Source organism: Cupressus sempervirens, chromosome 3 (genome assembly GCF_028749045.1).
Source record: "Cupressus sempervirens isolate cs-2001-9-10 chromosome 3, ASM2874904v1, whole genome shotgun sequence".
In the NCBI taxonomy this organism is placed as follows: domain Eukaryota; kingdom Viridiplantae; phylum Streptophyta; class Pinopsida; order Cupressales; family Cupressaceae; genus Cupressus; species Cupressus sempervirens.
Window position 1 is genome coordinate 1,077,159,848 of NC_143120.1, and position 72,089 is coordinate 1,077,231,936.

Consider the following 72,089-nt stretch of genomic DNA (forward strand, 5'->3'; position numbering starts at 1 on the left):
TATTTTCATATATTAATGTGATAATGATCTACATACTTTATTGCTTTGATCATGAGTCATGCATGTTATGGATTGATCACCCATTAACTTGCAGTGGGATGATTCATTAAGTGGACTGTCTATATCCACGTGATTGATTCAATATTGATGCAAGTATCATTAGTTGACCTTGTCTATGGTCATTTGTGCATTAGTATTATATACTTTTCATGAGAGCATTGATCAAGCTTTTTACTCAATTTGTCTTTGTTGACAATTTTTTTTGAGCATATAATTTAACTTGATATCAGGTTATCTTCATTGTTTTGTGGTAAAATGTTTTATTTTCCTCTATTTCTCTATGAAAATTTTCTTATCTTTATTCAAAAGGATTTCTAATTTTAATATAAGATGAACTACTTCTTGTGGATAGTTGTCTTCTTTCTTGTGTCTATGTTTTTAAGGTAATCCATCCAGCACATACAAGATTTGGTGTACCTATCCACTTCTCTCTCGGCTGTATGAAGATCTACCTACACTCACAAGAGACCTTTTGCATTAAAAAACTCATTGTCACAGATCAATTTTCTGCTATTTTCATTGTAAAATTTTGGGTTTAATACCCTTTGATCTAATTTCCCCAAGTAAAGATTAAAGGGGGGTGTTAGAATTTATAATCTTTCCTTGGATGTATTTATTAAAAAAGATAAACCAAGGTATCCCTTAAGTTGTTTTTCCTCTAGTCCACATGTGAGGACAAGTCTTTTTTGTAATTCCTTTATTAAGGAAAATAGTTTATTCCTCCTTAAGAGGATTATGACACTTGTTATGCACACACTTATGAATGTGGCAATCATTCACATGGGAGTTACAAATGACTCCTCCTCTCATCTCTTTATAAGAGATGCTTCTCTCTCATTCTTAACACACAATCAGTATGTAGTTCTTGTAATGAGACAATGGCTCCATTTTCTCTCTCCTCTCTGCTTCTTTCATTCTTTAGGCATTCGCCTCATTCATATTATTCACAAGGGGTTTTCTTTGCTTTACCCCTTCAAATATTTGTCTCCTCTTGTTGATTCATTGGTGGTTTTTCATTCTTTTACTCACTCTTGGATCTAAGTTTATGGTAACTATTTTCACAAACTCTCCTGGATTAATTGTTAATTATTTTATTTTAGTTCATTTCAATGTTATTATTTCTAACATTAATCAATAATCAAAACAAAAATTTCCATCTCCTTCCATAAATAATTAAATCGAACATCAATGTCACCTATGCATGTCACCCCAGCTACTCAGGCAAGCCTATTTTTACTTCTATCAAACTTTTTGGAAGTTGCGGAAAAATTAGAAACTTTTATGAATTTCCATAATCAAATAACAAAGGAGCTAAAGAAGTAAATAGTCACAGCAGCAATGGATTCTAGGTAAACTTTGCCTATTATTCGATTACTTCCAGGTGTAATAAAAAAGGAGTTTTTATATTTTTTAGATTACTTCATTTAAGCTATTTTAGCACATCCTAGATTACTGATGGTCTAAAATTTGTGCAAGCAAGTCAATGCATTTATCAAGATTTGTGTAGTCTGGTACGCTTACATCTACTAATAAACAATAGTATAATTTTCATTATTGATCCTCAACTTTTTGTTGAAGGTCAATGGAAGCTAAGCTAGCTTAGATTAAGGTATTTATGTGACTCTACTTTTGGATGAGGACCCTTCTAATGTAAGGCCCAAAATTCAATCTCTCAATAAAAGTAGCTAGGCTTCATTTTTCACCTATTGAATAATAGTTTGGACAAGCATCAAACCATGTAAAACAAAATTATATGAAGAGGAAAAATAACTCTCAAAAATAGACATACAGGAGCACAGCCTTCGGCAAGAACAAGATCTAGAGCTGCATTAGTGACTATAAAGGTGACCCCTCCTTGCAAGCAGTTATGTTGTATCTTTCATATGGGATCTGACAAGTTCCATTAGCTCCTCAGTTTGAAGAGGATTAAAAATAACTATCTCATCAAGACTTTCTAATAGCTTTGGCCTAATGTGCTTTCTCACCTACAATGAAGTTAAACGATAATTTATCACCAAATCTTTTCTTTAAGCATAAGCAGATCAGTTCGGGTAGTGGTACAAGAAAGAATAAGAAGCAAGTTCTCTTCAATTGTACATACTTGTTGCATCAGTCTCACCTGGCCAGCTTGTAATCTTCATCGAGGTCCTGCAAACGAGTTTTTTGATCTGAGGATGGTTGGCATTATAATGACTGTGCTGGAGAAGTCAACCATTCGACCAGGTCCATCTGTCAATCTACTATTAGCAAGCATCTGAAGAATGATGTCTAGTATAGATATGTGCGCCTTCTCTACTTCACTAAATAGAAAAACACAGTATGGTCATCTTCTAAATGTATTTGTCAATTTTTTGCCCTCTTCATAACTAATATATCGACAGTAATTGGTTAAAAATCAGCCGAAATAATGCTTATTTTGATTACCTAAAAAAGGGAAAATCAATTGGAAAAATAGCAATATGAGAGAAACCTATTGTAGTGATAGACAACATACACAGGAGAAGCATCGATAAGCCTTGAAACAGAATGTTGGTCCGTGTATTCAGACATGTCAATGTGAGTAGTAAGTTCCCATAAATCCCATGGAAAGCCCCCTTGCAAACCACACAAGGTTTCCTACCTCATTGCAAACATAATGCTCAAGTGAGATAGAATTAAAATTGAACTATTAAAAAAGGAAAAGGAGCATAAATACCAGTACCAACCTCCACCAGCCTAGCCTACCTTGCTTTATCTTTCTCCTTTTTGGGTGCATGCAGCTTAACTTCCAGTTGAGTAATTTATTTTTCAAGACTATTAATTTCTTTTTGTGTACTATTTAACCGTGCTCTCACATTTATGCATGCTCCATCAAGCAGATCAATTGCTTTTCCAGGAAGATGGCGACTTGCTCAGAATCCAAACATGGAAACAATAATGAAACTTTTTTACATGAAAGTGCACAAAAAATGCATGCATTCTGCTTGATGTAAAATTAAGGTCTCAAGCCTCATCAAGAGTCTAAGAATTTAAAATCAAGACAATAAGTTTACAAAATTATCTGATTAAATCTCATATATTTGTGAACTTACCAATTATATGACAACTGGATAATTGGGCAGCAACCACTAATGCATTATCCATGATCCTCACACTATAGTGCCCTTCGTACGTTTCTCTTAAACTATACAAAATTTTGATGGCGTCAAACAAACTGGGTTCAGCCACAAACACCTACAAGAAACAGTCAATAAGGTAAACTATTCACAAAGTGGCATATGGCCATGACACAACACAATTACGTTTGGAACAAAAAAGTCAATTTTAACTATTTTAACATTTTTAGTCTTCAAATGAGATTTCGTATGTGATATTTAAGCTATCCATGATCATACAATGAAAAGGAAGCACTAAAATAGAAGTTATAAATTGGCCAACATGCTAGAAATGATGCCTGAACTCAGAATTCTTCTCTACACATTTGTTATACTCATCAAATGTAGTTACTCTGACACACTTTAGGTGACTGCAGGCAAGTGTTTGTGTAAATTAACTATCAACATCTACTGAACATAAAAAAAATCTCTTGGTCAACCAATTATAGTGACAAATTTTGATCAAGAGTTTTAACTTTATAATCACGAAGAAAACGCAAAACAAAAATAAGAAGAATAACTCATGGGATCCAAGAACCAAGTGCAATTTATCTATAAACAATATTACTCTTCCTTGAGTTTTCTCTAAGTCCTCGCATAAAGACTTAACACAGTCCTCAAAGTTACCCATGCAACCCACTCCAGCTACTAAGGCTCCCATGACCAATGCCATCAATCTAACCTCCATCAAATTACTGTAACATCCCAAAGTAATTCCATCAATCTCAATGTTCCCCCAATGCAAGTTCATTACTTCCTAAATCAATTAAAAGAGTTGCAATTTATGGGTCACCTTTTATACATCAAAAATTAAGAAAAAGGAAAGAAATAGTCTGTACTTTTATGTCATGTCTTTATGTGGCTATTTAAATCAGTATTCAAAAATATCGATAAAAAGATAATTTAAAATATTTCCCTACTTTTATGAAACATATATTTTATAACAAATGGAAATAAACTGTGGAAAAAGAAAAGTTTGGAAATAAGCAACAAATACTTATTGAAATTGGATGTTTGCAATAAAAAATAATTAAAAATTGTTTTAAAAATAATATCTATAAATCTTCGTAGAAACAAACATTATCCTCAACAAATCTAACCAAAAAAAGATGAGCAGTTCCTAGTAGCAAAAATAAGCTGAACAGCTACATTTAATCTAGAAATTAAATCTCAACCTGGAAAGCTTACTTTGGCGAATCCACTCTCACAATCCATTGGGCTAGCCCCTCTACCATTGATGTCTTACCAACACCATCCTCTCCAATCAGCAGGGGATTGTTTTTTATCTTCCGTCAAAGAATTCTAATGATATGCTCTATTTCTTCATCTTTGCCGATCACTAGACCAAGCTTCGTTGTGTCTTCTAGAAGGTTGCAACCATATGCCTTGAGGGAAGAGAGATTGTTTACATTCAAAAAGAGGTCCTCTGGTACATTCTTAGGGTCCCCCTCCCTCCCCACTTGAAATTTTACATTGGCAAGGTCCACGCCTGGTTCCTTGAAGCACTTGATAATTTGCAGGTCCTGCAATAGACCAACATCTAGGTGGTGCACCGCCAAAATATGGTCATCATTTTTCTTTCTCACGATTTGTGCACTTCAGATACAATTTGTAACAATAGTGCTTCGAGGGATTTCATGTGTAGTAGAGCTGGATCCATTAATAGGTAAACATTCTAGGTAGTGATACAGAACTCTCTTGAATGACTCCACTGCTTCATCTCAACCAAGATTACTTGATAAGATTACCTATCTTAGCAGTCCACGCGTATCCTTGATGAGGGCAATGGCCAGGTGAACTATTGTAAGTTGTACATGGCCAATTGTACGAGTCAGCTCAACACTTGCTGCTATAGCTTCGTTTCTTTTGTTGGAACATCTCTCCAGATTCATGATATTGGGTTTTAGGGAATTTATCTAAGGCTATAGGGTGAAGGAAATAATGATATTGGTATACAGGCTTCTTTAGAGAGCTTCTACTTCTGTAGATGCCAATATCGATATATGTATATATGGCCTTCTTGATGGTGATAAAAATATATGCATATGAAATTTCGGACAGAGATTTTTCCTCTGCAATTTTCATATTGGACAAGATTTTTTTGCTAAAATAAATTGATTTTATAGAATCCATTGCAAATTATAACAAATTATGGGTGCTTAGTAAATTGCTAGGATTCAAATTATCCAAACTGTCAGAATTCACTCTCTAATATATTCACACTTTAATAGAGGATCTATTCAGAAATTTTTCACTTGATACAGTCTAGACCAAATATGCACAGTTTCAAATAATACTTAGTCAGTTATGGAATTACTGAATGCATATTGTGCATCACACTATTTAATTACTGAATACAATCGTATAACCGTTGGATATATTCCTTCTTATCAAAATCTCTATCATGTCGTTGCAAAGTTTCAAACAACTAGTGGCTAGCAGCCATCGTTTTGCAATACATCCACTACTCTCTTTCACCAAAATGTGTGTCACAGCCTTTTCAACTATTGCATGTCAAAATGATTGTTTCATGATTGATTACTGAAATGAAAATCTATAAGGGGAGGGGACATTATAAAGAATTAATTAAATCAGATTAAAAAGTATAAAAATTAAATTATTTATATAATTATAAAAAAATTACATACAGAATAATTCTTTAGACAAAAACAAGAAAAGATGAATGTTCTATATCAATTCCATTCATTCTTAGAATCTATATCAATTCAACCCATTCTTAGAAAAAAAATTATTCATCTATTACACTTTTAGAGTCTAGACTTCTTATTGAACATCCATCTCACACAAATAAAAAAATGAACACATTAAAATATCAAATGCTAATCAGAAAACCATTCACTGAAAATATCCAAAAACATGCTACTCAAATTTCAAAAGAAATTTATGTATTACTTATTCTCTAATTTTATCACATGGGTGTCATAATTTATACAACTTAGAGAATCCTATAGCTCAAAATGTTTCCAATTGATCAATTGAATTAATGCCTTCTTTTTCTTGCCTTTGATACCCATCTAGAATAAGACAATGCAAAAAGTGAACTTAGCTACAATCAAATGAAATATCATCTAAACTATAAGCTCTGTGAAACTTAGTAAATAATTCTGAAGTTAAGGGTACTCTAATGTTGGTGAGGTTATAGACTAGATTATCTCCATTTAAAGTTTTCCCTCTATAGGATGGCATAACATGTGATAATTTGGTTAGAAAATTCTATATGTGTAGAGGCTATCGCTCACTTATTACATAGGAAGTCAACTGAGCTTTTTAAAAAAAAAAAAAATTAGAAATCTTTAAAGTTATTCATGCCTTTATCTCTAAAATTATTTAGCTATGACCTACCTTATATTTTTTTCTCTATTAAACTTGACTTACCAAAACACATAAATTGAAATTTTGTTGCACCAAAATCTACCATCTACTACAACTTGATATTACACTAGACATACCCAAGTGGAGCATCGATAAGTCTTCAATCATCGTTTGGATAACTATTCTACTCCATCTTGCCAATTATTGCCACACCCTACAGACTATCGATCAATTCTTCACTTTGCTAACTTATTTCATGCACTCTTCTTTCAAGAATTTCATTTTTAAAGGGATCATCTTCTCCATGAAATCACCAATCTCCTTATGCATTTAATAGAAAACTACCTTTCAAAACCATAGTGATTCAACCAGCATTGCTTTAAATAAACTAGCAGCATCTATTGAATCCTTATAACATCAATTTAGTTTAAATAAACAAACCCCTTTGTCAATTTGAAGTCAACCAATTATATTAACAACCACTCGGTGTTAAACATAAAGATATGAATGAAAGAAACAACAACCAGAAAAGTCACTCATCAACACGAAAAACCAAATGTAGTTCATCAATAATCGAAACAAAAAATTCCACCTCCTTCAATAAATAATTAAATCAAATATCAACATCACCTATGCATGTCACCACAGCTTCTCAAGCAAGCCTATTTTCACTTCTATCAAAGTTCTTGGAAGTTACGGCAAAATTAGAAACTTTTATGAATCTCCATAATCAAATAATAGAGGAGCTAAACAAGTAAATAGTCACAGCAGTAATGGATTCTAGGTAAACTTTTCCAATTATTCAATTACTTGCAGGCGTAATTAAAAAGGAGATTTTATATATTTTTAGATTACTTTATTTGAGCTATTTTAACACATCCTAGATTACTGATGGTCTAAATTTTGTGCAAACAAGTAAATGCGTTTATCAGGATTTTGGTAGTGTAGTACACTTACATCTACTAATAAACGGTAGTATAATTTTCATTATCGATCCTCAAGTTTTTGTTGGAGGTCACTGGAAGCTAAGCTAGCTTAGATTAAGGTATTTATGTGACAATACTTTTGGATGAGGACCCCTCTAATGTAAGGCCCAAAATTCAATCTCTCAATAAAAGTAACTAGGCTTCATTTTTCACCTATTGAATAATAGTTTGGACAAGCACCGAACCATGTAACACAAATTTATATGAAGAGGAAAAATAACTCTCAAAAATAGACATACAGGACCATAGTCTTCGGCAAGAACAAGATCTAGAGCTGCATCAGAGACTATCAAGGTGACTCCCCTCCTTGCAAGCAGTTCAATTGCATCTTTCATATGGGATCTGACAACTTCTGTCAGCTCCTCAGTTTGAAGAGGATTAAAAATAAATATCTCATCAAGACTTTCTAATAGTTGTGGCCTAATGTGCTTTCTCACCTACAATGAAGTTAAAAGATAATTTATCACAAAACCTTTTCTTTAAGCATAAGAAGATCACTTCAGGTAGTGGTACAAGAAAGAATAAGAAGCAAGTTCTCTTCAATTGTACATACTTGTTGCATCAGTCTCGCTTGGACAGCTTGTAATCTTCATCTAGGTCCTCCAAACAAGTTCTCTGATCCGAGGATGGTTTTCATTATAATGACTGTGCTGGAGAAGTCAACCATTCAACCATGTCCATCTGTCAATCTACCATTAGCAAGCATCTGAAGAATGATGTCTAGTATAGATACGTCCAGCTTCTCTACTTCACTAAATACAACAACATAGTACAGTTGTCTTCTAACTGTATCTGTCAATTTTTTGCCCTCTTCATAACTAATATATCGGCTGTAATTGGTTAAAACTCATCTGAAATAATGCTTATTTTGATTACCTAAAAAAGGGAAAATCAATTGGAAAAAGAGCAATCTAAGAGAAACCTATTGCAGTGATTTACGACATACCCAGGTAGAGTACCGATAAGCCTGGAAATAGAATGTTGTTTCGTGTATTCAGACATGTCAATCTGCACTAGCATGTTTTTGTCGTCAAATAGTTGTTCCGCAAGAACCTTAGCAAGCTCTGTTTTGCCGACTCCAGTGGGTCCCAAGAATAGAAAGGATCCAGTAGATTTATGGGCTCTCCCAAGTCTTGTCTTTGATCTGACCAAGGCATCTGCAACTGCCCTGACTGCTTTGCCTTGCACAATGATTGTTTCCTGCAAGCGTTCAGCCAAGCCCAGGAGCCGTTCCTTATCAGTTCGCATAAGCTTGTTAATAGGAATACCCATCCAATGAATTACCACCTCTATGACTTAGCAATATATCCATGAGTACCAATTACAAGTAGTAAAACACTCGCATGATTACAGATACCTCTATAATTTGATGTGGCCCAAAAAACTCTATATTTGTTTCACAATGAGCTATCGCCTCATCTATCTCTTCAAGTGCCCCATATCTCAAATCGGTGATTTTCGCCACATCCATCTGGCTTTCTACCACATGCAGGGTAGACATCAACTCCCCCTGCTATTGCCTTATCTGGCGGATCTCATTTCCTCTTTCTTTAGCACTATCCAACTGTATTTTGAGAGGGATGATTGCATCCCTCAATTTTGTAATCTCTTTCCAAACCTATACGATTGGTAAAATGTGAGTAATAAGTTCCCATAAATCCCATGGAAAGCCCCCTTCCAAACCACACAAGGTTTCCTTCCTCATTGCAAACATAATGCTCAAGCGAGATAGAATTACAATTGAACTATTAAAAAAAGAAAATGAGCGTAAATATTAGTACCAACCTCCACCAGCCTAGCCTGCCTTGCTTTATCTTTCTCCTTTTTGGGTGCATGTAGCTCAACTTCCAGTTGAGTAATTTGTTTTTTAATACTACAAATTTATTTTTGTGTACTCTCTAACTGTGCTCTCACATTTATGCATGCTCCATCAAGCAGATCAATTGCTTTGCCAAGAAGATGGCGACTTGCTTAGAATACAAACATGGAAACAATAATGAAATGCTTTTACATGAAAGCACACAGAAAATGCATGCATTCTACTTGAAATAAAATTAAGGTCTGAAGCCTCATCAAGAGTCTAAGAATTTAAAATGAAGACAATAAGTTTACAAAATTATCTAATCAAATCTCATATATTTGTGAACTTACCAATTATATGACAACTGGGTAATTGGGCAGCAAGCACTAATTCACTATCCATGATCCTCACAGTATAGTACCCTTTGTACGTTTCTCTCAAACTGCGCAAAATGTTGATGGTATCAGGCACACTGGGTTCAGCCACAAACACCTACAAGAAACAATCAATAAGGTAAACTATTCACAAAGTGGCATATTGCCATGACACGACACAATTACATTTGGAAAAAATAAGTCAATTTAAACTATTTTAACATTTTTAGTCTTCAAATGAGATTTCATATGTGATATTTAAGCTTTCCATGATCATACAATGAAAAGGAAGCACTAAAGCAGAAGTTATAAATTGGCCAACCTGCTAGAAATGATGCCTGAACTTAGAATTCTTCTCTACACATTTGTTATACTCATCAAATGTAGTTACTCTGACACACTTCAGTTGACCGAGAGCAAGCATTTGTGTAAATAAATTATCAACATCTACTGAACATAAAACAAATCTCTTGGTCAACCAGTTATAGTGACAGCTTCTAATCATGAGTTTTATTTTTATAATCATGAAGAAAATGGAAAACAACATTAACAAGAATAACTCATGGGATCCAAGAACCAAGTGCAATTTATCTATAAACAATATTACTCTTCCTTGCGTTTTCTCTAAGTCGTCGGATATAGACTTAACACGGTCCTCAAAGTTACCCATGCAGCCCACTCCAGCTACTAAGGCTCCCATGTCCAATGCTATCAATCTAACCTCCATCAAATTACTGCAACATCCCAAAGAAAGTCCATCAATCTCAAAGTTTTCCCAATGCAAGATCATTACTTCCTAAATCAATTAAAAGAGTTGCAATTTACGGGTCACCTTTTATACAACAAACATTAAGAAAAAGGAAAGAAAAAGTCCATACTTTTATGTCATGGTCCATACTTTTATGTCATGTCCTTATGTGGCTATTTAAATCAGTTTTCAAAAATGTTGATAAAAATATAATTTAAAATTTTTTCCTAGTTTTATGAAACATATATTTTATAACAAATGAATATAAACTATGGAAAAAGAAAGGGTTGGAAATGAGCAACAACTACTTATTCAAATTGGATATTTGCTATAAAATAAAAATAAAAAATTGTTTTAAAAATAATATCTATAAATCTTCCTACAAACAAACATTTTCCTCAACAAATCTAACCACAAAAAGATGAGCAGTTCCTAGTAGCAAAAATAAGCTGAACAACTACATTTAATCTAGAAATTAAATCTTAACCTAGACAACTTACTTTGGCAAATCCCCTCTCACAATCCTTTTAGCCAACCCCTCTACCACTGATTTGTTACCACCACCATCCTCTCCAATCAACAGGGGATTGTTCTTTGTCTTCCGGCAAATGATTCTAATGATATGCTCTATTTCTTCATCTTTTCCAATCACTGGACCAAGCTTGGCTCTGTCTTCTGGAAGGTCGTGACCATATGCCTTGAGGGCAGTTTAATTGTTTACATTTGAAAAAAGGTCCTCTGGTACATTCTTAGGGTACCCCTCCCTCTCCACTTGAAATTTTACATTGGAAAGGTCCATGCTTGCTTCCTTGAAGCACTCGATAATTAGCAAGTCCTATAATAGACCAACAACCAGGTGGTGCACTGCAAAAATATGGTCATCATTTTTCTTCCTCACTCTTTGTGCTCTTCGAATACAATTTGCAACAACACTGTTTCAAGGGATTACGTGTGCAGTAAAGCCAGAGCCATTAACAAGTAAACATTCTAGGTAGTGATACAAAACTCTCTTCACTGACTCCACTGCTTCATCTCCACTAGGAGTACTTGACAAGATTACCTATCTTAGCAGTCCATGCTTATCCTCGATGAGGGTAATGGACAGGTGAACTATTGTAACTTGTGCATGGCCAATTGTACAAACCAGCTTCACACTTGCTGCTATAGCTTCATTTTTTTTGTTGGAACATCTCTCCAGATTCATGATATTGGGTTTTAGGGAATTTCCTAAAGGCTACCAGGTGAAGGAAATAATGATATAGGTATATAGGCTTCTTGAGAGAGCTTCTGCTTCTGCAGACGCCAATACCAATATAGGTATATATGGCCTTCTTGACGGTGATAACAATATATGAATACGACATTCTGGACAGAAATTTTGCCTTTGCATTTTCCTTCCTGGACAAGATTTTTTTACTAAAATAAATTGATTTTACAGAATCTATTGCAAATTTTGACAAATTATGGGTGCTTAGTAAATTGCTAGGATTCAAATTATGCAAACTGTTGAACTCTCTAATATCTTCACACTTTAATAGAGGATCTATTCAGAATTTTTTCACTTGAAATAGTCCAGATCAAATATGCACTGTTCCAAATAATACTTAGTCATTTATGGAATTACTGAACGCATATTGTGCATCACACTATGTAATTACTGAATACAATCGTATAACCGTTGGATATATTCCTTCTTATCAAAATCTCTTTCATGTCGTTGCAAAGTTTCAAACAACTTGTGGCTAGCAACCATCGTTTTGCAATACATCCACTACTCTCTTTCACCAAAATGTGTGTCATGGCCTTTTCAACTATTGCATGTCAAAATGATTGTTTCATGATTGGTTACTGAAATGAAAATCTATAAGGGGAGGGGGCATTATGAAGAATTAATTAAATCAAATTAAAAAGTATAAAAATTAAATTATTTATATAATTATAAAAAAATTACATACAGAATAATTCTTTAGACAAAAACAAGAAAAGATGAATGCTCTATATCAATTCCATTCATTCTTAGAATCTATATCAATTCAACCCATTCTTTGAAAAACAATTATTCATCTATTATACTTTTAGAGTCTAGACTTCTTATTGAACATCCATCTCACACAAATAAAAAAATGAACACATTAAAATATCAAACACTAATTAGAAAACCATTCACTGAAAATATCTAAAAACATACTACTCAAATTTCAAAAGAAATTTATGTATTATTTATTCTCTAATTTTATCACATGAGTGTCATAATTTATACAACTTAGAGAATCCTATAGCACAAAATGTTTCCAATTGATCAATTGAATTCATGCCTTCTTTTTCTTGCCTTTGATACCCATCTAGAATAAGACAATGCAAAAAGTGAACTTAATTTCAATCAAATGAAATATCATCTAAACTATGAACTCTGTGAAACTTAGTAAATAATTCCGAAGTTAAGGGTGCTCTAATGTTGGTGAGATTATAGACTACATTATCTCCATTTAATGTTTTCCCTCTATAGCATGGCATAACGTGTGATAACTTGGTTAGCAAATTCAATATGTGTAGAGGTTATCACTCACTTATGACATAGGAAGTCAATTGAGCTTTTAAAAAAAAAAAGAAATTGGAAATCTTTAAAGCTATTCATGCCCTTATCACTAAAATTATTTAGCTATAAACTACCTTATTTTTTTTCTCTATTAAACTTGACTTACTAAAACACATAAATTGAAACTTTGTTGCACCAACATCTACCATCTACTACAACTTGATATTACACTAGACATACCCAAGTGGAGCACTGATAAGTCTTGAATCATCGTTTGGATAGCCATTCTGCTCCATCTTGCTAATTATTGCAACACCCTATAGACTATGGATCAATCCTTCAGTTTGCTAACTGATTTCATGCACTCTTCTTTCAAGAATTTAATTTTTAAAGGGATCATCTTCTCCATCAAATCACCAATATCCTTATGTATTTCATAGAAAACTGCCTTGCAAAACCACAGTGATTCAACCAGCATTAAATTAAATAAACTAGCAGCATCTATTGAACCCTTATAACATCAATTTAGTTTAAATAAACAAACCCCTTTGTCAATTTGGAGTCAACCAATTATATTAACAACCACTCAGCATTAAACATAAAGATATGAATGAAACAAACAACAATCAGAAATGTCACTCATCAACATGAAAAGCCAAATGTAGTTCATCAATAATCGAAACAAAAAATTCCACCTCCTTCCATAAATAATTAAATCAAACTTCAACGTCACCTGTGCATGTCACCCCAGCTACTCAGGAAAGCCTATTTTCACTTCTATCAAAATTTTTGTAAGTTGTGGCAAAATTAGAAACTTTTATGAATTTCCATAATCAAACAACAGAGGAACTAAAGAAGTGAATAGTCACAGCGGCAATGGATTCTATGTAAAATTTTCCTACTATTCGATTACTTGCGAACGTAATAAAAAAGGAGTTTATATATATTTTTAGATTACTCAATTTAAGCTATTTTAGCACATCCTAGATTACTGATGGTCTAAATTTTGTGCAAGCAAGTCAATGCGTTTATTAGGATTTGTGTAGTGTGGTACGCTTACATCTACTAATAAACAATAGTATAATTTTCATTATCAATCCTCAACTTTTTGTTGAAGGTCAATAGAAGCTAAGCTAGCCTAGATTAAGGTATTTATGTGACTCTACTTTTGGATGAGGACCCTTCTAATGTAACTGCCAAAATTCAATCTCTCAATAAAAGTAGCTAGGCTTCATTTTTCACCTATTGAATAATAGTTTGGAGAAGCATCGAACCATGTAACACAAATTTATATGAAGAGGAAAAATAACTCTAAGAAATAGACACACAGGACCACAGGCTTCGGCAAGAACAAGATCTAGAGCTGCATCAGTGACTACCAAGGTGACTGCCCTCCTTGCGAGCAGTTTTGTTGCATCTTTCATATGGGATCAGACAACTTCCATCAGCTCCTCAGTTTGAAGAGGATTAAAAATAATTATCTCATCAAGACTTTCTATTAGCTTTGGCCTGATGTGCTTTCTCACCTGCAATGAAGTTAAAAGATAATTTATCAAAAAAACATTTCTTTAAGCATAAGTAGATCACTTCGGGTAGTGGTACAAGAAAGAATAAGAAGCAAGTTCTCTTCAATTGTACATATTTGTTGCATCAATCTCGCCTGGCCAGCTTGAAATCTGCATTCAGTTCCTACTAACAAGTTCTCTGATATAAGGATAGTTGTCATTATAATTACTGTGCTAGAGAAGTCAACCGTTCAACCATGTCCATCTATCAATCTAGCATTAGCAAGCATCTTAAGAATGACGTCCAGTACATATACGTGCACCTTCTCTACTTCACTAAATAGACCAACATAGTACAATCATCTTCTAACTGTATCTGTCAATTTTCTGCTCTCTTCATAACTAATATATCGGCAGTAATTGGTTAAAACTCAGCTGAAATAATGCTTATTTTGATTACCTAAAAAAGTGAAAATCAATTGGAAAAAGAGCAATCTGACATAAACCTATTGCACTGATAGACGACATACCTAGGCAGAGCACCGAAAAGCCTCGAAACAGAATGTTTTTCCATGTATTCAGACATGTCAATTTGCACTAGCAGGTTTTTGTCATCAAATGGTTGTTCTACAAGAGCCTTTGCAAGCTCTATTTGGCCGACTCTAGTGGGTCCAAAGAATAGAAAGGATCCAGTAGTTTTATGTGCTCTCTCAAGTACTATCTTTGTTCTGCCCAAGGCATCTGCAAATGCCTTGACTACTTCACCTTGCCCAACGGCTGTTTCATGCAAGCATTCAGCCAAGCCCAAGAGCTGTTCCTTATCAGTTCGCATAAGCCTGTTAATAGGAATACCCATCCAATGACTTACCACCTGTATGACATAGAAATATATCCATGAGTACCAATTACAAGTAGTAAAACTCTCGTATGATTAGAAATACCTCTGCAATTTGATGTGGCACAAAAAACTCTACATTTGTTTCACAACTAGCTGTCGCCTCATCTATTTCTTCAAGTGCCCCATATCTCAAATCGGTGATTATCACCACATCCATCTGACGTTCTACCGCATGCAAGGTAGACATCAACTTCTCCTGCTATTGCCTTCACCGGTGGATCTCATTTCCTCTTTCTTTGGTGCTCTCCAACTATATTTTGAGAGGGATGATCAGATCCCTCAAATTCATAATCTCTTTGCAAACCTATATGATTGGTAAAATGTGCGTAGTAAGTTCCCATAAATCCCATTGAAAGCCCCCTTGAAAACCACACAAGGTTTCCTTCCTCATTGCAAACAAAATGCTCAAGCGAGATAGAATTAAAAGTGAACTATTATAAAAAGAAAAGGAGCATAAGTATCAGTACCAACCTCCACCAGCCTAGCTTGCCTTGCTTTATCTTTCTCCTTTTCGGGTGCATGCAGCTCAACTTCTAGTTGAATAATTTGTTTTTCAAGACTAAAAATTTCTTTTTGTGTACTATTTAAACAATATTACTCTTCCTTGAGTTTTCTCTAAGTCCTTGCATACAAACTTAACACGGTCCTCAAAGTTACCTATGCGACCCACTCCAGCTACTAAGGCTCCCATGTCCAACACTATCAATCTAACCTCCATTAAATTACTGCAACATCCCAAAGAAATTCCATCAATCTCAAAGTTCTCCCAATGCAAGTTCATTAATTCCTGAATTAATTAAAAATGTTGCAATTTATGGGTCACCTTTTATACATCAAACATTAAGAAAAAGGAAAGAAAAAGTCCGTACTTTTATGTCATAGTCTGTAATTCTATGTCATGTCTTTATGTGGCTATTTAAATCAGTTTTCAAAAATATTGATAAAAAGATAATTTAAAATCTTTTCCTACTTTTATGAAACATATATTTTATAACAAATGAAAATAAACTGAGCAAAAAGAAAGGGTTGGAAATGAGCAGCAACTACTTATTGAAATTGGATATTTGATAAAAAAAAAATTAAAAATTGTTTTAAAAATAATATCTATAAATCTTCATACAAAAAAACATTATCCTCAACAAATCTAACCACAAAAAGATGAGTAGTTCCTAGTATAAAAAATAAGATGAACAGCTATATTTAATCTAGAGATTAAATCTGAACTTGGACAACTTACTTTGGCAAATCCCCTCTCACAATCCGTTTGGCCAGCCCCTCTACCACTGATGTCTTACCAACACCGTCCTCTCCAATCAACAGGGGATTGTTCTTTGTCTTCCGGCAAAGAACTCTAATGATATGCTCTATTTCTTCATCTCTGCCAATCACTGGGCCAAGCTTCGCTCTTTCTTCTAGAAGGTTGCGACCATATCCCTTGAGGGTAGGGAAATTGTTTACATTCAAAAAGAGGTCCTCTGGTACATTCTTAGAGTCCCCCTCCCTCTGCACTTGAAATTTTACATTGGCAAGGTCCACGCTTGCTTCCTTGAAGCACTCAATAATTTGCAAGTCCTGCAAGAGACCAACAAATAGGTGGTGCACAACCAAAATATGGTCATCATTTTTCTTCCTCACGCTTTGTGCTCTTCGGATACAATTTGTAACAATAGTGCTACGAGGGATTTCGTCTGCAGTAGAGCCAGAGCCATTAATAGGTAAACGTTCTAGGTAGTGATACAGAACTCTCTTGACTGACTCCATTGCTTTGTCTCCACTAGGAGTACTTGACAACATTACCCGTCTTAGAAGTCCACGCTTATCCTCGATGAGGGCAATGGCCAGGTGAACTATTGTAACTTGTGCATGGCCAATTGTATGAGCCAGCTCCACACTTATTGCTATAGCTTCGTTTGTTTTGTCAAAAAATCTCTCAAGATTCATGATATTGGCCTTTAGGGAATTTCTCTAAGGCTACAGGGTGAAGGAAATAATGATATAGGTATACAAGCTTCTTGAGAGAGCTTCTGCTTCTGCAGACGCCAATACCAATATAGGTATATATGGCCTTCTTGACCGTGATAACAATATATGTATACGACATTCTGGACAAATATTTTTTCCTCTGCAATTTCCTTCCTGGACAAGATTTTTTTTCTTAAATAAATTGATTTTACAGAATCCATTGCAAATTCTAACAAATTATGGGTGCTTAGTAAATTGCTAGGATTCAAATTATCCAAACTGTCAGAATTCACTCTCTAATATCTTCACACTTTAATAGAGGATCTATTAAAAAAAAATTTACTTGAAACAGTCCAGACCAAACATGCACTATTTCAAATAATACTTAGTCATTTATGGAATTACTAAACGCATATCGTGCATCACACTATGTAATTACTGAATACAATCGTATAACCGTTGGATATATTCCTTCTTATCAAAATCTCTGTCATGTCATTGCAAAGTTTCAAACAACTGGTGGCTTGCAGCCTTCGTTTTGCAAGACATCCACTACTCTCTTTCACCAAAATGTGTGTCACGGCCTTTTCAACTATATCATGTCAAAATGATTGTTTCAGGATTGGTTACTGAAATGAAGATCTATAAGGGGAGGGGGCATTATGAAGAATTAATTAAATCAAAATAAAAAGTATAAAAATTAAATTATTTATATAATTATAAAAAAATTACATACAGAATAATTCTTTAGACAAAAACAAGAAAAGATGAATGGTCTATATCAATTACATTCATTCTTCGAATCTATATCAATTCAACCCATTCTTAGAAAAGCAATTATTCATCTTTTATACTTTTAGAGTCTAGACTTCTTATTGAAAATCCATCTCACAAAAATAAAAAAATGAACACATTAAAATATCAAATACTAATCAGAAAACCATTCACTAAAAATATCCAAAAACATACTACTCAAATTTCAAAAGAAATTTATGTATTACTTATTCTCTAATTTTATCACATTAGTGTCATAATTTATACAACTTAGAGAATCCTATAGCTCAAAATGTTTCCAATTGATCAATTGACTTAATGCCTTCTTTTTCTTGCCTTTGATACCCATCTAGAATAAGAAAATGCAAAAAGTGAACTTAATTTCAATCAAATGAAATATCGTCTAAACTATGAACTCTGTGAAACTTAGTAAATAATTCTAAAGTTAAGGGTGCTCTAATGTTGGTGAGATTATAAACTACATTATCTCAATTTTAAGATTTCCCTTTATAGCATCGCATAACGTGTGATAGTTTGGTTAGCAAATTCAATATCCATAGAGGCTATCACTCACTTATGACATAGGAAGTCAATTGAGCTTTTTTTTTTTTTTTTTAAATGGAAATCTTTAAAGTTATTCATGCCTTCATCACTAAAATTATTTAGCTATGACCTACTTTATATTTTTTTCTCTATTAAACTTGACTTACGAAAACACATAAATTGAAATTTTGTTGCACCAACATCTACCATCTACTACAACTTGACATTACACTAGGCATACTCAAGTGGATCCCTGATAAGTCTTGAATCATCATTTGGATAGCTATTCTACTCCATCTTGCTAATTATTGCAACAACCTATAGACTATGGATCAATCCTTCACTTTTCTAATTGATTTCATGCACTCTTCTTTCAAGATTTTCATTTTTAAATGCATCATATTCTCCATGAAATCACCAATCTCCTTATGTATTTCATAGAAAACTCCCTTGCAAAACCACAGTGATTCAACCAGCATTACTTTAAATAAACTAGCAACATCTATTGAACCCTTATAACATCAATTTAGTTTAAATAAACAAACCGCTTTGTCAATTTGAAGTCAACCAATTATATTAACAACCACTCAGTGTTAAACATAAAGATATGAATGAAACAAACAACAATCAGAAAAGTCACTCATCAACATGAAAAACCAAATGTAGTTCATTGTTAGAATTTATAATCTTTCCTTGGTTGTATTTATTGAATGGGATAACCAAGGTATCCCTTAAGTTGTTTGTACTCTAGTCCACATGTGAGGACAAGTCTTTTTCGTAATTCCTTTATTAAGGAAAATAGTTTATTCCTCCTTTAAAGGATTATCACACTTGTTATGCACACACTTATGAATGTGGCAATCATTCACATGGGAGTTACAAATGACTCCTCCACTCATCTCTTTATAAGAGATGCTTCGCTCTCATTCTTAACACACAATCACTATGTAGTTCTTGTAATGAGCCAATGGCTCCATTTTCTCTCTTCTCTCTCCTTCTTTCATTCTTTAGGCATTTGCCTCATTCATATTATTCACAAGGGGTTTTCTTTGCTTTCCCCTTTCAAATCTTTGTCTCCTCTTGTTGATTCATTGGTGGTTCTTCATTCTTTCACTCTCTCTTGGATCTGAGTTTATGTTAACTATTTTCACAGACTCTCTTGGATTATTTGTTAATTCTTTTATTTTAGTTCATGTCAATGTTATTATTTCTAACATGGTATCAGACCATCTAATCCTTGTTTTGAGTTTTAATGCGATGAAGGTTATCATTCATTGGAAGCGCATCGTATTGAATAATCTCTAACTTGGTATCTCTATTAAAAAATTATTAATTTTTTTTTTTGTTTTAACAAGTAGCATTTAGTAATTTTAGTTTAATAGCATTTATTATTATTATTTTTTATTAGTTTTATATATATAATTATTTTTTCCTAACATTTGATTGGAAGCAACATTTAAATAATATTAATTAGGATTTTCATTCATATTATTATTTTAAAAAATTATTATTATAATTTAGGTGAATTTTTATTTTAAAATATTATTTATATCTTAATTTATATGTCAAACCTATTTCAATTTTTTTTCATATATATAATCTTTAACTCTTTTTTAATAGTTAAAGTATTCTAGTTCTTCTAGAAATATTTAATTTTTTTTTAATATGAACAATGTCTAAAAGGAACTTATGTTAGCTCTCTACTTTTTTTTAGAAATTTCTTTATATGTTCTTCTCTTTTGTTTTAGAAACTTTCCTTTAAGCTCGATTTATCTTTTTTTTGCAAACTAGATGCTACATGCTATTTACTCTATTTGATTTCCTTCACTATGCATCACAACTGTCCTATTTGTTTAGAGTATCTTTTTGATTCATTGAAGGATATAATAGTCATGCGGTGTGTTCATACTCTACACAGGAGTGTGCCTTCTTTAAACCAACTGTATTTTATGCATTGTTGAAGAAATTTATCATTTCTATACAATTTTAACTATTTTATTCATGTGTTTGGTTTGTAATCTTTACATGAACAAGGTGTTGGATGGGTTTTCTCTTGAATTAAATTTTTAAAAAATAATAATATGAATAAAAATTAAAGGCACCTCAGCCCAAATTTTCACGTGTTTTGATGGATTTCTCTTACCCTGCGAAGATTTGGATTTCTTCTCCTTTACGTCGAAGGTAAAGTGTTTGGCGTCATTTGGCCAACAGGTTATGATCACGTCCAAAACCTACCTAAAATGATGTCTAACACTGCCAAAAGGACAACATTGAAAAGTTGTCTCATACAAGAGAGAAAAATGCAGATGGGTTTTCCTTCAACTCATTCTACGCCAGCTTCTGCTGCTTGCCTGGGCTAGCTTTTGCGCCTGCTTACATTCCTTCCCAAGGCATTTGGTTTTTTTGAAAAGCTATTTATTCCTTCTTGCCATGCACACACTTTCATTTGCTGACGGTCATCCTTCACCTTTCGGCTTGATCATTCCTATCACCTGTGTGTTGCCTCCTTCATTGTTGTATTTTGTCCAGCTAAGTTTTTTAATGCTTTATTTGTCCTTGGCAAGATTTAATATAACTATGTTCATATTGTCTTGTAATTAGGTTTTGTTTGAGTTATTGTTTTTTAACTCTTGTTCCTTTCTATTTTTTTGGTTTGTGGTTTATCACACCCATGTTCTTTGCCTTCTATCATTATCATTCTAAGCTTTTTGTGGTTTCTTATATAATTTCAAGCTATCACTTTAGTTATATAGTTTTATTATTATTTCATTATATTCTTTGTTTGTGATTTTTTTTTTTTCAAACTTGTTATTATTATGATACTGTAGGTTATAACACTAATTTATAACCTCTATACTTGACCTTTCATCATTTAGAACTCTATTATAAATTTATAAGTTTGGTTATCTACTTTGGTTTAATTTTTTTTTATATAGTTATAAATTATTACGTTGTGAAATTCATTTATAACTTTTACGTTTGGCTTTAATAATTATAATTTGTATTATTTAGATACATCTGAAAAATCTATTTTTAAGTTTCTATTTTAAGGATATTTGTAGATTCTTTAGTAACGTTTGAACAAAACATTGGCAGATACAGTTTCTATATTTGCAGAAGAATTATTCCTCTAATGTTTTTTGCAGGTCTGCATCATTATTCACTTGTTACAACATCTATTCTAAGATATTCTCTGACAACATTTTATAACTCTTGATTATTATTTTTAGAATATTATTCTTAGTCTTCCATTTGTAGCACTACATGATAAAGAGAAATCATTGCTAAAAAAAAAGGGTTGTTGCTAATTAACCATGTTATCTATTCATGTAAGATGCTTTTTTGACTTTTATCATTCTGAAAATTCAATTATTTTTTTACAAAAAAGCACACTATTTTGGAAATCATTCCTAATAATTTTGATTAGATTCTATTATCCAAAAGTACTATTTAAGAAGATTTTGTCTTTATTCAAAATGTTCATTCTACTTGATATATATATATATATATTTTTTAATATTAAGGATACTTTCAATATTGTGACTTATCATATATTTATTAAAGTATATATGGGTGCACACATATATACCTAGATAAATATATAATCTTATGACTATAATAATACAGAATTTGATTTATACCTTCACAATTCCAATCATATGCTTTATTTCTTAATCTCTGCCAATCACTAGACCAAGCTTCACTCTATCTTCTAGAAGGTCGTGACCATATGCCTTGAGGGCAGGGAAATTTTTTACATTCGAAAAGACATCCTCTGGTACATTATTAGGGTCCCCCTCCCTCTCCACTGGAAATTTTAGATTGGCAAGGTCCACGCTTGCTTCCTTGAAGCACTCGATAATTTGCAAGCCCTGCAATAGACCAACAACCAAGTGGTGCACCGCCAAAATATGGTCATCATTTTTCTTCCTCACACTTTGTGCTCTTTGGATACAATTTGTAACAATAGTGCTACGAGGGATTCATGTGCAGTAGAGCCGAAGCCATTAATAGGTAAACATTCTATGTAGTGATACAAAACTCTCTTGACTGACTCCATTGCTTTCTCTCCACTAGGAGTACTTGACAAGATTACCTGTCTTAGCAGTCCACGCTTATCCTCGATGAGGGCAATGGCCAGGTGAACTATTGTAACTTGTGCGTGGCCAATTGTATGAGCCAGCTCCACACTTGCCGCTATAGCTTCGTTTGTTTTGTCAAAAAATCTCTCAAGATTCATGATATTGGCTTTTAGGGAATTTCTCTAAGGCTACAGGGTGAAGGAAATAATGGTATAGGTATACAAGCCTCTTGAGAGTGCTTCTTCTTCTGCAGACGCCAATACCAATATAGGTATATATGGCCTCCTTGACCGTGATAAGAATATATGTATACGGAATTCTAGACAGAGATTTTGCCTCTGTAATTTCCTTCCTGGATAAATTTTTTTTGCTAAAATAAATTGATTTTACAGAATCCATTGCAAAATCTGACAAATTATGGGTGCTTAGTAAATTGCTAGGATTCAAATTATCCAAACTATCAGAGTTCACTCTCTAATATCTTCACACTTTAATAGAGGATCTATTCAGAATTTTTTCACTTGAAACAATCCAGATCAAATATGCACTATTTCAAATAATACTTAGTCATTTATGGAATTACTCAACGCATATCATGCATCACACTATGTAATTACTAAATACAATCATATAACTGTTGGATATATTCCTTCTTATCAAAATCTCTGTCATGTCGTTGCAAAGTTTTAAACAACTATAGGCTAGTAGCCTTCCTTTTGCAATACATCCAATACTCTCTTTCACCAAAATATGTGTCACGGCCTTTTCAACTATAGCATGTCAAAATGATTGTTTCACGATTGGTTACTGAAATGAAGATCTATAAGGGGAGGGGGCATTATGAAGAATTAATTAAATCATATCAAAAAGTATAAAAATTAAATTATTTATATAATTATAAAAGAATTACATACAAAATAATTCTTTAGACAAAAACAAGAAAAGATGAATGCTCTATATCAATTCCATTCATTCTTTGAATCTATATCAATTCAACCCATTCTTAGAAAAACAATTATTCATCTATTATACTTTTAGAGTCTAGACTTCTTATTGAACATCCATCTAACACAAATAAAAAAATGAACACATTAAAATATCAAATACTAATCAGAAAACAATTCACTAAAAATATCCGAAAACGTACTACTCAAATTTCAAAAGAAATTTATGTATTACTTATTCTCTAATTTTATCACATGAGTGTCATAATTTATACAACTTAGAGAATCCTATAGCTCAAAATGTTTCCAAATGATCAATTGAATTAATGCCTTCTTTTTCTTGCCTTTGATACCCATCTAGAATAAGACAATGCAAAAAGTGAACTTAATTTCAATCAAATGAAATATCATCTAAACTATGAACTCTATGAAACTTAGTAAATAATTATGAAGTTAAGGGTGATGTAATGTTGGTTAGATTATAGACTATATTATCTCCATTTAAAGTTTTCTCTCTATAGCATGGCATAATGTGTGATAATTTGGCTAGCAAATTCAACATGTGTAGAGGCTATCACTCACTTATGACATAGGAAGTCAATTGAGCTTTTTAAAAAAAAAAAATTGGAAATCTTTAAAGTTATTCATGCCTTCATCACTAAAATTATTTACGTAAGATGTACCTTATAATTTTTTCTCTATTAAACTTGACTTACCAAAACACATAAATTGAAATTTTGTTGCACCAACATCTACCATCTACTACAACTTGATATTACACTAGACATACCCAAGTGGAGCACCAATAAGTCTTGAATCATCACTTGGATAGCTATTCTGCTCAATCTTGCTAATTATTGCCACACCCTATAGACTATGGATCAATCCTTCACTTTGCTAACTGATTTCATGCACTCTTCTTTCAAGAATTTCATTTTTAAAGGGATCATCTTCTCCATCAAATCACCAATCTCCTTATGTATTTCATAGAAAACTCCCTTGCAAAACCATAGTGATTCAACCAACATTACTTTAAATAAACTAACAACATCTATTGAACCCTTATAACATCAATTTAGTTTAAATAAACAAACCCCTTTGTCAATTTGAAGTCAACCAATTATATTAACAACCACTTGGTGTTAAACATAAAGATATGAATGAAACAAACAACAATCTGAAAAGTCACTCATCAACATGAAAAACCAAATGTAGTTCATTGTTAGAATTTATAATCTTTCCTTGGTTGTATTTATTAAATGGGATAAACCAAGGTATCCCTTATGTTGTTTGTCCTCTAGTCCAGATGTGAGGACAAGTCTTTTTTGTAATTCCTTTATTAAGGAAAATAGTTTATTCCTCGTTAAGGGGATTATCACACTTGTTCTGCACACACTTCTGAATGTGGCAATCATTCACATGGGAGTTAAAAATGACTCCTCCTCTCATCTCTTTATAAGAGATGCTTCTCTCTCATTCTTAACACACGATCACTATGTAGTTCTTGTAATGAGGCAATGGCTCCATTTTCTCTCTTCTCTCTCCTTCTTTCATTATTTAGGCATTTGCCTCATTCATATTATTCACAAGGGGTTGCCTTTGCTTTCCCTTATCAAATCTTTGTCTCCTCTTGTTGATTCATTTGTGGTTGTTCATTCTTTCGTTCTCTCTTGGATCTGAGTTTATGGTAACTATTTTCACAAACTCTCTTGGATTAATTTTTAATTCTTTTATTTTAGTTCATTTCAATGTTATTATTTCTAACATGGTATCACAGCATCTAATCCTTGTTTTGAGTTTTAATGTGATGAAGGTTATCATTCATTGGAAGCACATCGTATTGAATAATCTCTACCTCGGTATCTCTATTAAAAAATTATTAATTTTTGTTTTTGTTTTAACAAGTAGCATTTAGTAATTTTAGTTTAATAGTATTTATTATTATTATTTTTTATTAGATTTATATATATATAATTATTTTTTCCTAATATTTGATTGGAGGCAACATTTAAATAATATTATTTAGGATTTTCATTCACATTATTATTTAAAAAAATTATTATTAGAACTCATGTGAATTTTTATTTTAAAATATTATTTATATCTTAATTTATATGCCAAACCTATTTCAATTTTTTTTCATATATATAATCTTTAACTCCTTTTTAATAGTTAAAATATTCTAGTTCTTCTAGAAATATTAAATTTTTTTTTTAATATGAACAATTTCTAAAAAGAACTTATGTTAGCTCTCTAGGTTTTTTTTAGAAATTTCTTTATACGTTCTTCTCTTTTGTTTAGAAACTTTCCTTTAAGGTCGATTTATCTTTTTTTTGCAAACTAAATGCTAAACGCTATTTACTTTATTTGATTTCCTTCACTATGCATCACAACTGTCATGTTTGTTTTGAGTATCTTTTTGATTCATTGAAGGATATAACAGTCATGCGATGTGTTCATACTCTACAAATGAGTGTGCCTTCTGCAAACCAACTGTATTTTTTGCATTGTTGAAGAAATTTATCAATTCTATACAATTTTAACTATTTTATTCATGTGTTTGGTTTGTAATCTTTACATGAACAAGGTGTTGGATGGGTTTTCTCTTGAATTACATTTTTAAAAAATAATAATATGAATAAAAATTAACGGTGCCTCAGCCAAAATTTTCACGTGTTTTGATGGATTTCTCTTACCCTACGAAGATTTGGGTTTTTTCTCCTTTATGTCAAAGGTAAAGTGTTTGGGGTCATTTGGCCAACAGGTTATGATCACGTCCAAAACTTGCCTGAAATGATGTCTGACGCCGCCAAAAGGACAACAGTGAAAAGTTGTCCCATACAAGAGAGAAAAATGTGGATGGGTTTTCCTTCAACTCATTCTACGCCAGCTTCTGCTGCATGTCTGGGCTAGCTTTTGTGCCTGCTTCCATTGCTTGCCAAGGCATTTGGGTTTTTTGAAAAGCTATTTATCCCTTCTTGCCATGCACACACTTTCATTTGATGACTGTCATCCTTCACCTTTCGGCTTGATCATTCCTATCACCTATGTGTTGCCTCCGTTGTTGTATTTTTTCCAGCTATGTTTTTTAATGCTTTATTTGTCCTTGGCAACATTTAATATAACTATGTTCATATTGTCTTGTAATTAGGTTTTCTTTGAGTTATTGTTTTTTAACTCTTGTTCTTTTCTATTTTTTTGGTTTGTTGTTTATCACACCCATGTTCTTTGCCTTCTATCTTCATCATTCTAAGCTTTTTGTGGTTTCTTATATAATTTCAAGCTATCAGTTTAGTTATATAGTTTTATTATTATTTCATTATATTCTTTGTTTGTCATTTTTTTTTTTTTCAAACTTATTATTATTATCATACTATAGGTTATAACACTAATTTATAACCTCTATACTTGACCTTTCATCATTTAGAACTCTATTATAAATTTATAAGTTTGGTTATCTACTATAGTTTAATTTTTTTTTTATATAGTTATAAATTATTACGTTGTGAAATTCATTTATAACTTGTACGTTTGGCTTTAATAATTATAATTTGTATTAATTAGATACATTTGAAAAATCTATTTTTAAGTTTCTATTTTAAGGATATTTGTAGATTCTTTAGTAACGTTTGAACAAAACATTGGCAGATACAGCTCCTATATTTGCAGAAGAATTATTCCTCTAACGTTTTCTGTAGGTCTGCATCAATATTCACCTGTTACAACATCAATTCTAAGATATTCTCTGACAAATTTTAATAACTCTTGATTATTATTTTTAGAATATTATTCTAAGTCTTCCATTTGTAGCATTACATGATAAAGAGAAATCATTGCTAAAAACAAAGGGTTGTTGCTAATTAACCACGTTATATGTTCATGTAAGATGCCTTTTCGACTTTTATCATTTTGAATATTCAAATTTTTATTTTTTAAAAGCACTCTATTTTGGAAATCATTCCTAATAATTGTGATTAGATTTTGTTATCTAAAAGTACTATTTAAGAATATTTTGTCTTTATTCAAAATGTTCATTCTACTTGATATATATATATATATATTAAGGATCCTTTCAATATTGTGACTTATCATATATTTATTTAAGTATATATGGGTGCACACATATATACCCAAATAAATATATAATTTTATGAATATAATAATACAGAATTTGATTTATACCTTCACAAAATGAATTAAGTACTCATGTCTACCTTCAATGGAGTTTTATACCGGATATACATATTTTGTTTATTTTGAGCATCCTTGGATCTCTGCATTTTGAAAATAAAGTTTAATTCATTTTGAGTGGATTATGAGTTATCTTACACATTTGCCTTCGACTTTATTGTGATATTTTGATCATTCTATGCCCATGTTAGAACTTTATGGTTTTATACCATTGATATACATGATTCATATGACATTTGTTTTGAGTTGCATAGGGAGCCAATTTTTTCAAGGATAACTATGTAGGTTCCCTCAGTATAACTGATACATAGTTTCCTTATCTGGCCCACGGAGTATACCTTCATCCTATATTGGTGTGCACTAATTTTATATGGAGTTTCCCTCCATTTGGTTCTATTGGTTCCACTTTGAAAGATTAATATTTATATGGAGTTTCCCTCCATTTGATTCTATATGCTCTACTTTGAAAGGTTGATATTTATGGAGTTTCTCTCCATGTTGTTCCATTTTGTTCCTCAATGCGAGGATGATATTTTATGGGGATTTCCCATTTCTATCTCTTTATCTCCTTGGTGTATACCCCTAGTTTTGATTTAGTCATGGTATGACTTCCTACACCTTGCTCATGTTTTAGTGTATAGGTGACGAGGCTACCATATCTTGGAGCACTCCAATATTGGAGACTCGATTTGAGAAAGTTGTTTTGACCCATGATGATTTTTCATGGCAATGAAGTTGCTTTTCCATGATGGATTCCAATTTGAAGGCATTATGTTGTTACACCCTCATAATCCATTCGTTTGAGTATCCTAACAAATCATGATAATACTAATTTGATCAGCATGTCTCTCTTTTTACTTTATTTTCATATATTAATGTGATAATGATTTGCATACTTTATTGCTTAGATCATGAGTCATGCATGTTATGAATTGATCACCCATTGACTTGCAGTGGGATGATTCATTAAGTGGACTGTCTATATCCACGTGATTGATGCAATATTGATGCAAGTATCATTAGTTGACCTTGTCTATGGTCATTTGTGCATTAGTATAATATACTTTTCATGAGAGCATTGATCAAGCTTTTTACTCAATTTTTCTTTGTTGACAATTTTTTTTTAGCATATAACTTAACTTGATATCAGGTTATCTCCATTGTTTTGTGGTAACATGTTTTATTTTCCTCTATTTTTCTATGAAAATTTTCTTTTCTTTATTCAAAAGAATTTCTAATTTGAATATAAGATGAACTACTTCTTGTGGATAGTTGTCTTCTTTCTTGTGTCTATATTTTTCACGTAATCCATTCAACACTTACAAGATTTGGTGTACCTATCCACTTCTCTCTCGGTTGTACGAAGATCTACCTACACTCACAAGAGACCTTTTGCATTAAAAAAATCATTGTCAAAGATCAATTTGCTGCTATTTTCATTGTAAAAATTTGGGTTTAATACCCTTTGATCTAATTTCCCCAAGTAAAGATTAAAGGGGGGTGTTAGAATTTATAATCTATCCTTGGTTGTATTTATTATATGGGATAAACCAAGGTATCGCTTAAGTTGTTTGTCCTCTAGTCCACATGTGAGGACAAGTCTTTTTTGTAATTCCTTTATTAAGGAAAATAGTTTATTCCTCCATAAGAGGATTATGACACTTGTTATGCACACACTTATGAATGTGGCAATCATTCACATGGGAGTTACAAATGACTCCTCCTCTCATCTCTTTATAAGAGATGCTTCTCTCTCATTCTTAACACACAATCAGTATGTAGTTCTTGTAATGAGACAATGGCTCCATTTTCTCTCTCCTCTCTGCTTCTTTCATTCTTTAGGCATTTTCCTCATTCATATTATTCACAAGGGGTTTTCTTTGCTTTCCCCTTTCAAATCTTTGTCTCCTCTTGTTGATTCATTGGTGGTTGTTCATTCTTTCACTCTCTCTTGGATCTGAGTTTATGGTAACTATTTTCACTTGGATCTGAGTTTATGGTAACTCTCTTGGATTAATTGTTAATTCTTTTATTTTAGTTCATTTCAATGTTATTATTTCTAACATTCATCAATAATCGAAACAAAAAATTCTACCTCCTTCCATAAATAATTAAATCGAACATCAAGGTCACCTATGCATGTCACCCCAGCTACTCAGGCAAGCCTATTTTCACTTCTATTAAACTTTTTTGAAGTTGCAGCAAAATTAGAAACTTTTATGAATTTCCATAATCAAATAACAGAGGAGTTAAAGAAGTAAATAGTCGCAGCAGCAATGGATTCTAGGTAAACTTTGCCTATTATTCGATTACTTGCAGGTGTAATATAAAGGATATTTTATATACTTTTAGATTACTTTGTTTAAGCTATTTTAGCACATCCTAGATTACTGATGGTCTAAATTTTGTGCAAGCAAGTCAATGTGTTTATCAGGATTTGTGTCGTGTGGTACACTTACATCTACTAATAAATAGTAGTATAATTTTCATTATCGATCCTCAACTTTTTGTTGAAGGTCAATGAAAGCTAAGCTAGCTTAGATAAAGGTATTTATGTGACTCTATTTTTGGATGAGGACCCTTCTAATGTAAGGCCCAAAATTCAATCTCTCAATAAAATTAGCTAGGCCTCATTTTTCACCTATTGAATAATAGTTTGGACAAGCATCGAACCATGTAACACAAATTTATGTGAAGAGGAAAAATAACTCTCAAAAATAGACATACAAGACCACAGTATTTGGCAAGGACAAGATTAGAGCTACATAAAAGACTCTCAAGGTAACTCCCCTCCTTGCAAGCAGTTTAGTTGCATCTTTCATATGGGATCTGACAACTTTTGTTAACTCCTCAGTTTGAAGACGATTAAAAATAACTATCTCATCAAGACTTTTTAATAGCTGTGACTTGATGTGCTTTCTCACCTGCAATCAAGTTAAAAGATAATTTATCACAAAATCTTTTCTTTAAGCATAAGTAGATCACTTTTGGTAGTGGTACAAGAAAGAATAAGAAGCAAGTTCTCTTCAATTGTACATACTTGTTGCATCAGTCTCGCTTGGCCAGCTTGTAATCTGCATCTAGGTCCTACAAACAAGTTCTCTGATAATAGGATGGTTGTCATTATAATGACTGTGCTGGAGAATTCAACCATTCGACCATGTCCATAGGTCAATCTAACATTAGCAAGCATCTGAAGAATGATGTCCCATATAGATACGTGCACCTTCTCTACTTCACTAAATAGAACAACACACTACAGTCATCTTCTAACTGTATCTATCAATTTTCCGCCCTCTTCATAACTAGTATATCGACAGTAATTGGTTAAAACTCAGCTAAAATAATGCTTCTTTTGATTACCTAAAAAAGGGAAGATCAATTGGAAAAAGAGAAATCTGAAGAGAAACCTATTGCAGTGATAGACGACATACCTAGGCAAAGCACTGATAAGCCAAGAAACATAATGTTGTTCCGTGTATTCAGACATGTCAATCTGCACTAGCAGGTTTTTGTCGTCAAACAGTTGTTCTCCAAGAGCCTTTGCAAGCTCTATTTGGCTGACTCCAATGGGTCCCAAGAATAGAAAGGGTCCAGTAGTTTTATGTGCTCTCCCAAGTCCTGTCTTTGATCTGACCAAGGCATCTGCAATTGCCTTGACTACTTCGCCTTGCCCAATGACTGTTTCATGCAAGCATTCAGCCAAGCCCAGGAGCCGTTCGTTATGAGTTTGCAAAATCGTGTTAACAGGAATACCTATCCAACGACTTACCACCTGTATGACACAGCAATATATCCATGAGTACCAATTACAAGTAGTAAAACTCTCGCATAATTACAGATACCTCAGCAATTTGATGTGGCCTGAAAAACTTTGCATTTTTTCACAACGAGCTATCATCGCATCTATCTCTTCAAGTGCCCCGTATCTCAAATCGGTGATTGTCGCCACATTTATCTGGCTTTCTGCCACCTGCAGGATAGACATCAGCTCTTCCCGTTGTTGCCTTAATTGAAAAATCTCATTTCTTCTTTCTTTGGCACTCTCCAACTATATTTTGAGAGGGATGATTGCATCCCTCAAATTTGTAATCTCTTTTCGAACCTATACAATTGATAAAATGTGAGTAGTAAGTTACCATAAATCCCATGGAAAGCCCCCCCTTGCAAACCACACAAGGTTTCCTTCCTCATTGCAAAAAAAATGCTCAAGCGAGATAGAATTAAAATTGAACTATTAAAAATGCAAAAGGAGCATAAATATCAGTACCAACCTCCAACAACCTCAAATTTATGCATGCTCCATCAAGAAAATCAATTGCTTTGCCAGGAAGATGGTGACTTGCTTACAATCCAAACATGGAAACAATAATGAAACTCTTTTACATGAGAGTGCACAAAAAATGCATGCATTCTGCCTGAAGTAAAATTATGGTCTCAAGCCTCATCAAGAGTCTACGAATTTAAAATCAAGACAATAAATTTACAAAATTATCTAATCAAATCTCATATATTTGTGAACTTACCAGTTATATGGCAATTGGATAATTGGGCAGCAACCACTAATGCACTGTCCATGATCCTCACAATATAGTTCCCTTCGTATGTTTCTCTCAAATTGTGCAAAATTTTGATGGCGTCAGTCACACTGGGTTTAGCCATGAACACCTACAAGAAACAGTCAATAAGGTAATCTATTCACAAAGTGGCATATGGCCATGACACGACACAATTAAATTTGGAAAAAATAAGTCAATTTTAACTATTTTAACATTTTTAGTCTTCAAATGAGATTTCGTATGTGATATTTAAGTTATCCATGATCATACAATGAAAAGGAAGCACTAAAACAGAAGTTATAAATTGGCCAACCTACTGGATATGATGCCTGAACTTAGAATTCTTCTGTACACATTTGTTATACTCATCAAATGTAGTTACTCTCACACACTTCAGTTCACTGCGAGCAAGCATTTGTGCAAATAAATTATCAACATCTACTGAACATAAAACAAATTTCTTGGTTAACCAATTATAGCGACAGCTTCTGATCATGAGTTTTAACTTTATAATCATCAAGAAAATGCAAAACAACAATAACAAGAATAACTCACTGGATCCAAGAACCAAGTGCAATTTATCTATAAACAATATTACTCTTCCTTGAGTTTTCTCTAAGTCCTCGCATACAGACTTAACACAGTCCTCAAAGTTACCCATGCAATCCACTCCAGCTACTAAGGCTCCCATGTCCAATGCCATAAATCTAACCTCTATCAAATTACTGCAACATCCCCAAGAAATATCATCAATCTCAAAGTTCTCCCAATGCAAATTCATTACTTCCTAAATCAATTAAAAGAGTTGCAATTTATGGGTCACCTTTTATACATCAAACATTAAGAAGAAGGAAAGAACAAGTTTGTACTTTTATGTCATAGTCTGTACTTTTATGTCATGTATTTATGTGGCTATTTAAATCAGTTTTCAAAAAATTGATAAAAAGATAATTTAAAATCTTTTCCTACTTTTATGAAAGATAAATTTTATAAAAAATGAAAATAAACTATGGAAAAGGAAAGGGTTGGAAATAAGCAGTTCCTAGTAGCAAAAATAAGCTAAACAACTACATTTAATCTAGAAATTAAATCTCAACCTAGACAACTAGCTTTGAAAAATCCCCTCTCAGAATCCATTGGGTAAGCCCCTCTACCACTGATGTCTTACCAACACCATCCTCTCCAATCAGCAGGGGTTTGTTCTTTGTCGTCCGGCAAAGAATTCTAATGATATGGTCTATTGCTTCATCTCTACCAATCACTGGACCAAGCTTCATTGTGTCTTCTAGAAGGTTGCAACCATATGCCTTGAGGGTAGGCAAATTTTTTGCATTCAAAAGGAGGTCCTCTGGTACATTCTTAGGGTCCCCCTCCCTTTCCACTTAAAATTTTACATTGGCAAGGTCCACGCCTGCTTCCTTGAAGCACTCGATAATTTGTAGGTCCTGCAATAGACCAACAACCAGGTGGTGCACCGCAAAAATATGGTCATCATATTTCTTCCTCGCGCTTTGTGCGCTTCGGATACAATTTGTAACAATAGTGCTTCGAGGGATTTCGTGTGTAGTAGAGGAAGAGCCATCAACAGGTAAACATTCTAGGTAGTGATACAGAACTCTCTTGACTGACTCCACTGCTTTGTCTCCACTAGGAGTACTTGACAAGATTACCTGTCTTAGCAGTTCACGCTTATCCTCGACGAGGGCAATGGCCAGGTGAACTATTGTAACCTGTTCATGGCCAATTGTACGAGCTAGCTCCACACTTGCTGCTATAGCTTCATTTGTTTTGTTGGAACATCTCTCCAGATTCATGACATTGGGTTTTAGGGAATTTCTCTACAGCTACAGGGTGAAGGAAATAATGATATAGGTATACAAGCTTCTTAAGAGAGCTTCTGCTTCTGCAGATGCCAATACCAATATAGGTATATATTGCCTTCTTAACGGTGATAACAATATATGTATACGACATTCTGGACAGAGATTTTGCCTCTGTAATTTCCTTCATGGACAATATTTTTTTGCTAAAATAAATTAATTTTACAGAATCCGTTGCAAATTCTGACAAATTATTGGTGCTTAGTAAATTGCTAGGATTCAAATTATCCAAACTGTCAGAATTCACTCTCTAATATCCTCACACTTTAATAGAGGATCTATTTAGAGTTTTTTCACTTGAAATAGTCCAGATCAAATATGCACTGTCTCAAATAATACTTAGCCATTTATGGAATTACTGAATGCATGTTGCGCATCACACTATGTAATTACAGAATACAATCATATAAACATTGGATATATTCCTTATTATCAAAATCTCTGTCATGTCATTGCAAAGTTTCAAACAATTGGTGTCGGCATTATGAAGAATTAATTAAATCAAATTAAAATTTATAAAAATTAAATTATTTATATAATTATAAAAAAATTACATACAAAATAATTCTTTAGACAAAAACAAGAAAAGATGAATGCTCTATATCAATTCCATTCATTCTTAGAATCTATATCATTTCAACCCATTCTTAGAAAAACTATTATTCATCTACTATACTTTTAGACTCTAGACTTCTTATTGAACATCCATCTCACACAAATAAAAAATGAACACATTAAAATATCAAATACTAATAAAAAAACCATTCACTGAAAATATCCTAAAACATACTACTCAAATTTAAAAAGAGATTTATGTATTACTTATTCTCTAATTTTATCACATGAGTGTCATAATTTATACAACTTAGAGCACCCTATAGCTCAAAATTTTTCCAATTGATCAATTGAATTAATGCCTTCTTTTTCTTGCCTTTGATACCCATCTAGAATAAGACAATGCAAAAAGTGAACTTAATTTCAATCAAATGAAATATCATCTAAACTATGAACTCCGTGAAACTTAGTAAATAATTCTAAAGTTAAGGGTGCTCTAATGTTGGTGAGATTATAGACTAAATTATCTCCATTTAATGTTTTCCCTCTATAGCATGGCATAACGTGTGATAATTTGGTATTACACTAGACATACCCAAGTGGAGCACCGATAAGTCTTGAATCATCGTTTGGATAGCTATTCTGCTCCATCTTGCCAATTATTGCCACACCCTACAGACTATGAATCAATCCTTCACTTTGCTAACTGATTTCATGCACTCTTCTTTCAAGAATTTCATTTTTAAAGGGATCATCTTCTCCATGAAATAACCAATCTCCTTATGTATTTCATAGAAAACTGCCTTGCAAAACCACAATGATTCAACCAGCATTACTTTAAATAAACTAGCAGCATCTATTGAACCCTTATAACATCAATTTAGTTTAAATAAACAAACCTCTTTGTCAATTTGAAGTCAACCAATTATATTAACAACCACTCGGCATTAAACATAAAGATATGAATGAAACAAACAACAATTAGAAAAGTCACTCATCAACACGAAAAACCAAATGTAGTTCATCAATAATTGAAACAAAAAATTCCACCTCCTTCCATAAATAATTAAATTGAACATCAACGTCACCTATGCATGTCACCCTAGCTAGTCTAACAAGCCTATTTTCACTTCTATCAAAAATTTTGGTAGTTACAGAGAAATTAGAAACTTTTATGAATTTCCATAATCAAATAATAGAGGAGCTAAAGAAGTTAATAGTCGCAGCAGCAATGGATTCTAGGTAAATTTTGCTTATTATTCTATTACTTGCAAGTGTAATAAAAAATGAGTTTTATATATTTTTAGATTACTTTGTTTAAGCTATTTTAGAACATCCTAGATTACTGATGGTCTAAATTTTGTGCAAGCAAGTCAATGCGTTTATTAGGATTTGTGTAGTGTGGTACACTTACATCTACTAATATATGGTAGTATAATTTTCATTACCGATCCTCAACTTTTTGTTGAAGGTCAATGGAAGCTAAGCTAGCTTAGATTAAGGTATTTATGTGACTCTACTTTTTGATGAGGACCCTTCTAATGTAAGGCCCAAAAATCAATCTCTCAATAAAAGTGGCTAGGCTTCATTTTTCACCTATTCAATAATAGTTTGGACAAGCATCGAACCACGTAACACAAATTTATATGAAGAGGAAAAATAACTCTCAAAAATAGACATATAGGACCACTGTCTCTGGCAAGAACAAGATCTAGAGCTACATCAGAGATTCTCAAGGTGACTCCTGTCCTTGCAAGTAGTTCAGTTGCATCTTTCATATGGGATCTGACAACTTATGTCAGTCTCCTCAGTTTGAAGAGGATTAAAAATAACTATCTCATCAAGACTTTCTAATAGTTGTGGCTTGATGTGCTTTCTCACTTGCAATGAATTCAAAAGATAATATATCACCAACTCTTTTCTTTAAGCACAAGTAGATCACTTTGGGTAGTGGTACAAGAAACAATAAGAAGCAAGTTCTCTGCAATTGTACATACTTGTTGCATCAATGTCACCTGGCCAACTTGTAATCTGTGTCTAGGTCCTACAAACAAGTTCTTTGATCCGAGGATGGTTGTCATTATAATTAATATGCTAGAGAAGTCAACCGTTTAACCATGTCCATCTGTTAATCTAACATTAGCAAGAATCTGAAGAATGATGTCCAGTACAGATACATGCGCCTTCTCTACTTCACTAAATAGAACAACACAGTACAGTCATCTTCTAACTGTATCTATCAATTTTTTGCCCTCTTCATAACTAATATATCTGTAGTAATTGGTTAAAACTCAATTGAAATAATGCTTATTTTGATTACCTAAAAAATAGAAATTCAATTGGAAAAAGAACAATCTGATAGAAACCTATTGCAATGATAGACAACATACCTAGGCGGAGCACTGATAAGCCTGGAAACAAAATTTTGTTCCATGTATTTAGACATGTCAATCTGCACTAGCTGGTTTTTGTCCTCAAACTGTTGTTTTGCAAGAGCCTTTGCAAGCTCTATTTGGCCCACTCCAATGTGTCCCAAGAATAGAAAGGATCCAGTAGTTTTATGTGCTCTCCCAAGTCCTATCTTTAATTTGACCAAGGCATCCGTAACTGCCTTGACTGCTTTGCCTTGCCCAATGACTATTTCATGCAAGCATTCAGCCAAGCCCAAGAGCTGTTCCTTATCAGTTTGCATAAACCTGTTAATAGGAATACCCGTCCAACGACTTACCACCTCTATGACATAGCAATATATCCATGAGTACCAATTATAATTAGTAGAACTCTCGCATGATTACACATACCTATGCAATTTCAAGTGCCTCGTATCTCAAATCGATGACTGTCGCCACATCCATCTGGCTTTCTACCACCTGTAGGGTAGACATCAACTCTTCCCGTTGTTGCCTTAACCTGCAGATCTCATTTCCTCTTTCTTTGGCACTCTCCAACTATATTTTGAGAGGGATGATCACATCCCTCAGATTCGTAATCTCTTTTCAAACCTATACGATTGGTAAAATGTGATAGTAAGTTCCCATAAATCCCATGGAAAGCCCCCTTGCAAACCACACAAGGTTTCCTTCCTGATTGCAAACATAATGCTCAACCGAGATAGAATTAAAATTGAACTATTAAAAAAAGAAAAGGAGAGTAAATATTAGTACCAACCTCCACCAGCCTAGCCTGCCTTGCTTTATCTTTCTCCTTTTTGGGTGCATGCAACTCAACTTCCAGTTGAGTATTTTTTTTTTCAAGAATACAAATTTCTTTTTGTGTACTATCTAACCGTGCTCTTAAATTTATGCATGCTCCATCAAGAAGATCAATTGCTTTTCCAAGAAGATATCGACCTGCTCAGAATCCAAACATGGAAACAATAATGAAACACTTTTACATGAAAGCGCACAAAAAATGCATGCATTCTGCTTGAAGTAAAATTAAGGTCTCAAGCCTCATCAAGAGTCTAGAATTTAAAATCAAGACAATAAGTTTACAAAATTATCTGATCAAATCTCATATATTTTTGAACTTACCAGTTATATGACAACTGGATAATTGGGCAGCAATCACTAATGCACTATCCATGATCCTCACACTATAGTGCCCTTCGTATGTTTCTCTCGAACTGTGCAAAATGTTGATGGCATCAGGCACACTGGATTCAACCATGAACACCTACAAAAAATAGTCAATACGGTAAACTATTCACAAAGTGGCATATGGCCATGACATGACACAATTACGTTAGGAAAAAATAAGTCTATTTTAACTATTTTAACATTTTTAGTCTTCAAATGAGATTTCATATGTGATAGTTAAGCTATCCATGATCATACAATGAAAAGAAAGCACTAAAATAGAAGTTATAAATTGAACAACCTACTGGAAATGATGCCTAAACTCAGAATTCTTCTGTACACATTTGTTATACTCATCAAATGCAGTTACACTGACACACTTCAATTGACCATGAGCAAACATGTGTAAATAAATTATCAACATCTATTGAACATAAAAAGAATCTCTTGGTCAACTAGTTATAGTGATAGCTTCTTACAATGAGTTTTAACTTTATAATCATGAAGGAAACGCAAAACAACAATAACAAGAATAACGCACGGGATCCAAGAACCAAGTGCAATTTATCTATAAACAATATTACTCTTCATTGAGTTTTCTCTAAGTCCTCACATACAGACTTAACATGGTCCTCAAAGTTACCCATGCAACCCACTCTAGATACTAAGGTTCCCATGTCCAACGCTATCAATCTAACCTCCATCAAATTATTGCAACATCCCAAAGAAATTCCATCAATCTCAAAGTTCTCCCAATGCAAGTTCATTACTTCCTAAATCAATTAAAAGAGTTGCAATTTATGGGTCACCTTTTATATATCAAGCATTAAGAAAAAGGAAAGAAAAAGTCTGTACTTTTATGTCATAGTCCGTACTTTTATGTCATGTCTTTATGTGGCTATTTAAATCAATTTTCAAAAATATTGATAAAAAGATAATTTAAAATCTTTTCCTACTTTTATGAAACATATATTTTATAAAAAATTAAAATAAACTATGGAAAAAGAAAGGGTTGGAAATAAGCAGCAACTACTTATTGAAATTATATATTTGCTAAAAAAAAAAAAAAAATTGTTTTAAAAATAATATCTATAAATTTTCCTATAAACAAACATTATCGTCAACAAATCTAACCACAAAAAGATGAGAAATTCCAAGTAGAAAAAATAAGTTGAATAGCTACATTTAATCTAGAAATTAAATCTCAACTCGGACAACTTACTTTGGCAAATCCCCTCTCACAATCCATTTTGATGGGGACACAACCCAACAACCAGAATAGACACAATAGAAAGGGGAAATTATATCAACTGAGAAAATAAGCTGGTACAAACAGTGCAGAGAAAATAAACTCAAAACATGCCCTGCGGGCTTACAATAGCATAGATCTGGAGAATATTTCTCCTTTTAGCACCTCCTCTCAAGCTCCAATCCGAACTGCCTTTTACAATGCCAGAAATCTCCTTAAATAGACCCCGAAGGGTTAAGGACTAGGAGTAAATTCTAGAAAGTGCTAGTAGGCATCCACCGACAAAATAGAAGGTTCCGGAAGCTGCGTTAGAAGTCGGTGCAATTCTAGAAGAATCCAGAAACGGTAGCCGAACTTCTGGGAGGCATAACTTTTGAACCGTAACTTCGATTGACGAACCGTTTACATTTTTGGAAAGCTCTCGAAGCACTCTATAGCCCTATGGACCAGCTTTGCTCGTCCCCAATTTTTCGACCCTTTTTGAGGTCATTTAATGCCCCAAACTTGACTTTGAAGCATTCTTAGGGGGTCTCCAAAACTCGAAAAACTGCAATAACTTTCAAACCGTGGGGCCTTTTGACCTGATTATTTTTCTAGAATGCTCTAAATCTTGATTACATTCATCTGGTCAAGTCACACCTTCTAGGTCACCAAAATGATGGTCAAATTGCATGCTCCTATTTTTTCAAGATTTTTAAATGCACTGATAGTTGAACTATGAGAGTTGGAACCTTTATTTGAGCCAAATGGGTATCCAAAAATGCAAAGACATAAAATAGAAACTAATTCTAAGTACATTTTTTTGGGTGACACAGGATTGCCCTTATACCTCTAGATGCTCCTGCATCAGACACCCAGGGTAGATTGAAAAGTGACCCTGTCACTTTATGGATGGTAGAGGAAATCTCAAATGGGAAACCTCAGCTTCTGAAATCCAAGTTGAGTCTTCGATCGGTCGTCCTTTCCATTTGACCAAATACTCTTCATACTGCCTGTTTCTGGTACTCCTACCCACACGATGATCTAGAATGTCTTCTATCTCCTCCTTCTTAGAAGTAGGAATTGGACATGGCTCTAAAACCAGCTCCTCATCAGTACCATCATCATGATACTCTGTCAAATCTGCAATGTTGAAAATGGGAGAAATGTGAATACCTTCTGGCAGCTCAACCTCATATGCATTTCCTGAGTTATGTTTCTTCAAAATTTTGCAGGGACCAAATTTCTTCATTTTCAGCTTGTTGTAAGTACCAACTGGAAATCTTTCTTTTCGTAAGTGCACCATGACTAGATCCCCTACTTGGAATTCCTTATGTCTTCTCCTTGCATCAGCCCTAGCTTTATACTCTTGATTCATCTTTATAATGTGTGCTTGAACCTCCTCATGTAGACGCTTGATGTGTTCAGCAAATTCCTCAGCTTCAGCACTTGTTCTCTCCCCTTGTTCTATCTTCCTCAATTCTGGTGCAGTCCTTGGGCTATTTCCATATACAATTTGAAATGGTGATTTTCCAGTACTCCTATTTACAGAGTTATTATAAGAAAACTCTGCCTGTGGTAGAATCAAATCCCATCCCTTGGGCTTATCCCCAACTAAACATCTCATCAAATTGCCCAAACTTCTATTTACCACTTCTGTTTGGCCATCAGTCTATGGGTGATGCGTGGAACTGAATTTCAAGTCTGTTCTCAACTTCTTCCACAATGTCCTCCAAAAATACCCCACAAATTTAGTATCTCGGTCAGAAACTATACTTCTTGGAAGACCATGTAGTCTTACCACCTCTTTGAAAAACAAGTCTGCAATATGGACAGCATCATGAGTTTTGTGGCATGGAATGAAATGTGCCATTTTGGAGAACCTATCAACCACCATGAATACTGAGTCATTACCCCTTTGGGTCCTCGGCAATCCAAGAACAAAATCCATACTTATGTCCTCCCATGGCCTTGATGGAATAGGCAATGGCTGATATAGGCCAGTATTTTGACTAAACCCCTTGGCCACTTGACAAACCTGGCAACTCTGTACAAACTTCTTCACATCTTTTGTAATTTGAGGCCAAAAATAATGTTCTCTAAGAATGGCAATGGTCTTATCCCGACCAAAATGTCCTGCCATCCCTCCACTGTGTTTCTCCTTAATCAGATTTTCCCTCATGGAACTCCTTGGAATGCACAATTGACTACCTTTGAACAACATGCCATCCTGAATCAAATAGTCTAACCACTTGGTTCTATCTACAGCAACAGGTTCTTTACAAGCTTTCCATGCTTTAGCAAAATCAGGATCCTCAGGGTACAAATTCTTGAGTTCATCAAACCCAACTACTTCAACTTGCATTGTTGTAAGCAACAATTGTCTCCTACTTAATGCATCTGCAACCCTGTTAGATTTTCCACTTCTATGCTTTAACACAAATGTATAACTCTGCAAGAATTCTACCCACTTCATATGCCTCTGATTCAATTTACCTTGGCTATTTACGTACTGTAATGCCTGATGATCAGTATACAAAACAAATTCCTTTGGCAATAAATAATGCCTCCATTTCTGTAAGGCCTGAACTATTGCATAGAACTCTTGATCATAAACAGAATACTTCTTCTTTGCATCATTCAATTTTTCACTAAAATATGCAATAGGATTACCTTCTTGGCTTAGTACAGCCCCAATAGCGCTACCACTAGCATCACAATCCACCTGGAATACTTTTCTAAAATCTGGAAGTGCCAACACAGGCTGTTCAGTCACCTTCTTCTTTAGCAATTCAAAACTTCTCGCGGCTGCTGCAGTCCATTTGAACTCTTTTCTATCCCCTCTTATTGTATCAGTTAGAGGTGCACATATGCCACTGAAATTCTTAATAAAGTTCCTGTAAAAACTAACCAGACCATGAAATGATCTTACCTCAGTAGCAGACCTTGGAGTAGGCCATTCCAAGATGGCTTTTACCTTCTCTGGATCCATTTTGAGACCTTCAGGTGATATAACAAATCCCAAATAGACTAACTCCCGTTTTGCAAAGACACACTTCTTTAGATTAATTAACAGTTTCTCTTCCCTTAGCCTTTCAAGGACACTACGAATATGCAGTAAATGTTCTTCCAAAGTCTTGCTGAAAATTAAAATATCATCCAAATAGACAATAACAAATTTTCCCAAGAACTTCTTAAGTACCTCATTCATGAGCCGCATGAAGGTGCTTGGGGCGTTCGTCAATCCAAAGGGCATGACTAACCACTCATAAAGACCCTCCTTGGTCTTGAAGGCTATTTTCCACTCATCTCCTTCTCGAATCTGTATCTGATGATAGCCACTCTTCAGATCTATCTTTGTGAAGCACTCAGCTCCACTCAAGCAGTCCATAAGATCATCCATTCTTGGCAAAGGAAATTGGTACTTGATGGTTATCCTATTTATAGCTCGAGAATCTGTACACATCCTCCACTCTCCATCCTTTTTTGGTGTGAGTACTGCAGGTACTGCACATGGACTCAGGCTCTCTCGAATCAAGCCCTTCCTCAACAGCTCCTGAACCTGTCTATTTAGCTCCTCTGTTTCAATAGGATTCATCTTGTGAGCAGCCTTGTTAGGCAAACTAGCTCCTGGAATCAGATCTATTTGATGACTGATTTGCCTTACTGGTGGCAATCCATCTGGAACATTATCAGAGATAATATCTCCAAATTCTCCTAGTAAATCTGAAACTTCAAATGGTATTTCACTACTACCTTCTTTATCTTTTCTAGGAATCAAAGCATAGCACATGTGCTGATGTTTCATGCCATCTAAAAACTTCCTTCCATCAACAAGACAAATCCTAGCACTGCTACATACCTTTTCACCTTCCTTTTTCAGGGGCTTCAATTTGTGGCGAACTCCATCCTTTGTCAGAGAGTATGTGTTTGCATGTCCATCATGTATTGCATGTCTATCAAACTGCCATGGTCTACCCAACAATAGATGGAAAACATCCATCGAGATAACATCACAAAGAACTTCATCATGGTAACTCCCAATTTTGAATTTTACTAAACATTGTTCACTTACTAGGACCTTATGATCATCTTTTACCCAAGAAATCCAATAGGGCTGGGGATGTTTCTCCCTCTTGAGCTTCAGCTTAGAGACCATCTCTTTGGATACCAAGTTATCAATGCTACCACCATCAATGATCACATCACAACATTTATCCTCACACTTGCATCTGGTACGGAACAAGCTCCTCTGTTGTCCTGGTTCATTTTCACCACTTAGTAGGACTCTTTCATTTACCAAGGTCTCTCCTCTTTCTGCATCCTCTGAATGTGATGATTGTGCATCCTCATCCACATGAGCAACCCTAGCTTGGCCCTCAGCTCTCCTATCTGTCCTTCCTTGTCATTGAGGGCATTCAAAGGCACGATGACCTTCTTCATTGCAATGGAAGCAGGTACCACGGAAGCCTCCTCTTCCTTGCCCACATCCTCTACCTCTTTCTCTTTGATTTCCAAAGTCTTGATCATGGGAGCGGTTGAAACCCTCATTCCTCTGGTTCCTGCTAGTACCCTCATCTTCATTTTTCTTTTGAGTTTCATTGCGGCCTCCAGATGATCTACCGCTTCCCCTTCCTCCTTGACCATGCCCTCTTTGTCTTCCTTCAAACCTTTTACTCAGCTTCTCTTCAACTCGTAGGGCAAACTAGTATGCTTCTTCAACGCTGGTCATTCTTACCAGACTTAGTTCTTCCTGGATGCTAGGTCGTAACCCACTGATATAACGAGCAACCTTCTCCTTATTTGCTTCTGCATGCCCCGCTCTAATCAGGAGTCAATAAAACTCCTCTGTATATTCTTGGACTGATCTTCCTGCTTGCTTTAACCCATGCATCTTCTTAAATAGATCAAGCTCGTAGTCCATAGGAATGAACTGCTTCTTCAATTTGTCCACCATGCGATCCCATCTTGTGATCTTCTCCTTTCCTCTTCTAAGTCTTTCCAGTTGAATCTCTTGCCACCAGATTTTGGCATGGCCTTTTAGTTTGGCCTTTGCAAACTTAACCCTATCTGGGTCCCTTATATCCTCATATTCAAAGTATTCATCTAGTTCATTGATCCAATCGATCAACTCATCTGGTTTCAAATTTCCCAAAAATATACCCACTTCAATTGTAGGTCTTTTCCCAAACCTAGAAATGGCCCTAAAAAGCCTTTCCTCTACAGGATTCAGAACTTCCCCGTCAACTTCCATTACTTCCTCTTCATTGTCATCCTCACTATTGTCATCTGCGGCAATATTTGCTCCTCTACGAAGCTCCTCTTACAATGCTTGTACCTGTCTCTGGAGGGCTCTAACCTCCTCAGGATCAATAGCTCTGGCCCTTCCACCACACTCTCTTCGTGGAGGCATCTTCTAACTCGAACCCACAACCACACAGTCCTGGTGCAAACTGCCTCACAGTCGGCGCTCTGTCTACACACTCAGGAAAACCCGCTCTGATACCACTTGATGGGGACACAACCCAACAACCAGAATAGACACAATAGAAAGGGGAAATTATATCAACTAAGAAAATAAGCTGGTACAAACAGTGCAGAGAAAATAAACTCAAAACATGCCCTGCGGGCTTACAATAGCATAGATCTGTAGAATATTTCTCCTTTTAGCACCTCCTCTCAAGCTCCAATCCGAACTGCCTTTTACAATGCCAGAAATCTCCTTAAATAGACCCCGGAGGGTTAAGGACTAGGAGTACATTCTAGAAAGTGCTAGTAGGCATCCACCAAAAAAATAGAAGGTTCGGGAAGCTGTGTTAGAAGTCGGTGCAATTCTAGAAGAATCCAGAAACGGTAGCCGAACTTCCGGGAGGCATAACTTTTGAACCGTAACTCTGATTGACGAACCGTTTACATTTTTGGAAAGCTCTCGAAGCGCTCTATAGCCCTATGGACCAGCTTCGCTCATCCCCCATTTTTTGACCCTTTTCGAGGTCATTTAATGCCCCAAACCTGACTTTGAAGCATTCTTAGGAGGTCTCCAAAACTCGAAAAACTGCAATAACTTTCAAACCGTGGGGCCTTTTGACCTGATTCTTTTTCTGGAATGCTCTAAATCTTGATTACATTCATCTGGTCAAGTCACACCTTCTAGGTCACCAAAATGATGGTCAAATTGCATGCTCCTATTTTTTTCAAGATTTTTAAATGCACCGATAGTTGAACTATGAGAGTTGGAACCTTTATTTGAGCCAAATGGGTATCCAAAAATGTAAAGACATAAAATAGAAACTAAGTCTAAGTACATTTTTTTGGGTGACACAGGATTTCCCTTATACCTCTGGATGCTCCTGCATCACATTTGGCCAGCCCCTCTACCACTGATGTCTTACCAACACCATCCTCTCAAATCAGCAGGGGACTATTCTTTGTCTTCTGGCAAAGAATTCTAATGATATGCTCTATTTCTTCATCTTTGCCAATCATTGGACCAGGCTTCTCTGTGTCTTCTAGAAGGTCGCGACCATATGCCTTGAGGGCAGGGAAATTGTTTACATTCAAAAAGAGGTCGTCTAGTACATTCTTATGGTCCCCCTCACTCTCCACTTGAAATTTTACATTTGCAGGGTCCACACCTGCTTCCTTGAAGCACTCAATAATTTTTAGGTCTTGCAATAGACCAACAACTAGGTGGTGCACCGCCAAAATATGGTCATCATTATTCTTCCTCACACTTTGTGCACTTCAGATACAATTTGTAACAATAGTGCTTCAAGGGATTTCCTGCATAGTAGAGCTGGAGCCATTAATAGGTAAACATCTTGGTAGTGATACAAAACTTTCTTGACCGACTCCACTACTTCGTCTCCACTAGGAGTACTTAATAAGATTAACTATCTTAGCAGTCCACGCTTATCCTCGATGAGGGCAATGGCCAGGTGAACTATTGTACCTTGTGCATGGCCAATTGTACAAGCCAACTCCACACTTGTTGCTATAGCTTCGTTTGTTTTGTTGGAACATCTCTCTAGATTCATGATATTGGATATTAGAGAATTTCTCTAAGGCTACAGGGTGAAGGAAATAATGATATAGGTATACAGGCTTCTTGAGAGAGCTTATGCTTTTGCAGATGCCAATACTGATATAGGTATATATGGCCTTATTGACGGTGATAACAATATATGTATACGACATTTTGGACAGAGATTTTGCCTCTGCAATTTCCTTCCTGGACAAGATTTTTTTGCTAAAATAAATTGATTTTATAGAATGCATTGCAAATTCTGAAAAATTATGGGTCCTTAGTAAATATCTAGGATTCAAATTATCCAAACTGTCAGAATTCACTATCTAATATCTTCACACTCTAATAGAGGATCTATTCAAAAAAAATTCACTTGAAACAGTCCAGATCAAATATGCACTATTCCAAATAATACTTAGTCATTTATGGAATTACTGAATGCATATCGTGCATCACACTATGTAATTATTGAATACAATTGTATAACCATTGCATATATTCCTCCTTATCAAAACTTCTGTCATTTCATTGCAAAGTTTCAAATAACTGGTGGCTAGTCGCCATCATTTGCAATACACCCACTACTCTCTTTCATCAAAAATGTGTGTCATGGCCTTTTCAACTATTCCATGTCAAAATGACTATTTCACGATTGGTTACTGAGATGAAAATCTATAAGGGGAGGTGGAATTATGAAGAATTAATTAAGTCAAATTAAAAAGTATAAAAATTAAATTATTTATATAATTATAAAAAAATTACATATAGAATAATTCTTTAGACAAAAACAAGAAAAGATGAATGCTCTATATCAATTCCATTCATTCTTAGAATCTATATCATTTCAACCCATTCTTAGAAAAACAATTATTCATCTACTATACTTTTAGACTCTAGACTTCTTATTGAACATTCATCTCACACAAATAAAAAAATGAACACTTTAAAATATCAAATACTAATCTTAAAACCATTCACTTAAAATGTCCAAAAACATACTACTCAAATTTCAAAAGAAATTTATGTATTACTTATTCTCTATTTTTATCACACGAGTATCATAATTTATACAACTTAGAGAATCCTATAGGTCAAAATGTATCCAATTGATCAATTGAATTAATGCCTTCCTTTTCTTGCCTTTGATACCCATCTAGAATAAGACAATGCAGAAAGTGAACTTAATTTCAATCAAATGAAATATCATCTAAACTATGAACTCTGTGAAACTTAGTAAATAATTCTGAAGTTAAGGGTGCTCTAATGTTGGTGAGATTATAGACTACATTATCTCCATTTAATGTTTTCCCTCTATAGCATGGCATAACGTGTGATAATTTGGTTAGCAAATTCACTATGTATAGAGGCTATCACTCACTTATGACATAGGAAGTTAATTAAAAGGAAAAAAATTTGAAATCTTGAAAGTTATTCATGCCTTCATCACTAAAATTATTTAGCTATGACCTGCCTTATATTTTTTTCTCTATTAAACTTGACTTACCAAAACACATAAATTGAAATTTTGTTGCACCAACATCTACCATCTACTACAACTTGATATTACACTAGACATACCTAAGTGGAGCATCGATATGTCTTGAATCATCCTTCAGATAGCTATTTTGCTCCAACTTGCCAATTATTGCCACACCCTAAAAACTATGGATCAATCCTTCACTTTGCTAACTGATTTCATGCAGTCTTCTTTCAAGAATTTCATTTTTAAAGGGATCATCTTCTCTATCAAATCACCAATCTCCTTATGTATTTCATAGAAAACTTCCTTGCAAAACGACAGTGATTCAACCAACATTACTTTAAATAAACTAGCAACATCTATTGAACCCTTTAAATAAACTAGCAACATCAATTTAGTTTAAATAAACAAACCCCTTTTTCAATTTGAAGCCAACCAATTATATTAACAACCACTTGGCATTAAACATAAAGATATGAATGAAAAAAAAAAAAATCAGAAAAGTCACTAAGCATCACGAAAAACCAAATGTAGTTCATCAATAATCGAAAAAAAAAATTCCACCTCCTTCCATAAATAATTAAATCAAACATCAATGTCACCTATGCATGTCACCCCAGCTACTCAGGAAAGCCTATTTTCACTTCTATCAAACTTTTTGGAAGTTGCGGAAAAATTAGAAACTTTTATGAATTTCCGTAATCAAATAACAGAGGAGCTAAAGAAGTAAATGGTCACAACGGCAATGGATTCTAGGTAAAATTTGCCTATTATTTGATTAGTTGCAGGCGTAATAAAAAAGGAGTTTTTATATATTTTTAGATTACTTCATTTAAGCTATTTTAGCATGTCCTAGATTACTGATGGTCTAAATTTTGTGCAAGCAAGTCAATTCGTTTATCAGGATTTGTGTAGTGTCGTACGCTTGCATCTACTAATAAACAGTAGTATAATTTTCATTATCGATCCTCAACTTTTTGTTGAAGGTCAATGGAAGCTAAGCTAGCTTAGATTAAGGTATTTATGTGACTCTAATTTTTGATGAGGACCCTTCTAATGTAAGGCCCAAAATTCAATCTCTCAATAAAAGTAGTTAGGCTTCATTTTTCACCTATTGAATAATAGTTTGGACAAGCATCGAACCATGGAACACAAATTTATATGAAGAGGAAAAATAACTCTCAAAAATAGACATACAGGACCACAGTCTTTGTCGAGAACAAGATCTAGAGCTGCATCAGAGACTATCAAGGTGACTCCCCTCCTTGCAAGCAGTTCAGTTGCATCTTTTATATGGGATCTGACAACTTCCATCAGCGCCTCAGTTTGAAGAGGATTAAAAATAAGTATCTCATCAAGACTTTCTAACAGTTGTGGCCTGATGTGCTTTCTCACCTGCAATGAAGTTAAAAGATAATTTATCACCAAATCTTTTCTTTAAGCATAAGAAGATCACTTCGGGTGGTGGTACAAGAAAGAATAATAAGCAAGTTCTCTTCAATTGTACATACTTGTTGCATTAGTCTCACCTGGCCAGCTTGTAATCTACGTCCATGTCCTGCAAACAAGTTCTCTAACTCGAGGATGGTTGTCATTATAATGACTGTGCTGGAGAAGTCAACCGTTCGACTATGTCCATCTGTCAATCTACCAATTAGCAAGCATCTGAAGAATAATGTCCAGTACAGATACATGCCTTCTCTACTTCACTAAATAGAACAATACATTACGGTCATCTTCTAACTGTATCTGTCAATTTTTTGCCCTCTTCACAACTAATATATCAGTAGTAATTGGTTAAAACTTAGCTGAAATAATGCTTATTTTGATTACGTAAAAAAGGGAAAAACAATTGGAAAAAGAGAAATCTGAGAGAAACCTATTGTAGTGATAGACGACATGACTAGGCGAAGCACTGATAAGCCTGGAAATAGAATGTTGTTCCATGTATTTAGACATGTCAATCTACACTAGTAGGTTTTTTTTGTCAAACAGTTGTTCCGCAAGAGCCTTTGCAAGCTCTGTTTGGCCGACTCCAGTGGGTTCGAAGAATAGAAAGGATCTAGTAGTTATATGCGCTCTCCCTAGTCCTGTCTTTGATCTGACTGAGGAATCCACAAATTCCTTGACTGCTTCGCCTTGCCCAATGACTATTTCATGCAAGCGTTCAGCCAAGCCCAGGAGCCGTTCCCTATGAGTTTGCATAAGCTTGTAAACGGGAATACTCATCCAACGACTTACCACCTGTATGACACAGCAATATATCCATGAGTACAACTTACAAGTAGTACAACCCTCGCAGGATTACACATACCTCTGTAATTTGACGTGGCTCGACAATCTCTGCATTTCTTTCACAATGAGCTATTCCCGCATCTATCTCTTCAAGTGCCCCGTATCGCAAATCGGTGATTGTCACCAAATCCATCTGGCTTCCTGCCACCTGCAGGGTAGACATCAACTCTTCTCGCTGTTTCCTTAACCGGTGGATCTCATTTCCTCTTTCTTTGGCACTCTCCAACTATATTTTGAGAGGGATGATTGCATCCCTCAAATTCGTAATCTCTTTTTGAACATATACGATTGGTAAAATGTGAGTAGTAAGTTCCCATAAATTGAATGGAAAGCCCCCTTGCAAAAAACACAAGGTTTCCTTCCTCATTGCAAACATAATGCTCAAGTGAGATAGAATTAAAATTGAACTATTAAAAAAAGAAAAGGAGCCTAAATATTAGTACCAACCTCCACCAACCTAGCCTGCCTTGCTTTATCTTTCTCCTTTTTGGGCGCATGCAGGTCAACTTCCAGTTGAGTAATTTGTTTTTCAAGACTACGAATTTCTTTTTGTGTACTATCTAACCGCGCTCTCACATTTATGCATGCTCCATCAAGCAAATCAATTGCTTTGCTAGGAAGATGGAGACCTACTTAGAATCCAAGCATGGAAACAAAAATAAAATGCTTTTACATGAAAGTGGACAAAAAATGCATGCATTCTGCTTGAAGTAAAATTAAGGTCTCAAGCCTCATCAAGAGTCTAAGAATTTGAAATGAAGACAATAAGTTTACAAAATTATCTGATAAAATCTCATATATTTGTGAACTTACTAGTTATATGACAACTGGATAATTGGGCAACAACCACTAATGCATTGTCCATGATCCTGACACTATAGTGCCCTTCGTACATTTCTCTCAAACTATGCAAAATGTTGATTGCGTCAGGCTCACTGGGTTCAGCCACAAACACCTACAAGAAACAATCAATAAGGTAAACTACTCACAAAGTGGCATATGGCCATGACACAACACAATTACGTTTGGAAAAAATAAGTCAATTTTAACTATTTTAACATTTTTAGTCTTCAAATGAGATTTCATATGTGATATTTAAGTTATCCATGATCATACAATGAAAAGGAAGCACTAAAATAGAAGATATAAATTGGACAACCTGCTGGAAATGATGCTTGAACTCAGAATTCTTCTCTACACATTTGTTATACTCATCAAATGTAGTTACTTCGACACACATCAATTGACCACGAGCAAGCATTTGTGTAAATAAATTATCAACATCTACTGAACATAAAACAAATCTCGTGGTCAACTAGTTATAGTGACAGCTTCTGATCATGAGTTTTAACTTTATAATCATGACGAAAATGCAAAACAACAATAAGAAGAATAACTCATGGGATCCAAGAACCAAATGCAATTTCTCTATGAACAATATTACTCTTCCTTGAGTTTTCTCTAAGTCCTTGCATACAGACTTAACATGGTCTTCAAAGTTACCCATGCAACCCACTCCAGCTACTAAGGCTTCCATGTCCAACGCTATCAATCTAACCTCCATCAAATTACTACAACATCCCAAAGAAATTCCATCAATCTCAAAGTTCTCCCAGTGCAAGTTCATTACTTCCTAAATCAATTAAAAGAGTTGCAATTTATGGGTCACCTTTTATACATCAAACATTTAGAAAAAGGAAAGAAAAAGTTCATTGTTTTAAGTCATAGTCCGTACTTTTATGTCATGTCTTTATGTGGCTATTTAAATTAGTTTTCAAAAATATTGATAAAAAGATAATTTAAAATCTTTTCCTAGTTTTATGAAACATATATTTTATAACAAATGAAAATAAACTGTGGAAAAAGAAAGGGTTGGAAATAAGTAGCAACTACTTATTGAAATTGGAAAAAAAATTATTTTAAAAATAATATTTATAAATCTTCCTACAAACAAACATTATCCTCAACAAATCTAACCACAAAAAGATGAGTAGTTCCTAGTAGCAAAAATAAGCTGAACAGCTACATTTAATTTAGAAATTAAATCTCAACCTGGACAACTTACTTTGGAAAATCCCCTCTCACAATCTATTGGGCCAGCCCCTCGACTACTGATGTCTTACCAACACCGTCCTCTCCAATCAGCAGGGGATTGTTCTTCATCTTCCAGCAAATAATGCTAATGATATGCTCTATTTCTTCATCTATGTCGATCACTGGACCAAGCTTCGTTGTGTCTTCTAGAAGGTCATGACCATATGCCTTGACGGCAGGGAAATTGTTTACATCCAAAAAGAGGTCCTCTGGTACATTCTTAGGGTACCCCTCCCTCTCCACTTGAAATTTTACATTGGCGGGGTCCATGCCTGCTTCCTTGAAGCACTCGATAATTTGCAGGTCCTACAATAGATCAATAACCAGGTGGTGCATCGCCAAATTATGGTCATCGTTTCTCTTCCTCATGCTTTTTGCGCTTCAGATACAATTTGTAACATTAGTGCTTTGAGGTATTTCATGTGCAGTAGAGCCAGAACCATTAATAGGTAAACATTCTAGGTAGTGATACAGAACTCTCTTGACCGACTCCACTGCTTCGTCTCCTCCAGCAGTACTTGACAAGATTACGTGTCTTAGTAGTCCACGCTTATCCTCGATGAGGGCAATGGCCAGGTGAACTATTGTAACTTGTGCATGGCCAATTGTATGAGCCAGCTCCACAATTGCTGCTATAGCTTCGTTTGTTTTGTTGGAACATCTCTCCAGATTCATGATATTGGGTTTTAGGGAATTTCTCTAAGGCTACAGGGTGAAGGAAATAATGATATATGTATATAGGCTTCTTGAGAGAGCTTCTGCTTCTACAGATGCCAATACCGATATAGGTATATATGGCCTTCTTGACGCTGATAACAATATATGTATACGACATTCTAGACAGAGATTTTACCTCTGCAATTTCCTTCCTGGACAAGATTTTTTTGCTAAAATAAATTGATTTTATAGAATCCATTGCAAATTCTGACAAATTATGGGTGCTTAGCAAATTGCTAGGATTCAAATTATCCAAACTGTCAAAATTCACTCTCTAATATCTTCACACTTTAATAGAGGATCTATTCATAATTTTTTCACTTGAAACAGTCCAGATCAAATATGCACTATTTCAAATAATACTTAGTCATTTATGGAATTACTTAATGCATATCATGCATCACACTATGTAATTACTGAATACAATCGTATCACTATTGGATATATTCCTTCTTATCAAAATCTTTGTCATGTCATTGCAAAGTTTCAAACAACTGGTGGCTAGCAACCATTGTTTTTCAATACATCCACTACTCTCCTTCACCAAAATGTGTCATGGCCTTTTCAACTATTGCATGTCAAAATGATTGTTTCACGATTGGTTACTGAAATGAAAATCTATAAGGGGAGGGGGCATTATGAAGAATTAATTAAATCAAATTAAGAAGTATAACAATTAAATTATTTATATAATTATAAACAAATTACATATAGAATAATTCTTTAGACAAGAACAAGAAAAGATGAATGCTCTATATCAATTCCATTCGTTCTTAGAATCTGTATCAATTCAACCCATTCTTAGAGAAACAATTATTCATCTACTATACTTTTAGAGTCTAGACTTCTTATTGAACATCCATCTCACACAAATAAAAAAATGAACACATTAAAATATCAAATACTAATCAGAAAAACATTCACTTAAAATATCCGAAAACATACTACTCAAATTTCAAAAGAAATTTATGTATTACTTATTCTCTAATTTTATCACATGAGTGTCATAATTTATACAAGTTAGAGAATCCTATAGCACAAAATGTTTCGAATTCATCAATTGAATTAATGCCTTCTTTTTCTTGCATTTGATACCCATCTAGAATAAGACAATGCAGAAAGTGAACTTAATTTCAATCAAATGAAATATCATCTGAACTATGACCTCTGTGAAACTTAGTAAATAATTCTGAAGTTAAGGGTGCTCTAATATTGGTGAGATTACAGACTAGATTATCTCCATTTAAAGTTTTCCCTCTATAGCATGGCATAACATGTGATCATTTGATTAGCAAATTCAATATGTGTAGAGGCTATCACTCACTTATGACATAGGAAGTCAATTGAGCTTTAAAAAAAAAAAAAAATTGGAAATCTTTAAAGTTATTCATGCCTTCATCACTAAAATTATTTCGCTATGACCTGCCTTATTTTTTTTGTCTATTGAACTTGACTTACCAAAACACATAAATTGAAATTTTTTTTGCAGCAACATCTACCATCTACTACAACCTGATATTACACTAGACATACCCAAGTGGAGCACTGATAAGTCTTGAATCATCGTTTGGATAGCTATTCTGCTCCATCTTGCCAATTATTACCACACCCTATAGACTATGGATCAATCCTTCACTTTGCTAACTGATTTCATGCACTCTTCTTTCAAGAATTTCATTTTTAAAGGGATCATCTTCTCCATCAAATCACCAATCTCCTTATGTATTTCATAGAAAACTCCCTTGCAAAACCATAGTGATTCAACCTGCATTACTTTAAATAAACTAACAGCATCTATTGAACCCTTATAACATCAATTTAGTTTAAATAAATAAACCCCTTTGTCAATTTGAAGTCAACCAATTATATTAACAACCACTCGGTGCTAAACATAAAGATACGAATGAAACAAACAACAATCAGAAAAGTCACTCATCATTACGAAAAACCAAATGTAGTTAATCAATAATCGAAATAAATAATTCCACCTATGCATGTCACCCCAGCTACATAGGCAAACCTATTTTCACTTCTATCAAACTTTTTTGAAGTTGCGGTAAAAGGAGAAACTTTTATGAATTTCCATAATCAAATAATAGAGGAGCTAAAGAAGTAAATTATTGCAGCAGCAATAGATTCTAGGTAAACTTTGCCTATTATTTGATTACTTGCAGGCGTAATAAAAAATGATTTTTATATTTTTTTAGATTACTTCATTTAAGGTATTTTAGCACGTCCTAGATTACTAATGATCTAAATTTTTTGCAAGCTGGTCAATGCGTTTATCGAGATTTGTGTAGTGTGGTACACTTACATCTACTAATAAATGGTAGTATAATTTTGATTATCGATCCTCAACTTTTTGTTGAAGTTCAATGGAAGCTAAGCTAGCTTAGATTAAGGTATTTATGTGACAATACTTTTGGATGAGGACCCTTCTAATGTAAGGCCCAAAATTCAATCTCTCAATAAAAGTAGCTAGGCTTAATGTTTCACCTATTGAATAATAGTTTGGAAAAGCATCGAACCATGTAACACAAATTTATATGAAGAGGAAAAAAACTCTAAAAAATAGACATACATGACCACAGTCTTGGGCGAGAAAAGGATCTAGATCTTCATCAGAGACTATCAAGGTGACTCCCCTCCTTGCAAGCAGTTCAGTTGCATCTTTGATATGGGACCTGACAACTTCCATCAGCTCCTCAGTTTGACGAGGATTAAGCCTGGCCAGCTTGTAATCTGTGTTTAGGTCCTGCAAACAAGTTCTCTGATCCAAGGATGGTTGTCATTATAATGACTATGCTGGAGAAGTCAACTGTTCGACCATGTCCATCTATCAATCTACCATTAGCAAGCATCTGAAGAATGATGTCCAGTACAAATACGTGCGCCTTCTCTACTTCACTAAATAGAAAAACACAGTATGGTCATCTTCTAACTATATCTGTCAATTTTCTTCCCTCTTCATAACTAATATATCAACAGTAATTAGTTAAAACTCAGCTGAAATAATGTTTATTTTGATTACTTAAAAAAGCGAAAATCAATTGGAAAAAGAGCAATCTGAGAGAAACCTATTGCAGTGATAGACGACATACCTAAGCGGAGCACCCATAAGCCTAGAAAAAAAATATTGCTCCATGTATTTAGACATGTCAATCTGCACTTGCAAGTTTTTGTCGTCAAACAGTTGTTCCGCCAGAGACTTTGCAAGCTCTGTTTGGTCGACTCCAGTGGGTCCCAAGAATAGAAAGGATCCAAAAGTATTATGTGCTCTCCCAAGTCCTGTCTTTGATCTGACCAAGGTATCCGCAACTACCTTGACTACTTAGCCTTTCCCAATGACTATTTCATGCAAGCATTCAGCCAAGCCCAGGAGTCGTTCCTTATCAGTTCACATAAGCCTGTTAACAGGAATATCCATCCAATGACTTAGCACCTGTATGACACATCAATATATCCATGATTACCAATTACAAGTAGTAAAACTTTCACATGATTACACATACTTCTCCAATTTGATGTGGCCCGAAAAACTTTGCATTTGTTTCACAATGAGCTATCGCCGCATCTATCTCTTCAAGTGCCCCGTATCTCAAATCGGTGATTGTCACCACATTCATCTAGCTTTCTGCCACCCGTAGGATAGAAATCAACTCTTGCCGTTGTTGCCTTAACTGGTGGATCTCATTTTCTCTTTATTTGGCATTCTCCAACTGTATTTTGAGAGGGATGATCACATTCCTCAAATTCGTAATCTATTTTCGAACCTATACGATTGGTAAAATGTGAGTAGTAAGTTCCCATAAATCCCATGGAAAGCCCCTTTGCAAACCAGACAAGGTTTCCTTCCTCATTGCAAACATAATGCTCAAGCAAGATAGAATTAAAATTGAACTATTAAAAAAAGAAAAGAAGCGTAAATATCAGTACCAACCTCCACTAGACTAGCCTGCCTTGCTTTATCTTTCTCCCTTTCAGGCACATGCAGCTCAACCTCTAGTTGAGTAATTTTTTTTTCAAGACTACGAATTTCTTTTTGTGTACTATCTAATCACGCTCTCACATTTATGCATGCTCCATCAGGAAGATCAATTGCTTTGCCAGCAAGATGGTGACCTGCTCAGAATCCAAACATGGAAACAATAATGGAACGCTTTTACATGAAAGCGCACAAAAAATGCATGCATTCTACTTGAAGTAAAATTAAGGTCTCAAGCCTCATCAAGAGTCTAAGAAATTAAAATGAAGACAATAAGTTTACAAAATTATCTGATCAAATCTCATATATTTGTGAACTGGTATCAAGCCTCATCAAGAGTCTAAGAAATTAAAATGAAGACAATAAGTTTACAAAATTATCTGATCAAATCTCATATATTTGTGAACTTACCAGTTATATGACAACTGGATAATTGGGCAGAAACCACTAATGCACTGTCCATGATCCTCACACTATAGTGCCCTTCGTACATTTCTCTCAAACTACGCAAACTGTTAATGGCTTCAGGCACACTAGGTTCCGCCACGAACACCTACAAGAAATAGTCAATAAGGTACACTATTCACAAAGTGGCATATGGCCATGACATGACACAATTACGTTTGGAAAAAATAAGTCAATTTTAACTATTTTAACATTTTTAGTCTTCAAATGAGATTTTGTAAATGATATTTAAGCTATCCATGATCATACAATGAAAAGGAAGCACTAAAAAAAAAGTTATAAATTGGCCAACCTGCTAGAAATGATGCCTGAACTCAGAATTCTTCTCTACACATTTGTTATACTCATCAAATGTAGTTACTCTGACACACTTCAGTTGACTGCAAGGAAGCATTTGTGTAAGTAATTTATCAACATTTACTGAACATAAAACAAATCTCTTGGTCAACTTGTTATAGTGACAGCTTCTGATCATGAGTTTTAACTTTATAATCACGAAGAAAATGCAAAACAACAATAACAAGAATAACTCATGGTATCCAAGAACCAAGTGCAATTTATCTATAAACAATATTACTCTTCCTTGAGTTTTCTCTAAGTCCTCGCATACAGACTTAACACGGTCCTCAAAGTTACCCATGCAACCCACTCCAGCTACTAAGGCTCACATGTCCAACACTATCAATCTAACCTCCATCAAATTACTGCAACATCCCAAAGAAATTCCATCAATCTCAAAGTTCTCCCAATGCAAGTTCATTACTTCCTAAATCAATTGAAAGAGCTGCAATTTATGGTTCACCTTTTATACATTAAACATTAAGAAAAAGCTAAGAAAAAGTCTATACTTTTATGTCATAGTCCATACTTTTATGTCATGTCTTTATGTGGCTATTTAAATTGGTTTTCAAAAATATTGAAAAAAAGATAATTTAAAATCTTTTCCTACTTTTATGAAACATATATTTTATAACAAATGAAAATAAACTGTGGAAAAAGAAAGGGTTGGAAATAAGTAGCAACTACTTACTGAAATTGGATATTTTCTATAAAAAATAAATTAATGATTGTTTTAAAAATAATATATATAAATCTTCCTACAAACAAACATTATCCTCAAAAAATCTAACCACAAAAAGATGAGCAGTTCCTAGTAGCAAAAATAAGCTGAACAGCTACATTTAATCTAGAAAGTAAATCTCAACCTAGACAACTTACTTTGCCAAATCCCATCTCACAATCTGTTGGGCCAGCCCCTCTACCACTGATGTCTTACCAACACCGTCCTCTCCAATCAGTAGGGGATTGTTATTCGTCTTTGGGCAAAGAATTCTAATGATATACTCTATTTCTTCATCTCTGCCGATCATTGGACCAAGCTTCGCTGTGTCCTCTAGAAGGTCGTGACCATATGCCTTGAGGGCAGGGAAAATGTTTACATTCAAAAAGAGGTCCTCTGGTATATACTTAGGGTCCCGCTCCCTCTCCACTTGAAATTTTACATTGGCAGGGTCCACACCTACTTCCTTGAAGCACTCGATAATTTGCAGGTCCTACAATAGGCCAACAACACTTTGAACACTTTGGATACAATTTGTAACAATAGTGCTTAGAGGGATTTTGTGTGCAGTAGAGCTGGAGTTATTAATAGGTAAACATTCTAGGTAGTGATACAGAACTCTCTTGACTGACTCGACTGCTTCGTCTCCACCAGGAGAACTTGACAAGATTACCTATCTTAGTAGTCCACACTTATCCTTGATGAGAGCAATGGGCAGGTGAACTATTGTAACTTGTGCATAGCCAATTGTACGAGCCAGCTCCACACTTGCTTCTATAGCTTCATTTGTTTTGTTGGAACAACTCTCCAGATTCATGATATTGGGTTATAGGGAATTTCTCTAAGGCTACAGGGTGAAGGAAATAATGATATAGGTATACAGGCTTCTTGAGAGAGCTTATGCTTTTGCAGATGCCAATACTGATATAGGTATATATGGCCTTATTGACGGTGATAACAATATATGTATACAACATTTTGGACAGAGATTTTGCCTCTACAATTTCCTTCCTGGACAAGATTTTTTTGCTAAAATAAATTGATTTTATAGAATGCATTGCAAATTCTGAAAAATTATGGGTCCTTAGTAAATATCTAGGATTCAAATTATCCAAACTGTCAGAATTCACTATCTAATATCTTCACACTCTAATAGAGGATCTATTCAAAAAAAATTCACTTGAAACAGTCCAGATCAAATATGCACTATTCCAAATAATACTTAGTCATTTATGGAATTACTGAATGCATATCGTGCATCACACTATGTAATTACTGAATACAATCATACAATTGTTGGATATATTCCTTCTTATCAAAATATCTGTCATGTCATTGCAAAGTTTCAAACAACTGGTGGCTGGTAACCATCATTTTGCAATACATCCACTACTCTCTTTCACCAAAATGTGTGTCATGGCCTTTTCAACAATTGCATGTCAAAATGATTGTTTCACGATTGGTCACTGAAATGAAAATCTATAAGGGGAGGGGACATTATGAAGAATTAATTAAATCAAATTAAAAAGTATAAAAATTAAATTATTTATATAATTATAAAAAAATTACATACGAAATAATTCTTTAGACAAAAACAAGAAAAGATGAATGCTCTATATTAATTCCATTCATTTAGAATCTATATCAATTCAACCCATTCTTAGAAAAACAATTATTTATCTACTACACTTCTAGAGTCTAGACTTCTTATTGAACATCCATCTCACACAAATAAAAAAATGAACACATTAAAATATCAAATACTAATCAGAAAACCATTCACTAAAAATATCCGAAAACACACTACTCAAATTTCAAACTAAATTTATGTATTACTTATTCTCTAATTTTATCACATGAGTGTCATAATTTCTACAACTTAGAGAATCCTATAGCGCAAAATGTTTCCAATTGATCAATTGAATTAATGCCTTCTTTTTCTTGCCTTTGATACCCATCTAGAATAAGACAATACAGAAAGTGAACTTAATTTCAATCAAATGAAATATCATCTAAAATATGAACTCTATGAAACTTAGTAAATAATTCTGAAGTTAAGGGTGCTCTAATGTTGGTGAGATTATAGACTACATTATCTCCATTTAAAGTTTTCCCTCTATAGCATGGCATAATGTGTGATAATTTGGTTATCAAATTCAATATTTGTAGAGGCTATCACTCACTTATGACATAGGAAGTCAATTTAGCTATTTTTAAAAAAAAAAAATTGGAAATCTTTAAAGTTATTCATGCCTTCATCACTAAAATTATTTAGCTATTGACCTGAGTTATATTTTTTTGTCTATTAAACTTGACTTACTAAAACACATAAATTGAAATTTCATTGCACCAACATCTACCATCTACTACAATTTGATATTACACTAGACATACCCAAGTGGAGCACCGATAAGTCTTGAATCATCATTTGGATAGCTATTCTGCTCCATCTTGCCAATTATTGCCACACCATACATACTATGGATCAATCCTTCAGTTTGCTAACTAATTTCATGCACTCTTCTTTCAAAAATTTCATTTTTAAAGGGATCATCTTCTCCATCATGTCACCAATTTCCTTATGTATTTCATAGAAGACTCCCTTGGAAAACCACAGTGATTCAACCAGCATTACTTTAAATAAACTAACAGCATCTATTGAACCCTTATAACATCAATTTAGTTTAAATAAACAAACCCCTTTATCAATTTTAAGTCAACTAATTATATTAACAACCACTCGGCATTAAACATAAAGATATGAATGAAACATAAAACAATCAGAAAAGTCACTCATCAACACGCAAAACCAAATGTAGTTCATCAATAATAGAAACAAAAACTTCCACCTCCTTCCATAAATAATTTAATCGAACATCAATGTGACCTATGCATGCCACCCCGACGACTCAGTCAAGCCTATTTGCACTTCTATCAAACTTTTTGGAAGTTGCAACAAAATTAGAAACTTTTATGAATTTCCATAATCAAATAATAGAGGAGCTAAAGAAGTAAATAGTCGCAGCGGCAATGGGTTCTAATTAAACTTTGCCTATTATTTGATTACTTGCAGGCTTAATAAAAAAGGAGTTTTTATATATTTTTAGATTTTTCCGTTTAAGATATTTTAGCATGTCCTAGATTACTGATGGTCTAAATTTTGTGCAAGCAAGTCAATGCATTTATTAGGATTTGTGTAGTGTGGTACACTTACATCTACTAATAAATGGTAGTATAATTTTCATTATCGATCGTCAACTTTTTGTTGAATGTCAATGGAAACTAAGCTAGCTTAGATTAAGGTATTTATTTGACTCTACTTTTGGATGAGGACCCTTCTAATGTAAGGCCCAAAATTCAATCACTCAATAAAAGTAGCTAGCCTTCATTTTTCACCTATTGAATAATGGTTTGGACAAGCATCGAAACATGTAACACAAATTTATATGAAGAGGAAAAATAACTCTAAAAAAATAGACATACAAGACCATAGTCTTCGGCAAGAAAAAGATCTAGAGCTACATTAGAGACTATCAAGGTGACTCCCCTCCTTGCAAGCAATTCAGTTGCATCTTTCATATGGGATCTGACAACTTCCATCAGCTCCTCGGTTTGAAGAGGATAAAAAGTAACTAACTATCTCATCAAGACTTTCTAATAGTTGTGGCCTGATGTACTTTCTCAGTTGCAATGAAGTTGAAAGATAATTTATCACCAAATCTTTTCTTTAAGCATAAGCTGATCACATCGGGTAGTGGTACAAGAAAGAATAAGAAGCAATTTCCCTTCAATTGTAAATACTTGTTGCATCAGTCTTGCCTGGATAGCTTGTAATCTACGTTTAGTTCCTGCAAACAAGTTCTCTGATTTGAGTATGGTTGTCATTATAGTGACTATGCAAGAGAAGTCAACTTTTTGACCATGTCCATCTGTCAATCTACCATTAGCAAGAATCTGAAGAATGATGTCTAGTATAGATACGTGCACCTTCTCTACTTCACTAAATAGAACAACATAGTACGGTCATCTTCTAACTCGATCTATCAATTTTCTACCCTCTTCATAACTAATATATCGGCAGTAATTGGTTAAAACTTAGCTGAAATAATGCTTATTTTGATTAGTTAAAAAAGGGAAAAGCAATTGGAAAAAGAGCAATCTGAGAGAAACCTATTGCAGTGATGGACGGCATACCTAGGCAGAGCATTGATAAGCCTAGAAATAGAATGTTGTTTTGTGTATTCAGACAAGTCAATTTGCACTAGCAGGTTTTTGTCGTCAAACTGTTGTTCTGCAAGAACCTTTGCAAGCTCTGTTTGGCTGACTCTAGTGGATCCCAAGAATAGAAAGGATCCAGTAGTTTTATGCACTCTCCCAAGTCCTATCTTTGATCTTACCAAGGCATCCGCAACTACCTTGACTGCTTTGCCTTGCCCAATGACTGTTTCATGCAAGCGTTCAGCCAAGCCCAGGAGTGTTCCTTATCAGTTCGCATAAGCCTGTTAACAGGAATACCCGTCCAATGACTTACCACCTGTATGACACGGCAATATATCCATGAGTACTAATTACCAGTAGTAAAACTCTCGCATGATTACACATACCTCTACAATTTGATGTGGCCTGACAAACTCTGCATTTGTTTCACAATGAGCTATCGCTGCATGTACCTCTTCAAGTGCCCCATATCTCAAATCGATGATTGTCACCACATCCATCTAGCTTTTTCCACCTACAAGGTAGACATCAAATCTTCTCGTGGTTGCCTTAATCGGTGGATCTCATTTCCTCTTTCTTTGGCACTCTCCAATTGTATTTTGAGAGTGATGATCGCATCCCTCAAATTCATAATCTCTTTCCAAACCTATACGATTGGTAAAATGTGAGTAGTAAGTTCCCATAAATCCCATGGAAAGGCCCCTTGCAAACCACACAAGGTTTCCTTCCTCATTGCAAACATAATGCTTGCCTTGCTTTATCTTTCTCCTTTTCGGGCGCATGCAGTTATACTTCCAGTAGAGTAATTTATTTTTCAAGACTACGAATTTCTTTTTGTGTACTATCTAACCACGCTCTCACATTTATGCATGCTCCATCAAGCAGATCAATTGCTTTGCTAAGAATATGGCAACTTGCTCAGAACCCAAACATGGAAACAATAATGAAACGCTTTTACATGAAAGCACACAAAAAATGCATGCATTCTTCTTGAAGTAAAATTATGGTCTCAAGCCTCATCAAGAGTCTAAGAATTTAAAATCAAGACAATAAGTTTACAAAATTATCTGATCAAATCTCATATATTTGTGAACTTACTAGTTATTTGACAACTAGATAATTGGGCAGCAACCACTAATGCACTGTCCATGATCCTCACACTATAGTGCCCTTCATACGTTTCTCTCAAACTGCACAAAATGTTGATGGCGTCAAGCACACTGGGTTCAGCCACGAACAGCTACAAGAAATAGTCAATAACGTAAACTATTCAGAAAATGGCATATGGCAATGGCATGAATCAATTACATTTGGAAAAAACAACTCAATTTTAAGAATTTTAACATTTTTAGTCTTCAAATGATATTTTGTATGTGATATTTAAGCTATCCATGATCATACAATGAAAAGGAAGCACTAAAACAAAAGTTATAAATTGGCCAACCTGCTGGAAATGATGCCTGAACTCAAAATTCTTCTCTACACATTTGTTATACTCATCAAATGTAGTTACTCTGACACACTTTAGTTGACCGTGAGCAAGCATTTGTGTAAATAAATTATCAAAATCTACTGAACATAAAACAAATCTCTTGGTCAACCAGTTATAGTGACAGCTTCTGATCATGAGTTTTAACTTTATAATCACAAAGAAAATACAAAACAACAATAACAAGAATAACTCAAGGGATCCAAGAACCAAGTGCAATTTATCTATAAGCAATATTACTCTTCCTTGAGTTTTCTCTAAGTCCTCGCATACAGACTTAACACGGTCCTCAAAGTTACCCATGCAACCCACTCCAGCTACTAAGGCTCACATGTCCAACGCTATCAATCTAACCTCCATCAAATTACTGCAACATCCCAAAGAAATTCCATCAATCTCAAAGTTCTCGCAATGCAAGTTCATTACTTCCTAAATCAATTAAAAGAGCTGCAATTTATTGGTCACCTTTTATACATCAAACATTAAGAAAAAGCTAAGAAAAATTCTATACTTTTATGTCATAGTCCATACTTTTATGTCATGTCTTTATGTGGCTATTTAAATTAGTTTTCAAAAAAATTGATAAAAAGATAATTTAAAATCTTTTCCTACTTTTATGAAACATATATTTTATAACAAATGAAAATAAACTGTGGAAAAAGAAAGGGTTGGAAATAAGTAGCAACTACTTACTGAAATTGGATATTTGCTATAAAAAATAAATTAATGATTGTTTTAAAAATAATATATATAAATCTTCCTACAAACAAACATTATCCTCAAAAAATCTAACCACAAAAAGATGAGCAGTTCCTAGTAGCAAAAATAAGCTGAACAGCTACATTTAATCTAGAAATTAAATCTCAACCTAGACAACTTACTTTGCCAAATCCCATCTCACAATCTGTTGGGCCAGCCCCTCTACCACTGATGTCTTACCAACACCGTCCTCTCCAATCAGTAGGGGATTGTTATTCGTCTTTGGGCAAAGAATTCTAATGATATACTCTATTTCTTCATCTCTGTCGATCATTGGACCAAGCTTCGCTGTGTCCTCTAGAAGGTCGTGACCATGTGCCTTGAGGGCAAGGAAAATGTTTACATTCAAAAAGAGGTCCTCTGGTATATTCTTAGGGTCCCGCTCCCTCTCCACTTGAAATTTTACATTGGCAGGCTCCACGCCTACTTCCTTGAAGCACTCGATAATTTGCAGGTCCTGCAATAGGCCAACAACACTTTGAACACTTTGGATACAATTTGTAACAATAGTGCTTAGAGGGATTTTGTGTGCAGTAGAGCTGGAGTTATTAATAGGTAAACATTCTAGGTAGTGATACAGAACTCTCTTGACTGACTCGACTGCTTCGTCTCCACCAGGAGTACTTGACAAGATTACCTATCTTAGTAGTCCACACTTATCCTTGATGAGAGCAATGGGCAGGTGAACTATTGTAACTTGTGCATAGCCAATTGTACGAGCCAGCTCCACACTTGCTTCTATAGCTTCATTTGTTTTGTTGGAACAACTCTCCAGATTCATGATATTGGGTTATAGGGAATTTCTCTAAGGCTACAGGGTGAAGGAAATAATGATATAGGTATACAGGCTTCTTGAGAGAGCTTATGCTTTTGCAGATGCCAATACTGATATAGGTATATATGGCCTTATTGACGGTGATAACAATATATGTATACGACATTTTGGACAGAGATTTTGCCTCTGCAATTTCCTTCCTGGACAAGATTTTTTTGCTAAAATAAATTGATTTTATAGAATGCATTGCAAATTCTGAAAAATTATGGGTCCTTAGTAAATATCTAGGATTCAAATTATCCAAACTGTCAGAATTCACTATCTAATATCTTCACACTCTAATAGAGGATCTATTCAAAAAAAATTCACTTGAAACAGTCCAGATCAAATATGCACTATTCCAAATAATACTTAGTCATTTATGGAATTACTGAATGCATATCGTGCATCACACTATGTAATTACTGAATACAATCATATAATTGTTGGATATATTCCTTCTTATCAAAATATCTGTCATGTCATTGCAAAGTTTCAAACAACTGGTGGCTGGTAACCATCATTTTGCAATACATCCACTACTCTCTTTCACCAAAATGTGTGTCATGGCCTTTTCAACAATTGCATGTCAAAATGATTGTTTCACGATTGGTCACTGAAATGAAAATCTATAAGGGGAGGGGACATTATGAAGAATTAATTAAATCAAATTAAAAAGTATAAAAATTAAATTATTTATATAATTATAAAAAAATTACATACGAAATAATTCTTTAGACAAAAACAAGAAAAGATGAATGCTCTATATTAATTCCATTCATTTATAATCTATATCAATTCAACCCATTCTTAGAAAAACAATTATTTATCTACTACACTTCTAGAGTCTAGACTTCTTATTGAACATCCATCTCACACAAATAAAAAAATGAACACATTAAAATATCAAATACTAATCAGAAAGCCATTCACTAAAAATATCCGAAAACACACTACTCAAATTTCAAACTAAATTTATTTATTACTTATTCTCTAATTTTATCACATGAGTGTCATAATTTCTACAACTTAGAGAATCCTATAGCGCAAAATGTTTCCAATTGATCAATTGAATTAATGCCTTCTTTTTCTTGCCTTTGATACCCATCTAGAATAAGACAATACAAAAAGTGAACTTAATTTCAATCAAATGAAATATCATCTAAAATATGAACTCTATGAAACTTAGTAAATAATTCTGAAGTTAAGGGTGCTCTAATGTTGGTGAGATTATAGACTACATTATCTCCATTTAAAGTTTTCCCTCTATAGCATGGCATAATGTGTGATAATTTGGTTATCAAATTCAATATTTGTAGAGGCTATCACTCACTTATGACATAGGAAGTCAATTTAGCTTTTTTTTTAAAAAAAAAAATTGGAAATCTTTAAAGTTATTCATGCCTTCATCACTAAAATTATTTAGCTATTGACCTGAGTTATATTTTTTTGTCTATTAAACTTGACTTACTAAAACACATAAATTGAAATTTCATTGCACCAACATCTACCATCTACTACAATTTGATATTACACTAGACATACCCAAGTGGAGCACCGATAAGTCTTGAATCATCATTTGGATAGCTATTCTGCTCCATCTTGCCAATTATTGCCACACCATACATACTATGGATCAATCCTTCAGTTTGCTAACTAATTTCATGCACTCTTCTTTCAAAAATTTCATTTTTAAAGGGATCATCTTCTCCATCATGTCACCAATTTCCTTATGTATTTCATAGAAGACTCCCTTGGAAAACCACAGTGATTCAACCAGCATTACTTTAAATAAACTAACAGCATCTATTGAACCCTTATAACATCAATTTAGTTTAAATAAACAAACCCCTTTATCAATTTTAAGTCAACTAATTATATTAACAACCACTTGGCATTAAACATAAAGATATGAATGAAACATAAAACAATCAGAAAAGTCACTCATCAACACGCAAAACCAAATGTAGCTCATCAATAATAGAAACAAAAACTTCCACCTCCTTCCATAAATAATTTAATCGAACATCAATGTGACCTATGCATGCCACCCCGACGACTCAGTCAAGCCTATTTGCACTTCTATCAAACTTTTTGGAAGTTGCAACAAAATTAGAAACTTTTATGAATTTCCATAATCAAATAATAGAGGAGCTAAAGAAGTAAATAGTCGCAGCGGCAATGGGTTCTAATTAAACTTTGCCTATTATTTGATTACTTGCAGGCTTAATAAAAAAGGAGTTTTTATATATTTTTAGATTTTTCCGTTTAAGCTATTTTAGCATGTCCTAGATTACTGATGGTCTAAATTTTGTGCAAGCAAGTCAATGCATTTATTAGGATTTGTGTAGTGTGGTACACTTACATCTACTAATAAATGGTAGTATAATTTTCATTATCGATCGTCAACTTTTTGTTGAATGTCAATGGAAACTAAGCTAGCTTAGATTAAGGTATTTATTTGACTCTACTTTTGGATGAGGACCCTTCTAATGTAAGGCCCAAAATTCAATCACTCAATAAAAGTAGCTAGCCTTCATTTTTCACCTATTGAATAATGGTTTGGACAAGCATCGAAACATGTAACACAAATTTATATGAAGAGGAAAAATAACTCTAAAAAAATAGATATACAAGACCATAGTCTTCGGCAAGAAAAAGATCTAGAGCTAAATTAGAGACTATCAAGGTGACTCCCCTCCTTGCAAGCAATTCAGTTGCATCTTTCATATGGGATCTGACAACTTCCATCAGCTCCTCGGTTTGAAGAGGATAAAAAGTAACTAACTATCTCATCAAGACTTTCTAATAGTTGTGGCCTGATGTACTTTCTCAGTTGCAATGAAGTTGAAAGATAATTTATCACCAAATCTTTTCTTTAAGCATAAGCTGATCACATCGGGTAGTGGTACAAGAAAGAATAAGAAGCAATTTCCCTTCAATTGTAAATACTTGTTGCATCAGTCTTGCCTGGATAGCTTGTAATCTACGTTTAGTTCCTGCAAACAAGTTCTCTGATTTGAGTATGGTTGTCATTATAATGACTATGCAAGAGAAGTCAACTTTTTGACCATGTCCATCTGTCAATCTACCATTAGCAAGAATCTGAAGAATGATGTCTAGTATAGATACGTGCACCTTCTCTACTTCACTAAATAGAACAACATAGTACGGTCATCTTCTAACTCGATCTATCAATTTTCTACCCTCTTCATAACTAATATATCGGCAGTAATTGGTTAAAACTTAGCTGAAATAATGCTTATTTTGATTAGTTAAAAAAGGGAAAAACAATTGGAAAAAGAGCAATCTGAGAGAAACCTATTGCAGTGATGGACGGCATACCTAGGCAGAGCATTGCTAAGCCTAGAAATAGAATGTTGTTTTGTGTATTCAGACAAGTCAATTTGCACTAGCAGGTTTTTGTCGTCAAACTGTTGTTCTGCAAGAACCTTTGCAAGCTCTGTTTGGCTGACTCTAGTGGGTCCCAAGAATAGAAAGGATCCAGTAGTTTTATGCACTCTCCCAAGTCCTATCTTTGATCTTACCAAGGCATCCGCAACTACCTTGACTGCTTTGCCTTGCCCAATGACTGTTTCATGCAAGCGTTCAGCCAAGCCCAGGAGTGTTCCTTATCAGTTCGCATAAGCCTGTTAACAGGAATACCCGTCCAATGACTTACCACCTGTATGACACGGCAATATATCCATGAGTACTAATTACCAGTAGTAAAACTCTCGCATGATTACACATACCTCTACAATTTGATGTGGCCTGACAAACTCTGCATTTGTTTCACAATGAGCTATCGCTGCATGTACCTCTTCAAGTGCCCCATATCTCAAATCGATGATTGTCAACACATCCATGTGGCTTTTTTCCACCTACAAGGTAGACATCAAATCTTCTCGTTGTTGCCTTAATCGGTGGATCTCATTTCCTCTTTCTTTGGCACTCTCCAATTGTATTTTGAGAGTGATGATCGCATCCCTCAAATTCATAATCTCTTTCCAAACCTATACGATTGGTAAAATGTGAGTAGTAAGTTCCCATAAATCCCATGGAAAGGCCCCTTGCAAACCACACAAGGTTTCCTTCCTCATTGCAAACATAATGCTTGCCTTGCTTTATGTTTCTCCTTTTCGGGTGCATGCAATTATACTTCCAGTTGAGTAATTTATTTTTCAAGACTACGAATTTCTTTTTGTGTACTATCTAACCACGCTCTCACATTTATGCATGCTCCATCAAGCAGATCAATTGCTTTGCTAAGAATATGGCAACTTGCTCAGAACCCAAACATGGAAACAATAATGAAACGCTTTTACATGAAAGCACACAAAAAATGCATGCATTCTTCTTGAAGTAAAATTATGGTCTCAAGCCTCATCAAGAGTCTAAGAATTTAAAATCAAGACAATAAGTTTACAAAATTATCTGATCAAATCTCATATATTTGTGAACTTACTAGTTATTTGACAACTAGATAATTGGGCAGCAACCACTAATGCACTGTCCATGATCCTCACACTATAGTGCCCTTCATACGTTTCTCTCAAACTGCACAAAATGTTGATGGCGTCAGGCACACTGGGTTCAGCCACGAACACCTACAAGAAATAGTCAATAAGGTAAACTATTCAGAAAATGGCATATGGCCATGACATGAATCAATTACATTTGGAAAAAACAACTCAATTTTAAGAATTTTAACATTTTTAGTCTTCAAATGATATTTTGTATGTGATATTTAAGCTATCCATGATCATACAATGAAAAGGAAGCACTAAAACAAAAGTTATAAATTGGCCAACCTGCTGGAAATGATGCCTGAACTCAAAATTCTTCTCTACACATTTGTCATACTCATCAAATGTAGTTACTCTGACACACTTTAGTTGGCCGTGAGCAAGCATTTGTGTAAATAAATTATCAAAATCTACTGAACATAAAACAAATCTCTTGGTCAACCAGTTATAGTGACAGCTTCTGATCATGAGTTTTAACTTTATAATCACAAAGAAAATACAAAACAACAATAACAAGAATAACTCAAGGGATCCAAGAACCAAGTGCAATTTATCTATAAGCAATATTACTCTTCCTTGAGTTTTCTCTAAGTCCTCGCATACAGACTTAACACGGTCCTCAAAGTTACCCATGCAACCCACTCCAGCTACTAAGGCTCACATGTCCAACGCTATCAATCTAACCTCCATCAAATTACTGCAACATCCCAAAGAAATTCCATCAATCTCAAAGTTCTCGCAATGCAAGTTCATTACTTCCTAAATCAATTAAAAGAGCTGCAATTTATTGGTCACCTTTTATACATCAAACATTAAGAAAAAGCTAAGAAAAATTCTATACTTTTATGTCATAGTCCATACTTTTATGTCATGTCTTTATGTGGCTATTTAAATTAGTTTTCAAAAAAATTGATAAAAAGATAATTTAAAATCTTTTCCTACTTTTATGAAATATAAATTTTATTAAAAATCTAAATAAACTATGGAAAAAGAAAGGGTTGGAAATAAGCAACAACTACTTATTGAAATTGGATATTTGCTATAAAAAAAACTAATTTTTTTTTTAAAAAAAAATTTATAAATCATCCTACAAAAAAATATTATCCTCAACAAATCCAACCACAAATAAATGAGCAGTTCCTAGTAGCAAAAATAAGCTAAACAGCTACATTTAATCTAGAAATTAAATCTCAACCTAGACAACTTACTTTGGCAAATCCCCTCTCATAATCCATTGGGCCAGCCCCTCGACCACTGATGTCTTACCAACACCGTCCTCTCCAATCAGCAGCGATTGTTCTTCATCTTTCAACAAAGAATTCTAATGATATGCTCTATTTCTTCATCTTTGCCGATCACTGGACAAAGCTTCGCTATGTCTTCTTAAAGGTCACGACCATATGCCTTGAGGGCAGGGAATTTGTTTACATTCAAAAAGAGGTACTTTGGTACATTCTTAGGGTCCCCCTCCCTCTCCACTTGAAAT

General features: G+C 34.2%; 5 protein-coding genes across 5 annotated transcripts; all 5 read right to left on the bottom strand.

Annotated features, from left to right (window-relative positions):
• Nucleotides 1–8,834: 8,834 nt before the first annotated feature.
• Nucleotides 8,835–17,316, bottom strand: LOC149570494 (chaperone protein ClpB1-like). Its single transcript, XM_089817196.1, has 9 exons — nucleotides 16,613–17,316; nucleotides 16,007–16,100; nucleotides 15,419–15,532; nucleotides 15,008–15,348; nucleotides 11,675–11,834; nucleotides 10,937–11,133; nucleotides 10,296–10,422; nucleotides 9,665–9,806; nucleotides 8,835–8,992 (listed from the first exon to the last, which is right to left on the bottom strand). Exons 1-9 carry the CDS (start codon nucleotides 17,314–17,316, stop codon nucleotides 8,835–8,837), a joined length of 2,037 nt encoding a protein of 678 aa, XP_089673322.1.
• A 13,266-nt stretch (nucleotides 17,317–30,582) lies between these two features.
• Nucleotides 30,583–34,244, bottom strand: LOC149570495 (chaperone protein ClpB1-like). The gene is made up of 10 exons (XM_089817197.1): nucleotides 33,825–34,244; nucleotides 33,599–33,654; nucleotides 32,986–33,155; nucleotides 32,783–32,871; nucleotides 32,398–32,539; nucleotides 32,146–32,216; nucleotides 31,745–31,844; nucleotides 31,306–31,627; nucleotides 30,912–31,110; nucleotides 30,583–30,795 (listed from the first exon to the last, which is right to left on the bottom strand). The coding sequence occupies exons 1-10, from the start codon at nucleotides 34,242–34,244 to the stop codon at nucleotides 30,583–30,585; spliced, it is 1,782 nt and encodes a 593-aa protein (XP_089673323.1).
• Nucleotides 34,245–36,976: 2,732 nt separating this feature from the next.
• Nucleotides 36,977–39,692, bottom strand: LOC149570496 (chaperone protein ClpB1-like). Its single transcript, XM_089817199.1, has 7 exons — nucleotides 39,666–39,692; nucleotides 38,399–38,540; nucleotides 38,034–38,215; nucleotides 37,874–37,948; nucleotides 37,685–37,775; nucleotides 37,256–37,598; nucleotides 36,977–37,061 (listed from the first exon to the last, which is right to left on the bottom strand). The coding sequence occupies exons 1-7, from the start codon at nucleotides 39,690–39,692 to the stop codon at nucleotides 36,977–36,979; spliced, it is 945 nt and encodes a 314-aa protein (XP_089673325.1).
• Nucleotides 39,693–46,076: 6,384 nt separating this feature from the next.
• On the bottom strand, nucleotides 46,077–52,100 carry LOC149570497 (chaperone protein ClpB1-like). The gene is made up of 8 exons (XM_089817200.1): nucleotides 51,951–52,100; nucleotides 51,287–51,428; nucleotides 50,921–51,102; nucleotides 50,493–50,699; nucleotides 50,172–50,422; nucleotides 49,708–49,825; nucleotides 49,376–49,573; nucleotides 46,077–46,313 (listed from the first exon to the last, which is right to left on the bottom strand). The coding sequence occupies exons 1-8, from the start codon at nucleotides 52,098–52,100 to the stop codon at nucleotides 46,077–46,079; spliced, it is 1,485 nt and encodes a 494-aa protein (XP_089673326.1).
• Nucleotides 52,101–56,004: 3,904 nt separating this feature from the next.
• Nucleotides 56,005–56,910, bottom strand: LOC149570498 (chaperone protein ClpB1-like). The gene is made up of 4 exons (XM_089817201.1): nucleotides 56,797–56,910; nucleotides 56,686–56,726; nucleotides 56,386–56,583; nucleotides 56,005–56,191 (listed from the first exon to the last, which is right to left on the bottom strand). Exons 1-4 carry the CDS (start codon nucleotides 56,908–56,910, stop codon nucleotides 56,005–56,007), a joined length of 540 nt encoding a protein of 179 aa, XP_089673327.1.
• Between the last annotated feature and the right edge of the window lie 15,179 nt (nucleotides 56,911–72,089).

Coding starts and splice junctions, on each gene's coding strand:
- LOC149570494 (XM_089817196.1), bottom strand. CDS start 17,316: ATGAATCTTGAGAGATTTTTTGACAAAACAAACGAAGCTATAGCAATA. Junction 11,835..15,007: donor CTTTTCGGTGCTCTGCCTAG/GTATGTCGTCTA, acceptor AATCTTGTCCAG/GAAGGAAAATGCAAAGGCAA. Junction 9,807..10,295: donor TAGAGAAAACGCAAGGAAGA/GTAATATTGTTT, acceptor TGTTTCTTGTAG/GTGTTTGTGGCTGAACCCAG.
- LOC149570497 (XM_089817200.1), bottom strand. CDS start 52,100: ATGAACTTGCACTGGGAGAACTTTGAGATTGATGGAATTTCTTTGGGA. Junction 51,429..51,950: donor TTGAAGACCATGTTAAGTCT/GTATGCAAGGAC, acceptor TGTTTCTTGTAG/GTGTTTGTGGCTGAACCCAG. Junction 50,700..50,920: donor GGCAGGCTAGGTTGGTGGAG/GTTGGTACTAAT, acceptor CTCAAAATATAG/TTGGAGAGTGCCAAAGAAAG.
- LOC149570496 (XM_089817199.1), bottom strand. CDS start 39,692: ATGGATTGTGAGAGGGGATTTGCCAAA. Junction 37,949..38,033: donor GGCAGGCTAGGCTGGTGGAG/GTTGGTACTAAT, acceptor GTTTGCAATCAG/GAAGGAAACCTTGTGTGGTT. Junction 37,062..37,255: donor CTTATCAGTGCTCCGCCTAG/GTATGTTGTCTA, acceptor TGTTCTATTTAG/TGAAGTAGAGAAGGCGCATG.
- LOC149570498 (XM_089817201.1), bottom strand. CDS start 56,910: ATGAATGTGGTGACAATCACCGATTTGAGATACGGGGCACTTGAAGAG. Junction 56,727..56,796: donor GGCCACATCAAATTGGAGAA/GTATGTGTAATC, acceptor TGTGTCATACAG/GTGCTAAGTCATTGGATGGA. Junction 56,192..56,385: donor CTTATGGGTGCTCCGCTTAG/GTATGTCGTCTA, acceptor TTTTCTATTTAG/TGAAGTAGAGAAGGCGCACG.
- LOC149570495 (XM_089817197.1), bottom strand. CDS start 34,244: ATGAATCTGGAGAGATGTTCCAACAAAACAAATGAAGCTATAGCAGCA. Junction 31,628..31,744: donor TCGTTGTGAAAAAATGCAAA/GTTTTTCAGGCC, acceptor GTCGTTGGATAG/GTATTCCTGTTAACACGATT. Junction 31,111..31,305: donor CTTATCAGTGCTTTGCCTAG/GTATGTCGTCTA, acceptor TGTTCTATTTAG/TGAAGTAGAGAAGGTGCACG.